Source organism: Haliotis rufescens, unplaced genomic scaffold, assembly GCF_023055435.1.
Source record: "Haliotis rufescens isolate VD_foot unplaced genomic scaffold, xgHalRufe1.0.p SCAF_31, whole genome shotgun sequence".
In the NCBI taxonomy this organism is placed as follows: Eukaryota; Metazoa; Mollusca; class Gastropoda; order Lepetellida; family Haliotidae; genus Haliotis; species Haliotis rufescens.
In genome coordinates, this window is record NW_025964013.1 from 5830053 (window position 1) to 5902141 (window position 72089).

The 72089-nt window shown below is 41.9% G+C and overlaps 4 protein-coding genes across 6 annotated transcripts; 2 read left to right on the top strand and 2 right to left on the bottom strand.

Annotated features, from left to right (window-relative positions):
- Window positions 1-14998: 14998 nt before the first annotated feature.
- LOC124114727 lies at window positions 14999-16654 on the bottom strand. The gene has a single exon (XM_046475436.2). The coding sequence runs from the start codon at window positions 16652-16654 to the stop codon at window positions 14999-15001; it is 1656 nt and encodes a 551-aa protein (XP_046331392.2).
- Window positions 16655-17039: 385 nt separating this feature from the next.
- Window positions 17040-25676, top strand: LOC124114726 (UDP-N-acetylglucosamine transporter-like). The gene is made up of 4 exons (XM_048380503.1): window positions 17040-17085; window positions 18830-19158; window positions 19977-20687; window positions 25626-25676. Exons 1-4 carry the CDS (start codon window positions 17040-17042, stop codon window positions 25674-25676), a joined length of 1137 nt encoding a protein of 378 aa, XP_048236460.1.
- A 952-nt stretch (window positions 25677-26628) lies between these two features.
- Window positions 26629-35986, bottom strand: LOC124114755 (ras suppressor protein 1-like). The gene is made up of 9 exons (XM_046475489.2): window positions 35768-35986; window positions 34530-34580; window positions 33459-33526; window positions 31616-31668; window positions 30016-30134; window positions 29702-29784; window positions 29069-29183; window positions 28115-28247; window positions 26629-27780 (listed from the first exon to the last, which is right to left on the bottom strand). The coding sequence occupies exons 1-9, from the start codon at window positions 35877-35879 to the stop codon at window positions 27690-27692; spliced, it is 825 nt and encodes a 274-aa protein (XP_046331445.1). The 5' UTR covers window positions 35880-35986; the 3' UTR covers window positions 26629-27689.
- A 762-nt stretch (window positions 35987-36748) lies between these two features.
- LOC124114754 (probable cytosolic iron-sulfur protein assembly protein CIAO1) lies at window positions 36749-42658 on the top strand. 3 transcript variants are annotated; one of them, XM_046475486.2, is made up of 3 exons: window positions 36749-36890; window positions 38469-38889; window positions 40971-42658. In XM_046475486.2, the coding sequence occupies exons 2-3, from the start codon at window positions 38496-38498 to the stop codon at window positions 41579-41581; spliced, it is 1005 nt and encodes a 334-aa protein (XP_046331442.2). In that variant the 5' UTR covers window positions 36749-36890; window positions 38469-38495; the 3' UTR covers window positions 41582-42658. The 3 variants fall into 3 exon arrangements, with proteins under 3 accessions (XP_046331442.2, XP_046331444.2, XP_046331443.2); XM_046475488.2 differs by having other exon boundaries at window positions 36775-36890; window positions 38477-38889; XM_046475487.2 differs by having other exon boundaries at window positions 36776-36949.
- Window positions 42659-72089: the final 29431 nt, after the last annotated feature.

The following is a 72089-nucleotide window of genomic DNA, read 5'->3' on the forward strand; positions in this document are numbered from 1 at the left end:
TGTCTTTCATCTCGCCGGTGAAGAAGAAATCGCGAATCATCGCTAAACCACACTCTCCAGTTTCTCAAATTCCAAGGCTGTAAGGTATGGCACCAACGCAAGCGTCGCTGTCGATGGATCTGTTGCAAAACAAGGACGATAACTGGTCTTCTGGGTCGGATTCCAGCCTCGCGATGATGGTTCCTGACAGTCTGGTCCGATATCCTCCTCAAACCAGGGATGCTGCGGTCTCCGTAGCTGTGGCATTGCGATGACGTAGGTGGAACAGTCGAATGTAGCGATCCTGTGCAGGGGTGGTAACTCTTGGTCTGCCAGTTCTCGGACGGTCTGCAGTGGAATTGAACTGTGTGTATCGGTCCCAAATACGGCAAATGATGCTGTGGTGGACGTTGAAGTGGCGTGCAACAGAAGACTGCGAGTCCCCTCTTTGGATATGTCCTATGGCGATGTTCCGATCGGCAGCGCTTAGTCTCGGCATTTTCGAACTTGAAAAATGTTGACAACTGAATAACATATTATTGGCTTATGCTTGCCTTTTTATAGCCGCAACCACGAGTTACGAATACCACAACTTGCACGTGCATTTTGCTTTACTGTTTTCCTCCATGACATTTTTGAACAAGTGTGAAAACAATGCCGTTTAAGACATTGTAAATCGACAATGGCTGCGTTTTGACGCACCGTTTTTCGAATATCAGGCCACCAACATTTTCCAATAACATAAATTTATATCCAATTTATATCCCGGATTTTTTTGTGTAGTCAGGTTCAATGACTGTACTACCTGTGCGTTTCTTTTTAGAAGAGTGTATATTTGTCCGAATGCATTGCGAATTTTTAAATGTGTTTCGCGCTTGTTTGGTTTTATACAGTAAAGTATAAATATTGCATGAATTTCGGTTATGATGAATTAAAAAACAAGGATGACCTCTCACAAGCGACGTCACTGTTTTCCAATCCAATCCAATCAAACCGAATGAAAAGAAATCACCTCAGTTTCTACGACACAATAAAGAGTTCACCTTTTATGAAGTACTGCAAATCTGTTGAGAGGTGATGATAATTTATGACGTTTCATTTGACATTGCTGCAATGCTAAACGTTACAGAAATGAATATTGCACAAACATAAAATTCCCCAACACATCTAAGGGTTATTTTGTGACCTAGTTGAGTATAATATGCTTTATATTAAAGGGAATTATAAAATAGAATTGCTTCGGTAATTTTTGAAAGTGTGTAATAACACTTAGTAAATCGACCAGACGGTGATAAGGAACGTGATAGCCTCTATATAACACGGTGTGGGTATTGTGATGGGGAAATGTTAGGAAGAGTAGATAATAGTGTTTGAGAAATACCTAGTGTCATCACTGATTTTCAGTGATCCATTCATATAATTTTCACTTCTATTTTGCCTTTCGTACCCATTGGATTTTGGGGAGTGGGAATTATTCTCTGGCTTTAGACCGCCTCCGTGGTCTTGTGGTAGAGCGTCCGCCCGGAGAGCGGAAGGTCCAGCGTTCGATCCCGGGCCGCGTCATACAAAAAGACGTTAAAAGATTGTACTTGTTGTTACCCTGTCTGGCGCTCGGCATTAAGGGGCTAAAACAAGGACTGGTCGGCTCGGAGTCAGTATACTGTGTCTGAGTGGGGTATTCATGTTAAACTGCGGCATGGTATCTCAGTGAGCTAGCACTATAAATCGGCATCAGTCCGGACTAGTACAAGCAGCCACACACACACATACACGTGCATGCACGTCGCTATATAAGTGCAATAATCTTGGACGCGACGTTAAACCCAATTTCACCTCACCTCACCATCTCTGGCTTTAACGTCTTATATTTACTGGAGAAATATTGAATCGACTTGATATTGTGTTTCAGAAATATTAGCACGGGTTGGTGATGGCACATGAGGTAATGGGAACAATAGCCAAAGGTTAAGTAAATCATGTGGGTGTATATACTCACCATCAGCTGTACAAAGACAAGCGAGCGTTATCCAAACAGTGAGCTGTACAAGTAGTCGACAGTTGAATCTACAGAAGGACATAGTAACAATCTTCAGTCTTATGTCTATGAAACATGCTGTATCTTCATAATGATAATAATATAATGGCTAGAAGCAAATTATTGAAAATACGTATACTTCATAAATGTTTTTTACTGATGCATGTTACACCGTGATATTAATTTCATGTTAGCAGGAAGCAGGACAGCCAAGCAAAGCAACTAATGTGCGTCCATTCTTAACAAAGTTATCATAACTGCGTATGTGGTATTGCAAACGCGTGTCAAGAATAGGTGAGATATTATAGACGTGAGTATCGTTACTCAGACAGTGAGATTGTTCGATAGCCGGTGATACTTTCTTCTGGGTAGATGCTATCTTTTTTCAGAATGTGGCACTAACGCTTCAAGGATCCCAGCCCCTCACCCTAAAATATCAAATGGTCTCTACCCGATGTGTTCATGTGAGAGTCAATTCTCAGTGGCATATTTTGCCCCACACTACCGCATGCCCTGCAATAAAAACTAAGAAGCGTGAGTGATTAAACCAGCCTCTCCTGTATTGAATACGTAATAGAACTTCTCGCCATTTCCCATTTAGCTTGCGAGAGTGTCCTTTACGGTATTCCATGGTGCTGTATATGGGCGATTCTCGCATGTATGTCCGGATATAACAGTGGATACACACTATATCCATCACGATAACAGAATGTATGGCGGTTATCCTTAAGTATATACTATCTATCTATCCCTCAAACCCGGCTACCTATTCACGTATATCTAGAATCATAGTAAGATGGTTACCTCTCCATTGTTGGACTTGGAGGAGCTCCTAGTCAATGCTTACACTGGTACGTTCGCGACGGGACGCTAGTGATGTGTGCGATGGCCATCCGTCACCAGCAACTGCCGAACAGCGTTGCTGGGCGTTGAAATACATATAGTTATTTCGCCCTTGAATAATTTATGTATTCATTTGTGGAATGTTTACTTTTAACATGTCAAATCGAGGTCATCTATTTAAATATCCAAGTATGCTATGAAAATTATCATCAATATGTATAATAACTGTGAGTGATCCTTTTTGCTCAACAGATCTGCAGCAATAATGAGCAATTAAGAAATGAGCAATAAATCTAGAAATTGTTTATGAAAATTAGGTTTACATCGCGTTCAAGATTATTATTTTGTGTGTGTGGGTGTCGGTGTGGGTGTGGGTGTCGGTGTGGCTGTTTGTACTAGTCCGGACTAATGCCGATTTTATAGTGCTAGCCCACTGAGATTAAATGCCGCACTTTTACATGAATACCCCACTCAGACACAGTATGCTGACTCCGAGCCGACCAGTCCTTATTTTAACACCGTAATGCCGAGCGCCAGACAGGGTAACAACAAGGACCATCTTTCAACGTATTTTGCTATGACGTGGCAGGGGATCGAACCCCACATCTTTCGCTCTCCGGGCGGACGCTCTACCTCTAGACCACGGAGGCGGTCTCACATGAAGGGAAATTTGCATAAAATGTAGAGGTAAGGTGGATGTGTTCGGTTTTCGTGAAACAATATCCTCATATCTGAACTCACCTTTGCAATATTCCAGCAATGTCACGGTGAGGGTACACTAGAAATGTGCTTCATACATTGTACCCATGTCGGGAAAAGAACCCAGGCCTCGGCGTGATGAGCGAACGCATTCACCACTAGGCCACCACAACGCCCCCTTCGTTTGTATGATGCAGGAAATACCCGTATGTGGACCCCGTGTCATCTGGAGTCACGGGCATCATATTCCAGTCTTACTCATTGAAGATTCCGGTTTGGAATTAGTCTTCAGCAACCATGCTTGTCGTAAGAGGACTAGCGGGATCGGGTGGTCGCTGACTTGGTTGATGCATGTGATCGTATACCAATGATCGATGCTCATAATGTCAATCACTGGATTGTCTGGTCCAGATTCGATTATTTCGATATTGCTGGAACATTGCTGAGGGGGCGTTAAACAATAAACAAACAACCATTTTCAACAACTCAGTTCTTGCAAGCGAAAGGGAGAGAAAACAGTAGGTGCGATAATTTACTTTTTAAAAATTCAAATGTCTCCGTAACTTTAAATTTGAAATTTCTATTGTGTCCCCAAGCAACATGTGCACCTCATCCATGTAGATCCATTTTTAAATCTCCCAATACGACATTCAAGCCTCACACTCACATAGTCACATAATAAATCATAACTACAGTGAACTGGGCCAAATAAATCATAACAACAGTGAAAAGTAAATATACCTTCACAACTTGGACGTTTTAATTAAATAATCTAACAGATCAACAGAAGTACTGAACATCTGGCGGTTCTATGGATATGCTAGAGCAAATTGATATCCTATGACGATTAGTCAGTCAGTCAGAGAGTTGGGTGAGTGTGAGTTACTGAGTTGGGTTTAACGCCGCTTTTAACATTATTCCAGTCATATCGCGGCGTGTCTGCTTAATGTGGGAAGAAAGCCCGAAATGATGCAGGTTTCAGACGTTTACCACTTCGGTGAAACCCACAAGCACGGGTATGGTGCTTACAAACCTAGAAACATAATTGGGGCGAACCGGGATTCGAGCCCACAATCAAAGGTTTCTGGCGTGCCCAAGGGACGCAACTCTGCACAGCGAATCGCGGCGCCGACGATGACTGGGCCACCCGTGCATCCCCATGCTGTTTAAGCGTTCAGTATTATGCATATTACAGGTATAAGTGTTATACATTATATAATTATTATAATATAATTGGGGCGGTCGGGTAGCCTAGTGGTTAAAGCGTTCACTCGTCACTCCGAAGACCCGGGTTCGATTCCCGACATGGGTACAATGTGTGAAGCCCATTTCTGGTGTCCCCCGCCGTGATATTGCTGAAATATTGCTGAAAACGGCGTAAAACCATACTCACTCACTATAATATATTTATAGAGTTGGGTTTACTCCACTTTGAACAGAATATAACGAACACCTGTCGTGTGTAAATAGTGAAAATGAATTAGAATACTATATAAAACGGGGTCTTAGTGGCATTAAGACTAAACCTTAGAACATCTTGACGACAGCGTTAGGGATTATTAAAACCAAAGGGAATGGATAACCAACTTCAGACAACATTGAACGATGCTCAAAATACTTTAGTGACATTTACAGTGTCTACTTATTTTTCACCCCGTGAATCTCCGGGTTACAACTGATCTTCAACAACCCACGTTGTCGTAAAAGGATTTTAGGGTTTATGTTCCCTCTCGTTTATTTCTTAAGTAAACACGATGGTGCTGATCGACATGCATGTATGTGACGTCACAGTTCACGTGACACGGATACATGTATACTGACACAATCATCTTCAGAGCTCGATTATCAGCTTCAGTGTCCTAATGAGAACGTAAACTGTGGACAAAAGCTAGTTTATTCAACATTTAATCAGGAAAGACGTCTCTAATTTCACAATTAACGGTGTTCACAATTTCAAACAGTAGAAAGTACGGCTTAGCACTAAGTACGATGTTTAGTGGGATAACGATTCAGGATGTTTCGGGGTGTCCCGTAACGCGGGTGTCCTGTAAAGTGGATGTCCGTAACTCGGGTGTCCCGTAAAGTGGATGTCCCATTACGTGGGTGTCCCGTAACGCGGGTGTCCCGTAAAGTGGATGTCCCGTAATGTGGGTGTCCCATAACGTGGGTGTCAAGTAACTCGGTGTCCAGTCAATTTGATGTCCCGTAACTCGGTGTCCCGTCACTTTGATGTCCCGTAACTCGGGTGTCCCGTAATTCGGGGTCCCGTCACTTTGATGTCCCGTAACTCGGTGTCCTGTCACTTTGATGTCCCATAACTCGGTGTCCCGTCACTTTGGTGTCCCGTAACTCGGTGTCCCGTCACTTTGATGTCCCGTAACTCGGTGTCCCGTCACTTTTGTGTCCCGTAACTCGGTGTCCCGTCACTTTGATGTCCCGTAACTCGGGTGTCCCATCACTTTGATGTCCCATAACTCGGTGTCCCGTAACTCGGGTGTCCCGTAACTCGGTGTCCCGTCACGTTGGTGTCCCGTAACTCGGTGTCCGCCCTGTAGTCTTTATGCACTATCACGACTGTAAGCATGATAACACCATCATCTATTTCACTGATATTACTTCATATAACTTTTTGATAGTAGGTTATACTGAATAATAGTGGTTATCCAAAGAGTTCCGTAACTTCCTGTTCAGCACACCTCTAAATGCCAATCAAAGATTTCATATTGCTGATTTACTATCTTAAATTTAGTCGGTTCTCAATACGTGCGTCTACTGCCGGTGTGACTGCAGGCGACCTGATTTGCCCAGTATAAACCTGCCAATATCTGCAAACATGGATGTGCTGTTTACGAGGAGGTCCATGCTACTCAGTTCACTGTATGGCTTAGGTACAGTATTGTGTATTGTCAGAGCCTCGTTCATCCAGTCAAAGTCGAAGCCCGGAGCCCCAGGTGAAAGGTGGTAGATGTTGTAGTCGCTAAGCCATGGTGGGTGACATCGGTACAGAAAACACAGCACCTGCAGATGTCGGTCAGCGAACAGAACATCCGGGTTCCGCTCATACGTCCGATACGTCATCAAGGCCGAATTAAAAATCCACTCATTGTCCCGGAAATCCTTGTACGTTTTGACAAGTTCCTTGATGAATTTTGAATGTTTTTTGGCCATGAACACCCCAATGTTGAACGTTTCTGGCCAGTATCCTGCTTGCAACCATTCGAACCCCATCATTGAATCATAGGCCAGTTCATCGTCGCTCATATAGTTCAACCAGTACACATCAGGATCTTGGTGGACCCCGCCATATTGATACAGGATGTACATCTTCACTATGTCGTTTGCATGCGCAGGTTGCTTTACAGCGTTCTTGAACACAAGCTCTGGCAGCTCCATGTAAATATACGTTACATTCTCCTCCGAGGTGATCTTGTCCCAATACTCTCCGTAGGGTTCGACGTTGCCGTGGAAAAAGACCTTCCCAAAGCCAGCAACGTATATAGCGCTTAACACACTCAGGTAGTGAGAGAAATCAAACTGCCGTTTACCATACCAGATGTAGTGAGACAGCCGAGGAGCGAGATCGGAATAGTTCTGTCTGGGTATTAGCTGATCTTCACGCCCGTAAGCTAAGTATCTAATCAGCCGGCCAAGCTCACTGTCCACCCCCCACACATACTTAGGGTAGAGGATATGTTCCAGCACGGGTACAATACAGACACACCCTCCCACCTTGCTCTGAAGGTCCCCCACTACGCAGCAATGGGGGGAACGGACGGTCGCATTGGTCAGGAACAACTCATTTCCCATCTGCAGCGAAATAACGCCATTCAAATCTTTAATGACATCTTTTGAATGAGATGCATTCGAAATGATGTGAAACAGATGTTCCTGGTCAGGTAGGAGAAGTAATTGTCGCTGTGGTTGGAGTCGGAACCATTCCTGCGTGACAATTGTTTCATCGCCCACGTAAACGCCGCCATGTTCCTGTAAATATGTCGTGACCCTCTGAAGCTTGGCCCCAGAGGAGTCCCTGCATGTGTGGTCAGCATCTAGTCTCTTCATCACCAGATAGGGGATAGTCTGAACATCTTTAAACCATGAGAAGTATTCGTGTGGGTCCGTGCGTGGTAGCGTGGTGTAATGAAACACTATTTTGTACGGGTTCATGTTTTTTACGACGCTCATCACACTAACATAATTCTCAAACATGAACACCTCGTCTTTGCACCAGAAGTAGTGGACTGTGGCTGCAGATCCTCGATCTTGTGGCGCCGTGTCGTGGGGAGTCACATCCCATCCCGGGAAGGCATCTTCCTCAAGCAGAAGCTGGTGGAGCAGGTGTTCCTCTGTCGTTGCTGTCGCCGGTGTAGGAGCAGGTGACAGTCCTCTACGAGACTTCGCACATGTGCCGTTACTTGGAAGTGTCCTGTCCCCCCACATAATACATGCCAGCGCCGTCAGGATCAGCACAAGCCCCACCCCGCCAACTGTGTGCCACTGGTGTTTCATGGCACTGAGGCAAGAGTTTATTATCTGAAATTAACATTCACAAAATATTAATAAAACATTATAATCGCATGCATCTAGTTCTCTTTCACCTGACTTGATTTTCATGTGTACGATGACCATGATATAATAAGAGGTGGGGTCAGGTGAAATGGGGTATAACTTCGCGTTCAAGATTATAGCACTTACATAACCACGTGTGTATATCTGTGTGCGTCCGTGCGTGTGTGCGTGCTTGTGTGGCTACTTGTACTAGTCCGGATTAATGCCGACTTTATAGTGCAAGCCCACTGAGATACCATGCCGCAGTTTAACATGAATACCCCACTTAGACACAGTATACTGACTCCGAGCCGCCCAGTCCTTGTTTTAACCCCGTAATGCCGAGCGCCAGACAGGGTAACAACAAGTACCATCTTTCAACGTATTTTGGTATGACGCGGCCGGGGATCAAACCACCAACCTTCCGCTCGGACGGACGCTCTTCCATAATAAGAGACCATACACAAATAGCATGAGACCATGAAGGTCACACCACGGACCTATATAACCAAGTCCGTGGTCACACCAGGCGGTGGCTTCCACTATCGACACAGCCAACATTTTGGAATTAAAGCTATACTACTCATTTTTTGTCAGGTTATGCTGAACTATTTCACCCTCTTATGAAACTTACTGTGGAGGGTTGCCGTTGGATCACTGCAGGGACGTTTCTGCCGAATCAAGTCGCTAGGACCACAACCCCAAATTGATTCTGCTCCCCTTCTTCGTGAGGTAGTCTGAAGGTGAGACGCGGCGGATGTTGGTACAGAACCATCTGTGTAACACCAGGTGTCATGGGCACAGGCACAGTGTGGCTTTCCAATTGCAGATTTCATCGATTAGATAACACAACTGGAATCTTTAATCAATCATCTCCCTTATCTGATGGCGGTCCGTCACGACACAGCCATGGTTGTCAAGGTTGGTCTTCCATGTGTTGCACTCTGCAGGACACAAACACAATAGGCATATGCAGTGCAGTGCAACCGTCAGCCAAACGAAAAGAAAAGATTTAGCATATACTTATTGTTTCGATCTGTCGTGACGCCATTACAGCTGACTCTTGATGCGATGTACGGTCATTACATACGCAAGCCCCGTCTCAAGTGAGAAACGTTCTGCACATATGCAAGCCTCGCGTCTAATGATATACCTCCAGTACATAAAGCCCCTTCTCAAGTGAGAAACGTTCTGCACATATGCAAGCCTCGCGTCTAATGATATACCTCCAGTACATAAAGCCCCTTCTCAAGTGAGAAACGTTCTGCACATATGCAAGCCTCGCGTCTAATGATATACCTCCAGTACATAAAGCCCCGTCTCAAGTGAGAAACGTTCTACACATATGCAAGCCTCGCGTCTAATGATATACCTTCAGTACATAAAGCCCCGTCTCAAGTGAGAAACGTTCTACACATAGGCAAGCCTCGCGTCTAATGATATACCTCCAGTACATAAAGCCCCGTCTCAAGTGAGAAACGTTCTACACATATGCAAGCCTCGCGTCTAATGATATACCTCCAGTACATAAAGCCCCGTCTCAAGTGAGAAACGTTCTACACATATGCAAGCCTCGCGTCTAATGATATACCTTCAGTACATAAAGCCCCTTCTCAAGTGAGAAACGTTCTACACATAGGCAAGCCTCGCGTCTAATGATATACCTCCAGTACATAAAGCCCCGTCTCAAGTGAGAAACGTTCTACACATATGCAAGCCTCGCGTCTAATGATATACCTCCAGTACATACGAAAGCCCCGTCTCAAGTGAGGAACGTTCTACACATATGCAAGCCTCGCGTCTAATGATATACCTTCAGTACATAAAGCCCCGTCTCAAGTGAGAAACGTTCTACACATATGCAAGCCTCGCGTCTAATGATATACCTCCAGTACATAAAGCCCCGTCTCAAGTGAGAAACGTTCTACACATATGCAAGCCTCGCGTCTAATGATATACCTCGAGTAAATACGAAAGCCCCGTATCAAGTGAGAAACGTTCTGTACATATGCAAGCCTCGCGTCTAATGATATACCTCCAGTACATACGCAAATAGAAGCGACAAAAAACATTTCCATGATCATAAGAAATCTCTACTTAAAGCAGAGTCCTGTGTATGTTTCCGATTATATCATAATCAAATAGGGATGATACCAGATGTCCGCGAAAAGGTGAGAGTATCCTGTCCGTCTCACCGGAGTTGTTTCCCCTGATAACTCTCGACTTCCGGTGCGCATACTCGAAACGAAATATGACAGTTGATAAATACGTGTCACTTGTTCAGGAGTAACAAACACTTTATTCTATACATCGACTTTTCAGGGGTCCCTTCATTGATCACCCGTATTGAGTTGATATATATACAAGCTCTTTTGTTTACAAAAGGTTGGAATAATGTAAACAACTAACTATATTATTACCATCCTGACTACAATTTTTGCTAGCAACAAATCAAAGTTCTCCATACCAATATCAGTCACTGGAGAAAAGGAAATTGCAAAAAAAATAGTGAAATACGGGAAAGAAGCCAACTTAGATTATCATTTCTACGTCATTTTAAATTATCTTAAGAAAATCCTTCTTATCAACATGATCCTGAAAGATACAAAATCATAAACCACTGAAATGTAACATTTAGTTTTCTTAATGAACCAAATACTAGTATATCGTAAATAATCTCTATCGTAATGGTGAAATTTACACAGCGTAATATGTCATATTTATTGGACCTAATAAAAATTATTTATGGATAACAGCTACTATACTTTACTGTAAGGCGACGTTTCGGTATAGATCCTTATACCGTTGTCAACCAGGATCTACACCGATACGTAAAAAGAGAAGTTGCAATCCGTAAATTGTGTCCACTTCGTCATCCGTCAACTTCTAAGAAATGCCTATCAAACAATTCGAGTTATAAATATTGTGGTAAAGAATGTAGTCAAGAATGTTTAGATACAGTGTCACAATCAGGGAAATGATATGTCTTTAGTTTTTAGTCTACCCATCATGGCTGATGGTAGAAACATATCTTCGAACATAATGGGCGCAGAACCATAATTAACTGTAAACAGGGAAATAAAATTTATGAAAACAAAAAAAGCCAAAATTAAAATAGTATCGTGTTGAGGGGCAAATAGGTGTCTCGGGTGCTGTGACTTTGTAGTTTCCACCTGTTTGTTTTTGTAATTAATAAGAGGAAGCTTGGTAGGGGACTCTGGATATCTTTTCAGAATGCGTTTTTGTAACATATACCACTAATGATAACAGGATATTGGAAATGATAATAAACTGCCATGTTGTCTGAGTGTAGATATGATTTGTGATCTTAATCATCGGATGTGAACATGTAGACAGGATCTCGTTGGTGTCTGTGATTTTCACAATTGCCAAATGGCCACCCTGTAGAGGTGTCTGGGGATACCAAGGTGAACAGTTTATTATTAGAGGCAGTTGGCAGTGGATGCGTGGGAACACAAATTAGATAGTTCGTCTTCGGGATTTTTAACCCTTTCCTTCTCTGTGTGAAGTAGCCGATCCAGTTCATGCATTTTATATCGAAGACGACCTGACGTGGCTAGAATCCGTGTTTATCTGTGACAAGTGACGATTGATTTAAATATTCATTGTATTATAGTTTGTCAAATTGTAAATAAAACTGTAGAATAGTTTATTTATATATTCAATGTGGGGCTATGTCTATGTGGGGAAATGTATTATGAAGAATGTATCATGTTTCCACGTTAACATGGAGGTTAAATACTAAGTTTAATAAACATTCATGTGTCATGTTTGTCTTCGCTGGACGTGATGAACATGTTGATAATTTCATATTCAGTCTTCTGTTTTCTATTGTGATGAGAGGTGCTCGCAAATTGCACAAATAACAACACGGTTAATGGAATGCCTTGTAACTGTAAATTCAGTCTTTATTCATTATCACTTATGAAAGATGCTTACAAAATTTAAATTGAACTGTTATACCATTGACTGACGCCATTCAGACTCAACAGTCAGGCGAAGGGTTTGCATACCACTGACAGACGCCATTCAGACTCAACGAGCCAGGCGAAGGGTTTGCATACCACTGACTGACGCCATTCAGACTCAACGAGTCAGGCGAAGGGTTTGCATACCACCGACTGACGCCATTCAGACTCAACGAGTCAAGGGAAGGGTTTGCATACCACTGACTGACGCCATTCAGACTTAACAGTCAGGCGAAGGGTTTGCATACCACTGACTGACGCCATTCAGACTCAACGAGTCAGGCGAAGGGTTTGCATACCACCGACTGACGCCATTCAGACTCAACGAGTCAGGCGAAGGGTTTGCATACCACTGACTGACGCCATTCAGACTTAACGAGTCAGGCGAAGGGTTTGCATACCACTGACTGACGCCATTCAGACTCAACAGTCAGGCGAAGGGTTTGCATACCACTGACTGACGCCATTCAGACTACACGAGTCAGGCGAAGGGTTTGCATACCACTGACTGACGCCATTCAGACTCAACAAGTCAGGCGAAGGGTTTGCATACCACTGACTGACGCCATTCAGTCTCAATAGTCAGGCGAAGGGTTTGCATACCAATGACTGACACCATTCTGACTCAACGAGTCAGGCGAAGGGTTTGCATACCACTGACTGACGCCATTCATACTACACGAGTCAGGCGAAGGATTTGCATACCACTGACTGACGCCATTCATACTGAACAGTCAGGCGAAGGATTTGCATACCACTGACTGACACCTTTCTGACTCAACGAGTCAGGCGAAGGGTTTGCATACCACTGACTGACGCCATTCAGTCTCAACGAGTCAGGCGAAGGGTTTGCATACCACTGACTGACGCCATTCAGACTTAACGAGTCAGGCGAAGGGGATCATTTGGATTTCATTTGTTAATGCTTTGAAAACTATTTATCGATGATTTGGACAAAATAATGTAAGCGCCGGAGAATAAGCAGTCTCGATTATCTCCCGAAACCGATTCCATTGGGTGTAAAAGGCAAAATAGGTCTGTAAAATCTATGACTGAATCTCTGAAAATCATTGATGACACCAGGTGTTCACGAAAATGGTAAGCATGTCCTGCCCGACCGGCAGCACCCACCACTCACACAATTAGCATGAAAAAGTAAGTGCTTGTTTGTTTGTTGTCTAACGCCGCACAAGTAATATATATGGATTAAATAGGAATATAACAAAATCAAGCAAATGCACCTTTTGATGTGATTTATTCATGAAAAGCGCACAATATTACATAACATAATTTGCAGAGCAGCGTCATAATAAAGGGGTTTGATTAAAAGGTATGATACATTGCAGCCATCACGATTCAACAAATTCAAAATATGAATCCTCAGAAATATGCCGTTAACATGCCCTTGAACACGTAAATGTCCTCACAAGTGATATACATGTACATGCAAAACATACTTAGACATAGTAGCCGTGTAGACTTTTGGTAATTATTTTTTCTTTTATGTGTAATAATCTCCAATGATATTTATTATCCTGCTCTCAGCAAAGCTATCGGGCGTTACCAAAAAAGGTAAAAATAAATGAACATAACATTTCTAGAAGTTATTTTGAGACGTTCGAGACTCACTTAAACCAGGTACCACACAACTATATATCACGGGTTTATAACATGTGTCCCGTGTACGCTATGTGTCGCTAGTGAGGAGGGATCAGAACGGGGAAGTTGGCAGTCCTGAACAGCTTCATCCAAGCTTTAAAAATATATTATTTGTTATCTGGTTAGATAAAAGTAATGACATTATGTATGTAACAGCTGATGATAACCACACAGACATAATGTCTAAATATCACTCAGGGCCCACATTACATGAGGAATGAATGAGGAAATAGAAACCAGGGCCCCGTTCCTCAAAGCGATCTTAGCAATAAGGTGATCGTAAGCCCCATACTTTAAGTGAAGGATAAAACACGTTCCGAGGTTTTCAACCAAAACCGAGGATAAGTGTTTTATCTGACTTATAAACCGAAAAAAAGAAACTTAAATCAACATTTATCAACATTTTTATGTTTCGAACATATTTTCCATGAACCTTAGGAAACGCGCGTAAAATATCTGTTGCTGGCGTACGGATCTTGAAAAGGACATTCTAAAAACCAGTGAGGCTTATCAACACCTCTGTAGCCTCGTGGTACACTCACTGGGCTGCAGATATGAAGGTTGCGAGTTCGATCCTCGGGAATATAAAGAAAACATTTGCCATTTGATTTTACTTTTCATTACATGTTACAATTTGAACGGAAGTTATATTAATAAAATACCCAGGACATTATATAAAATCCCTGGGATATTATATAAAGAGGGAGTGAGTGAGTGTGTCATGGAAGGAGGGAGGGGAGGAGAGATGAGTGAGTAGGTGGGTGGGTGGGTGGGGCAGGGAGGGAGCGAGTGAATGAGAGACAAGCCTCAATGTTGTTTATGCCTATGTCACATCGATTGAATGCATTATTGAAAATGGACGACAATGAAAAGTGCAAAATTGAAGGTGATGGAAAATACTAGCCAAAACACACGCCTGAACGCAACCAGTGGTTTAGCCCATGCACGTCACATGACAAGAAACAGGGAATTTGGGTATAAAATGGTTCAAAAGAGATACAACTGTATTGCGCTCTTGGAAGTTGAAAATGCGACGTTTTATCTCTAATTATCTGCGTGACCCCTCAGTAATGTTACCCGACTGACAAAGAGATTTTAGTGAATTGCAAGGAGCTCGTCCACCTCTACGGATTATGTACCGATTTCCTGGGAGAAAGGCCCCTGTGCCGAGGACGTCAAGGTGCTAATGCTATCCTATGTTGACTGCCTCGTGGTGTTACGTACGTCAAGTTGTCCAAAACAAGCGTCAGATTTTCCCAGCTTTTTTGAGGATATTCCTCCCGATGGAAGCATACATCCCAGTCGACGCCATGAGTGTCGCCTGACTCGTGTATTCTGGATAAGGTTTGGGGAAGGTGAGATGAACCGACAACGTCTCTACGTTCCACTCTATGAAGAAATACAGTGCATCGTCGTTCATGTAATATTCGTTGTAATCTTTGAACCATGGCGGGTGACATTTGTGTTTGTAGCACAACACCTGGAGTTGTCTGTCAGCATGCAGGACGTGAGGGAAACGTTCGTACACCCTGTACGGCAGGCACCCTGAGTTGTAGATCCAGTGCTTGTCGCGGTAGTCCTTCATTGTCAACAAGAATTCGTGAACGAACTTGGAATGCTTCTTGGCTATGAATACTCCGATGTTGAAAGTTTCTGGCCATCCGTCGGCCTTGACCCACTCAAACCCCATCACAGAATCATAGGCAAGATGAGAGTCCTCAATAGGCTTTGTCCATAATACATCCGGGTCCTGGTTCACTCCGCCATATTTGTTTAGAATGTACAGTTTCACAACGTCGTTGGCGTGAGCTTTATTCTGCACGACGTTACCGAACACAAATTCAGGCAGTTCCATAAACACGAACGTCACATTCTCCTCCCTCTTCAGCGTCTCCCAGAATTCCCCCAATGGTTCGCAGTCTCCGTGGAAGTACACGTGATATAGGCGTGCGACGTAGAGAGCACTGAGGACGCTGAGATAATGGGCGTACGTGAGGGTTCTCTTCCCGAACCATATATAATGAGAAATCCTGGGCGCCAGAACTTTGAAGTCTTGTTGTAAATGTATAACATCGGATTTACCATAGAATAGAAGACGGGCAAGCTTTCCAAAATTGATATCGATGTACCAAATATCTTTAGGTCTAACCGGCAAATTGACAGTAACCGCTAAACAACGCTCCACCGATACTTCATAGTCATACATGGAACAGGCCCTCATATCACTGTGGCTGAAGGTCAGTGACTCGTTAACTGTGGTGGCGTTAGTGCCGGGAACGACACCAATAAAACCATCCAAGCATTTATCTAAATATTCATTTTTAATTATCTTTTCGTTTTTATTGGCAGTACGAAATGAAAACAATAATTGCATCTGCTTAGCCTGGGTGGGAAACTGTCTGAACACGGTGTTTTCCCCAACGTAAAGGCCGCCATGCTGTAGCAGATACTGCTGCACTGTGTGGAGCTTGTCCTTGGCGCTGTTTCTGCATGAGGTGTCGGTGCTCATCTCGTCCAGCACGAGATAAGGGATGGTGGCGACGAGATCACGGAACCAGGAGTTGTACTCAAGTGGATCCAGCACCGGATAGTCGGTGTAGTGGAACACGATCTTCAGGGGCTTCACCATCTTCACAACACTAAGGATGCTTAAATAATTGTGAAACTCAAACATCTTCCGCGCGCACCAAAAGTAATGAACTGTTTTTGAGTTGACGTTGGGAACGGGATACAGCTCTACGAGATCAGTGTGAACGTTCGTGCTTGTAGGTGGAATGTCAGCAGATGCACACACCCTGACGCCGGGGTTCCTGTAGACGACGTATATGAAGCACAGCGACGTCACTGCCAACACAGCGGACGCCAGAAGGAACACCACTTTACCTCTTTTCTCCGACACCATCTTGACTTGATCTGAAAAAAAAGTTTCCTATTTTTAAAAGACTAGAATTTAAGGAATAATAAATGAATGAATAAATGAATGAATGAATAAATGAATGAATGAATAAATGAATGAATGAATGAATGAATGAATGAATGAATGAATGAACTCCAGATAAATCCGAAGATTCTCAGAAACACCAAGATTATTTAATTAAATAACAAAAAAACACAAAATGAAACGTATATATATGTCCCGCATATTTAAAGGCTCTAAACAGTGAGAAAGATATATATAATAATATGTATACTTTGAAAATTCTTTAAAAGTGAAATGCCATGTTATTTCATCAATGTCATTGTTATCTGCACCGAGAAAGAATGCTAACATTCCGCCTACAGGCACAATGCGACTACATTCGGCCTACAGAAATGTCCTCGTGGGGATTGCTGGTTAGAATAGGTACCGAAAAACCTTTGACCAAATGGATCGGGTGGTCAAGCTCGGTGATTGGTTGACTGCGTACCCCGATGGCGTGAATCATTGTTTACAATATCGATCGTTTATTTACAAGCCGCTGGAATATTGCTGAGTGTGGCGTTAATGAATACGTTTATGACATCATAGCAAACGTCCAGAGTTACAACATGTTAGAGGCCGCCTCCACGGCCATGATGATCAAACCTAATACCAATGCACATGTTTTGTCTGCAACTGACCCATGCCGCCTCATGTAGCGCTCCTCCCGTCCTATGTTCGTGTGGCCAGCATCGAGCCCTGTAGCGTGTGACTGACTGTGCCCGGTTGCTCCAGTATCGCATCTACTACAAGGTGGAACAGCTGCTGGCTACAGATGTAGACACAAGGACGCCATCGGAGCAGTCATCTCCACTCCAAACAGGTGTACGTCTCAATTAAAAGTATGAAATCAAATATAAATTCCATCTCGCGTTCATATCAAAGGATTGGGCCCAGATAAGTGTCACACGTGTTTTCATACGGTCTCGACTAACAACAGAGGGAGTCTCACAAGAACTGCATGGCAGTCTGGATAATACAGGCTTTTTCTAAAGTTTGATTCAACATAAGCCGGGTATGTTTCCTATACTATAATGCTGGTTTTATTAATAATTGTTACCTATCGTAGATGTATTGTACCTGAGCCTGTAGTACAACCAGAACAGCTGGTCCACTGAGAAGACCATTGAGGACCCCCAAGGTGTGTTCAGATCATGTTGAAGGGCTGAATGTCCCTTAAGGGGGGGGGGGGGGGGGTCCCTTTGTGACGCAGTATTGGGGTGGGGGGGGGTCCCTTTGTGACGCAGTATTGGGGGGGGGGGGGGGGGGGGGGCCTTGTGACTTGTTCGAAAACTGCGTTTATCTGTGTAACCGAGCTATATCTATGAGGAGCAACTTATTATTAGCAACTCGATTATTTACAGACCGCCATCATATAGCTGTAATATTGCTAAGTGCGGTGTTAAACAACAAAACAACAACTTGACACTTATACCGTCGTCCAATATATGACGTCTTCAGATTGCGAGCGCATATTCGAATCACCAGAAATGTCGTCCTGATAGAAACATGTTTTATCGTGAAATAAACCATGCTTCTTCCTTCATTGTTCTTAGCGATTTATCGCGTAGCTGTCTTATATGACGCATTATTGAGGTATGTCATGGGTGTTCATACTTTATAACGCATTATTGAGGTATGTCATGGGTGTTCATACTACTATAACACAGTATTGAGGTATGTCGTGGGTGTTCATACTTTATAACAGAGTATTGAGGTATACCATGGGTGTTCATACTTTAGAACGCATTATTGAGGTATGTCATGGAAGTTCATACTTTATAACGCATTATTGAGGTATGTCATGGGTGTTCATACTTTAAAACGCATTATTGAGGTATGTCATGGGTGTTCATACTTTACAACGCATTATTGAGGTATATCATGGGTGTTCATACTTTATAACGCATTATTGAGGTATGTCATGGGTGTTCATACTTTATAACGCATTATTGAGGTATGTCATGGGTGTTCATACTTTACAACGCATTATTGAGGTATGTCATGGGTGTTCATACTTTATAACGTAGTATTGAGGTCCGTCATTCATATGTGTTCCTGGAATGGGATTGGCTACTTCAGACCCCATTGTAACGCACTATCCTTCGTGTGTTTCAGAGATGAGCCTGTCACTGAAGGTGACAATGCTGACGCTGTTGTCGTGTGCTAACGCGTCTGTGGTAGTTCTCACGCACTATGTACGCACACGTAAGGGCGCCATGTTTTCAGCCTCGTCCGCTGTTCTGATGGCGGAACTACTGAAGGTCGGGGCCTGTCTACTGGCCATGTTCATACGACGTCCGTCCACCTGGCTGTCTAACGTCTACTCTATCACACTTGGAGGGCTCCAGGAATGGGCTCGGGTGGCCGTCCCCGCCATGCTGTACGCCGTCCAGAATAATCTGGTCTTCTTTGCATTGTCAAATCTCAACTCAGTCGTATTCCAGGTAGGAAATTTAAGAATCATCTTGACGTATGTAACTAACATAGCACGCAGTTTGCAGCCTTTGGTTTGGATTGTTAAACTGAGCATTCGCTTTTATTCAAATTTTGTCACTATCATAATTGCAGTACAGAAAGTACTTCGACGCAACTGCTTTTTTCAAAAGCTGTGGAGGCATGGGTGGCCCAGTCGTCTAAGGCGCCACAATTCGCCGTGCAGAGTTGCGTCCTATGATCCTGGGTTCGCCCCGATTGTTTCTATGTTTGTCAGCACGGTAATCGTCTAAGACATGCATCACTTCGGGCTTTCCTCCCACGTCAAGCTGACATGCCGTTATATAACTGGAATACTGTTCAAAGCGGTGTAAAACCCAACTTTCTCACTCACTCAAAACCTGTGATTAAAGGTCTAGGAAGGGGGAAATGCAGTTTTAAAAATTACCCCCGGGTATATGTGTGTGGTATGTGCTCCTGGACACCCCACCCCCACCCCCACCCCCACTTTGATCCGCCTATGAATTATATTAATGGAGCACTGAATATCTTTAACGAGATCGAGTTTAGTATTCTCTATGATCAAGGCCGTAGTTATCTTTTTTTGACAGGGGGGGGGGGGGGCAAATAAGATTTTTCATTTCTTATTCAAGTTTCCTTTCACAAGGAAAAATGTTTTCTATAAAAAATCCAGGGGGGCAACTGCCCTCCCTGCCCCTCCGGCTGGCTACGGCACTGATGATACTATATACGTTAGTTTCACAGATTACTATAAACTCTCTTAGTTTGAACCGTATGCACGGTTTGTACCTCTGCTGTACGTTAACAGGTAACTTATCAACTGAAGATACTGACAACGGCTCTTTTCTCGGTGCTCCTACTCCAGAAGACGCTCACCGTCACCCAATGGCTATCTCTCATGCTGCTGTTTGCTGGGGTGGCAGTAACACAGATCAAGGGAGATCACTCCGGGCACACTCCCACAGCTCACCACGCAGAATCCATGGCACTAGCAGCAGTGATAGGTGCAAGCATTTTGTCTGGATTTGCAAGTGTCTACTTTGAGAAGATTCTCAAGGGGGGTGGTCAGTCTATCTGGGAGAGGAACATACAGCTTGGCATCCCCGGGGCATTGTGTGCAACGGTCACCCTGCTTGTTAAGGATAGCCAGTACCTCATGGACAGAGGCTTCTTCTATGGCTATGACTGTTGGGTGTGGCTGGCTATTCTTCTCCAGTCGCTTGGAGGGCTTCTGGTAGCTTTTGTTGTCAAGGTCATGGACAATATTTTGAAGACGTTTGCGATGGCTTTAGCCATACTGTTGTCTTGTGCCGCTTCCTTCTTCTTGTTTCACACGGGTATCACTATTCAAACATTGGTCGGAGCGCATCTGGTCATAATCGCAATGTTTTTGTACGGTTGTGATACGGCTAGATTTGCTTCTACTCGCCACATAGTCATACAGGCATATAGCAGAGAACTTGAAATCAATACAAGCTACAACGACAGACATACCGACAGCTTGGACACTTCAGACAAAGTAGGTCATAAAAAACATACGGAAAGCAGACTATTTTGTGTAAGCAATAGCGACGAATAGACTTAGAAGACAAACCTCCGTTAATGTGAACGACAAAAATAAAAATATATATTATTTTTTCACAAAATTATTTTTATATAAATGTATACGGCATCACAACAGACGGACCTTTAGCAGAGAAACGTCCGGCAATATATACCATGACCACAGACGGACTTGTGAGTTGAAAACTTCGGACAAGAGGACAGACAATGGTATAACCGATTATTTACAGCGTTTTCTAGGGTACATATTGATTTGTTTATACACTACTAGGTACACGGCAAACGTTTTGAGCTGTATATTTCTTCATTAAGAAGATCTAACCAGTGACATTATGCACATTATGATGACCTGGGTTGGATTGTGGATATTGGGGTCATACGGTACGAATTGATGTGAGTAAATGGTCTTGCAGTGTTCTGAATTATTGGTACAATCTTTTTGAAAACAGCGGAAAAGTACACAATGTGCAATAAGTAATAATTTGGTAACTTGCATGCTGATATCATAAGGGGATATTACTTGTTTATACTGTTTGTTTTATTTACATAATTAAGGAATTTGCAGAGATACTGTATCCTCAACACGCTTGTTTTTTACAAGTTTTCGAAGTGTAAATGAAGGCTATTTGGTATTAACACGAACATTTCGTTGTTAGAGATGAGCTTTCAGCTTAATCAATAGATTTACAAAGTTGACATCGGTGGTCTTCCCGGGAACTTTGAAATGACAAGATATTTTCTTTCATTCCTTATAATAAGATCATTTGGATCTTGCTTCAATCCGCGAGGGTTTAAAGTTTGATGAGAATAATTTAAAAAATTCCAAGAAACAAAAGATGGGATCAAAGATGACGTAGACAAGGAGACGAAATCTAAAGGTCTTTAAAAATACAAAAATATTCAAAGAAAATGGTCCCTTATGTTTTGCAATGGACCGTATGTTTCCACAGTTTATTAGTTATATTTGATCGATATTCCCATCTTATCAATGCAGTATCAGAGTGCTATAAGGTTAACTACACATTCCCATTTTTTCATCGAATGTATGAATACATCTATACAAGTAAGAAAAATTGAGTGAGTTGGGTATAACGCCGCTTTTAACAGTATTACAGTTATATCAAGGCGTTTCAGCTTAATGTGGGAGGAAAGCCCGAAGTGATGCAGGTCGCAAAGGTTAACCACTTGTTGAAACCCACGATCACTGGTATGGTACTGACAAACCTAGAAACATAATCAGGGCGAACCGGGATTCGAACCCACGATCATAGGTTTCTGGCGTGCCAAACGTACGCAACTCAGCACAGTGAATTGGACGACTGGGCCACCCGTGCCCCCTGTACGCAATATACATTTGTGCAGATTTGCTCGTGACCACAGGATATGTACACCACACTGTTCAATGGACATAACATCGACACATGGTCTGCTCAGGAGATAGACTACGGTATTGTCAGTGTTCAATGCAATTTCCAATGCTAATATGGAGGTATTCGTGCCACATGACACCTAAACAATGTGTGGAATGGTCATTCCATGCCAGACATCCACAGCATCAACGACGGCCTTAACTATTTCTTTACAAAAGTTGTACATAGACAAATATGTCTATTTTAATATTGTAGTATTGAATAATTCCCTATGGCGTCGCTCAATATACGCTTAGTCTGTTTTAATATAATTTGAAACAGAACACTTTCAATATGTCAGTATTGTATTCAATCCCACACCGTATTGTACACAAGGTTTCAACATTTTACAAGAATACAGCGGTTGTCTGTATCCAGTGAGCCCCAAACATTGGTGACAATATATAATCTATTGAAAACCACTACACGCAACATGGGCATTCAGCAGACACATGGAAACTTGCAGGAGTGGCATGATAGGCGAGTAGTGTTAAACCAATGAGGTTCCATTTGAGACCCGTGAAGATCCGGGGTAGAATAGGTCTTCAGCAACCCATGCTTGCCGTAAGAGGCGACTATGCTTGTCGTTAGGGGTGACTAACGGGATCGGGTGGTCAGGCTCGCTGACTTTGTTGATGCATGTCATCGTATCCAAATTGCGTGGATCGATGCTCATGGTGTCAATCACTGGATTGTCTGGTCCAGACTCGATTATTTACAGACGACCGTCATATAGCTTGAATATTGCTGAGTGCGGCGTTAAACAACAAACAAACAACAAGGTTCTATTTGAATGGCGTGCGGGTGAGACTGGAGTGGGTTTACTGTATTATTTATTGGGATAAGCATACATCAGTATGCTGGTCACAAAGCTGGGTGCTGTGTATATACACATTTAGTAACATATTGTGATGGCCATCACGAAGATTGTATATATTATCGTATCTTAATTGTAAAAATTAAGATATGAAAACTTGTAAATAAATGGAAACCAAGAAATATTTCTCAGTTATATTTTATGGTTATATGACAGTGCACGAATTATAATTATGCCAGTATAGTATTGGCAACCTCGTTGCCACGTAGGTTTGAAACCTGTTTTGGTGAGAAATCTTCTCCGAGGATCATAGCAGACTGTTATTGAGCTTCATAACCTACTGTTACTCGTCAAATAATCATATGTCAGTGGCATCGTGTTACACATATTGTTTCGGATATGTCGGTACCTCAATAACAGCAATATTGTCAATAACGTGCCTGCCAAAACGATCTTTTTCAAGAGTTTTTCATTGACCGTTACTTTTTAAGAATTCATCGTTCAAAAGATACAGTTAAAACAAATTAACCATCAGATATAGATTATTCACAATCACTCGACAGCTTGTTATTTAGCCACAGTTCTGTGAATTCGTAATCGTATTTGGTGTTTTTTCAATACGTGAACTAAATTTGCAGTTAATTCTGACATCAGGAACTATGTAATCTTCGCTATTGTATTCATGCGCGGCATTTAGCATCACATATTTATTAATGTTTTTTTCTAGATATGACACCCAGTGCCACTTTGAAATCAAATCAGTGTCCAATTCATGTTATTAAACGTCTCATGTATCAGATAAATTCAAATTGCCTCTTGACATTTGTAATCTTCCTCTTTTAATTATCCATCGCAATTCTCAGTCGATGTTATTTGTTGTTATTACGTCCCCATGACGGGTAGAAGGAAGTCATTGTTTATCTTGTGATAGTGGAAGGCCATGAGAGAATCATTTGGGCGTAATGAATTGATTGGTATAAATACTCATTTTCATACCAAAATACCTCCTGAGATGGTTTGCCTTCTTCTGTAATTGAATGATTTTACGTTGTGAAAGTATACCCCCCTCAAAAGAATAAGGGCGTAACGGGGCGTAATTTCTCATAATTTGATTGGTCTAAAACAGACATGTGACCATTTTCTCACACCTATAAATATGACGAGATCCATACATAATTAGTGGAGCTGTCTCTCCGGAAAATGAAAAAGCAGACACACTGGCGAAGCTAGGTCTAGACAAAGCGGAGATACAGTCTATTCCTTTCAGCTATCTAGAGATAAAAAGCCAAATCAATGCCTCCATAGCCCCCTAATGGCACATCCAATGGGACGCAAGCGCGATCGGCAGATGGCTATACTTAATTCAACCCAAGATCCACCAAAAGCCAAACTCGCACTCAATAGAAAGGAACGTTGAAGTATCCCCCTCACGCCTCAGACTCGGTCTGTGACAATGGATGCTCATCTTGCAATCACTTGTTACTGGAATGTCAAGACCATGTCCCATCCCGGGCTCTGTAAAGCAAGAATCGATGTTAGGTCTGCTTTCTGTCGTAGATCTAAAGGCAAGGGGCGCAATAGCGAAGGCCAAACTAACTCTATTTCTAGGAGATGGCCAGGTACTCGAACGTATATATATAAACAGAGCAGCCAAATAATTTCTATCAATTTCTGATAATCTAAAATCAAATGATATCAAACGAAAAAAGAAATCTTATCAATACAAAAACAGAAATTTTATCAATCCTAAAGCTCACAATAGATATGTGAACCCTACACACACACACACACACACACACACACACACACACACACACACACACGATTGAGTTTTGGTGAATGGGAACATGTATACATTAATTAAAAAGGAGGGGGTGTTTCTACATCTGTTTAAGATAATTTGAGTTTGCTGTTCAGAAAAACCTCTTAATGAGTTTGCATTTTCATAGGAACGCCAAAATGAAAGAGAACAAAACCCTGCCATGTTGACTGGAGACGAAGGCAGGCAGCTGACATCAAGAATGATTGTTGAGTGCACACTGATCAACTGAGCATGCCCCTGTATGGTGTGGAAATAAGCGCAATATAAATGGCCTATAGTGGTATAGCGTCTGCACGGAGATTGGAAGGTCTGGGGTTAGATCCCAGGCTACGTCATACCGACAGACGTTGTAGGATTATACTTATTATCCTGTCCAGCGTTTGGCAATAAGGGATAAAACAAGGACCGGTCGGCTCGGGGTCAGTATACTGAGTGGGCTAGCACTATAAAACGGGCATTATTCCGAACTAGTACAAGCACACACGCACGCACGCACGCACGCACGCACGCACATGTTGCTATATCAGTGCAATAATCTTTACCGCGACGTGAAACCCCATTTCACCTCATCTCACCTCCATGGGTTCGAGATTTCAGGCAGTTCTTGATGCTGACTGCAGATGGCCTTGAACTTTGACTTTTGTCACGTCTACACCAGCGACCAGTTTAAACTAGGGTGGCCTGTGTCAAATGTGAATTTTCAGCAGCTCTCCGTTGATCCATTCAGTGAACCCGTCACTAAAAATGCATTTGCTTTTCTTTTGAGGGTACAGTGGATTGCTTAATTTGGACATTACCCAGGATGCTAACTAGTAACGATTGATTAATTGTTTATGTCTATTGTAGCCTGCTCAGCACACCAAGAGCAAGATTTGTTCCGCCATTTTCGAGAATTGAAATGTGAAATGATACCCAAGAAAAAGGTGGTTTCGCTCATGGAGGACTGGTATTATCTCCCTGTGTGTGTTCATAGTTAAGGCGAAGATCCGTGAATTTAAGGGGTAGATCAGGTCTTCAGCAACCCATGCTTGCTGTAAAAGGCGACTATGCTTGTAAGAGATCGGGTGGCAAGCCTCCCAATTGCGTGGATCGATGCTCATGATGTCAATCACTGGATTGTCTGGTCGAGACTCGATTACTTACAGACCGCCGTCACATAGCTGGAATAAAGCTGGGTGCGGCGTTAAACAACAAACAAACAAATAATAATTAAGGCGATATTTGGATACATCAAATCACAGCCATACTGGTGATAAAACATGATGAAACATACACCATTCGATCTATCGATATCCTGACCACAAAAATCAACTAATAATTAACACATTATAGTGAAACACACAGTTCTTGAATCATCGATACTGTTGAAAGCTGCAGGAATTCAGGTGTTTTCAGACAGGAAAAGACAAACAGTAGATAAGACACAGATCAGGTCGTTAACAGCCTCGTTATATAATTATGCCTCAGACTTTTGGAAAAAGAGACAATGTCAGTCATTAGAGAAATACAATCTTGCAAGGTGTTTTGACTTGGCCCAGTGAAGCAGAGCATGGTAAGCTGACTGACTGTCCAAAGTCACACTGCCATAGCACTAGGTCTAGGTGGGTGCGTGAGTATGGACACCGCTTTTAGCAATATTCCAGCAATATCATGGCGGGGGACACCAGAAATGGGCTTCACCATGTATCCATGTCGGGAATCGAACCCGGGTCTTTGAACGCTTTAACCACAAGGCTACCCTACCACCCCCAAGTCTAGGTAAAGACTTGGGAGTTACAACCGTTACAACCAGTTTAAGATTGCGTTGTGGAACGAGGACAAGGTAGTAACAAATCACAACTCGCACAGCTTCTAAAAGAGTTATTATTTATTCATCTACAAGGCAACAGTATAAAATGTTTATAAATATTTCATATATTATGATAACATACATCAGTTATGACTAACAAAGCCCAGCACCTCATCTGTATCCAACTGAAGTCACAGATACACTGCCGACTGATACTGGAGGTCTGGTTCAGTTGGTTTAAACATACAAAGGCACAAAGAACTGATGAGTAGGACAGTAGCTAACATATAGTCTACAGTGGGAGATGGGATGGGGTACACACAGAACAGCTGGGCTAGGGTATCAAAACCCTCTCAAATGAGGGTTTTAGAATGGCAGTATTCAGCGAGAAGGTATACACAGGACAGCTAGGCTAGGGTATCAAAACCCTCTCAAATGAGGGTTTGAAAATGGCAGTATGCAGGGAGGGGGCTACACACAGAACAGCTGGCCTTAGGTATCCAAACCCTCTCATAAGAGGGCCAAGGTTCTTAGGATCATCAGCCACTATTATTGTCATGGGCTTTTTACTTCACAAACTGTCTTTCATCCTATTACTTATGAGACAACCCCTTATCAATTCTAAGATCACTAAGTTGACTATCCCTCTATACATTTGTTTGGGCATGAGCAAAGGACGGCATCTTCCTATTTTTCAGTCGCCCTCAGTAACCCTTCCATCACAGTGGCTGGGAGAATGGAGACATCATTCTTAATACAAACTTTCACAACCCTAAAAGACTTGGTGTGTTCAGTTTATGAATTAATATGTTTAGGAGGCATGTAACCTTTCATACTGGAAACTCGCAGTTCAACAATTAACTAGATTTCCTACACGAACCACAGATTCTACTGACATCTACTGGCAGGGTCTGTACTACAGTATACACTCAATACAAGCCGGTAGCGAGGTCTGCTGTGTATTGCCTGATGTCAGAGCACGATGATGGTGTTTCCTCCAGTGGCTAGCGGTGGCGCCCTGACTAACATGTAGATATTCCTAGGCGATACATGGACGAAGCATGCAATATATCATTGAAACATAAATGCTGAGTTATTTGTGGCTGAGGCAGATGGGGAGATCACTTGGGTTTGACACGGCTGATTTTCTTGGACTTGTCGGTTGTCTTTGGAGGGAGTTGTGCGCCTGCTGCAATATGGCGGCCATACAAGCTGAAACAGAAACAGTTGAATGAACAGCAACATTACCTGATACATCATGTACTGGGCCAACATAAGTGTCAGATCAAACATACACACCCAACACTTATAAGTGTTAGATCGTGAGTGAGTGAGTGATTATGGATTTATGCCACCATTAGCAATATTCCAGCAATATCACAGCAGGGGACACCAGAAATGGACTTCACACATTGTACCAATGTGGGGAATCAAACCCAGGTCTTCGGCATGACAAGCGATTGCTTGAACCACTAGGCTACCCCAATGCCCTCAAACATATAAACACCCACCACTTATAAGCGTCAGATCAAACATACACACTCACAATTTATAGGTATCAGATCTTATGTAGTCAAACACATGGGATACGCCCACTTGGAACTGGTCAGCAATGGGGGTCACCCAGGGGTTATTCTCAGCCTTGAAAACCTGCTTCATGCCCACAAGGTCAAGGTTGCCTGGAATAACAAGTGGCCACAGTGAGAATAAAGCAGAGAAGAAGATAGAGAGATCAAACTACGTAGAGTTTGTACAATGATATTAATATAACACATACATTTCTGTCTACATGGTCTTGAAGAATGTACAGTTTCAGCAAATAATAAAGTAGAGGTGTATACTAATAATATCAAACAAATCCAATCTACAAACATTGTGAATAAAAGAATCCCTGCAAGATGCCATTCATATTTTTGTCAACTGTGAGTCGACAGAAAGACAAACAGAATAGGAGGCCAACACCAATTCCTATATCCCCTTTGTGATGGGGCACAACGAAGGGTGGAAGAAGTAAAGGTGTGTGTGGGAAGGTGAGGGTGAGGGGAGGTCGAGCTGAGGTGAGGACAGATTGAGTTGATACATTAATGTCAGGTAAGGCGAGGTCAAGGTGAGGTGGTGAGAGGTCAAGGTGAGTGTGGGGGAGGTCAAGGTGAGTGTGGGGGAGGTCAAGGTGAGGCATGGAGAGGTAAAGGTGAGGCGTGGAGAGGTAAAGGTGAGGCGTGGAGAGGTAAAGGTGAGGCGTGGAGAGGTAAAGGTGAGGCGTGGAGAGGTAAAGGTGAGGCGTGGAGAGGTAAAGGTGTGAGTTGTGAGAGGTGCAGATGAGGTGAGAGATCAAGGTAAGTTGAGAGAGGCCAAGGTGAGGATGATTAGAGGTAAAGGGGAGTATCAGGAGAGGTCAAGGTGCTTTAGGGGAATGGGTTCCCCAGTTATCCAAAACAATGCAGTTCACGTAAGCTTCCTAGGTCCTCCCAACCTCAGGGAGAAGGCTTCCTGTACTTACCCAGCTCTGGTGGCAGAACAGTCAGTCGATTTCCCTGAATGTGAAGCTCGCGGAGTCGAATCAGGTCCCCGATTTCTTTGGGCAACATGACCAGATCATTCTCCCTCAGTGAAAGCTGAAACACCATGGAGGAGAGGTAAGCTCACACAACAAGCCATGGATACAGTGGACTGTGAAATCATTCAGTGGAAAGTTTCAAACAATGTTGGTTCAGGGTATTGGCCAACCTCCCTCACTCATTGAAATCAGATCTTAGCGATCACTTCCACTACACACAGATCTGAGGACAACCCATTACAGGTCACGTCAGATCTTAGCGCTCACTTCCGATACACACAGATCTGAGGACATTCCATTAAAGGTCACGTCAGATCTTAGTGCTCACTTCCAATACACACAGATCTCGGGACATCCCATTACATTCAACTCAGATCTTAGCGCTCACTTCTGATACACACAGATCTGAGGACATCCCATTACAGGTCATGTCACAACAACGTTTTATCTGAACAATCAGAGCGTCGGTTATCAGATCACAAAAGTGAAGTCTGAATGTGTTTTCTGATCATTCAACCTTGAACAGGCTAACAGGGGTGATACTAATACTTCATGCACAACAGCTGAAACACTTACGACTTGCAAATTCTTTAGTCTGCCAATTTCAGGGGGTAGAGTTTCGAAGTCATTGTCACCAAAGTACATAGCTCGAAGGGTATCTGAAAGAAGAATAGAAATATGCTATATCGCTCAAGTTGACCTACAAAATGTCAGATTTAGAAACCTCAGCGTTATTCATTCAAACTTTCTAGGACTGCCAATTAGCCAAGCACTGCCTCCCTCAATGGATGCACTTGATCATTCACATCATTTTACACACTGTCACACACCATATTACCAGAGAGCTCCAGATGAACACTGGATTCGGTTGCATAAGATGCGAGACGTACCCAGACAGAAGAAATTGCCCGGGAGGCTGTGCTCATTCAGGTTGTTGTACGTTGCATCCAGCACCTCCAGCGCCGGAAAGGCCCCAAAACCTCGAGGTAGAGCGTTTAGTTTGTTCATCCTGTCGAAACACAAACATGATCAATATCTTCATCTAAACCTTAATCAATTCAGCTCAAAAGCTGATTTTATCAAATATTCAAGGCCAAAATATAGCCATACAAACAGCGATTTAACAACCACATAAAATTTGTATATTTCCTATGCTTCGATGAGTGCAACTTGGAAAGTCCAACAGGGTGTGGGTGTGTCAGTGGGTGGTTGGTTGTAATGTGCAATGTGTTGGTGTATCAGTGGGTGGTTGGTTGTTGTGTGTCAGTGGGAGAGTCAGTTGGTGGTTGGTTGTTGTGTGTCAGTGGGAGAGTCAGTTGGTGGTTGGTTGTTGTGTGTCAGTGGGAGAGTCAGTTGGTGGTTGGTTATTGTGTGTCAGTGGGAGAGTCAGTTGGTGGTTGGTTGTTGTGTGTCAGTGGGAGAGTCAGTTGGTGGTTGGTTGTTGGGTGTCAGTGGGAGAGTCAGTTGGTGGTTGGTTGTTGTGTGTCAGTGTGAGAGTCAGTTGGTGGTTGGTTGTTGTGTGTCAGTGGGAGAGTCAGTTGGTGGTTGGTTGTTGGGTGTCAGTGGGAGAGTCAGTTGGTGGTTGGTTGTTGGGTGTCTGTGGGAGAGTCAGTTGGTGGTTGGTTGTTGTGTGTCAGTGGGAGAGTCAGTTGGTGGTTGGTTGTTGTGTGTCTGTGGGAGAGTCAGTTGGTGGTTGGTTGTTGGGTGTCAGTGGGAGAGTCAGTTGGTGGTTGGTTGTTGTGTGTCAGTGGGAGAGTCAGTTGGTGGTTGGTTGTTGTGTGTCAGTGGGAGAGTCAGTTGGTGGTTGGTTGTTGGGTGTCAGTGGGAGAGTCAGTTGGTGGTTGGTTGTTGTGTGTCAGTGGGAGAGTCAGTTGGTGGTTGGTTGTTGTGTGTCTGTGGGAGAGTCAGTTGGTGGTTGGTTGTTGGGTGTCAGTGGGAGAGTCAGTTGGTGGTTGGTTGTTGTGTGTCAGTGGGAGAGTCAGTTGGTGGTTGGTTGTTGGGTGTCAGTGGGAGAGTCAGTTGGTGGTTGGTTGTTGTGTGTCAGTGGGAGAGTCAGTTGGTGGTTGGTTGTTAGGTGTCAGTGGGAGAGTCAGTTGGTGGTTGGTTGTTGGGTGTCAGTGGGAGAGTCAGTTGGTGGTTGGTTGTTGGGTGCAATGTGTTGATTGATTCAAACAGGAGACACAAGTGAAAACTACAGTTTGATATATCGACTCAATGCTATATATGAACTAGGCTGATCCAGTAAACATGCTAAATGTTTAAAACCATCTTAACCATGGTAATATTAGTAAATGTAAATGTTTCTGTGGCAATGAATTATTAATTGAGTATCAATATTCACAAATTTGAATCGAAACAGTATTGACATTAAGAATTTATTGATACATTAATATTGTGAGATACGATGACATGCCTGCTGACAACCACCATAACTTCAGTGTGGGCTGTAACGACATTAAGCGTTGTTGTGGGTTTCACAGGGCTACTTACCCTACATTTAAGATTTTAAGTTTCGGCATTGTGCTCAGCGTAGATGGCAGCTCCTGTGAACAGCAGCGAGTGAGTCAACATAAGACAAGAACATGTCTGGAAAGGGTAGCTGAATATACAGCCGACCATAACAATCCACGTTTAAGATTCAGACATGCAGACTTAGTTGAGCTATAAGCAGTCCAACAAGTCCTATTCTGACGTACACACCTGAAATGTTTGACATTATGTGTGTCCTGGTAAGAAGACATATGAGATAAATTCAAAATTTTGTCCAATATTTGTCACATCTGAATTTTTATTTCAGATTATCGCTAATATCATGCAACACCACCAATAACTACATGTCCATTATCATACACAAAACATGCATATACACTTATGTCAACGACGACAGACTGTTGATGCTCTAGGACAGACTGTTGATGCTCTAGGACAGACTGTTGAGGCTCTAGGACGGACCGTTGGGGGCTCTAGGACAGACTGTTTGGGGCACTACGATGGACTGTTGGGGGCTCTAGGACGGACTGTTGAGGCTCGGACTGACTGTTGAGGCTCCAGGACAGACTGTTGAGGCTCGGATGGACTGTTGAGGCACTAGGATGGACTGTTGAGGCACTAGGATGGACTGTTAAGGCTCTGGGAAGGACTGTTGAGGCTCGGATGGACTGTTGAGGCACTAGGATGGACTGTTGAGGCACTAGGATGGACTGTTGCGGCTCTAGGATAGACTGTTTAGGCTCTAGGGTTGACTGTTGGGGGCACAAGGATGGACTGTTGAAGCTCTAGGATGGACTGTTGGGGGCACTAGGATGAACTGTAGAGGCTCTAGGATGGACTGTTGGGGCACTAGGATGGACTGTTGAGGCTTGGATGGACTGTTGAGGCTCTAGGAAGGACTGTTGAGGCTCGGACGGACTGTTGAGGCTCTAGGACAGACTGTTGAGGCTCGGATGGACTGTTGAGGCACTAGGATGGACTGTTGAGGCACTAGGATGGACTGTTGGGGCACTAGGATGGACTGTTGGGGCACTAGGATGGACTGTTGATGCACTAGGATGGACTGTTGGGGCACTAGGATGGACTGTTGAGGCTCGGATGGACTGTTGAGGCACTAGGATGGACTGTTGAGGCACTAGGATGGACTGTTGAGGCACTAGGATGGACTGTTGAGGCTTTAGGATGGACTGTTGAGGCTCTAGGACGGACTGTTGAGGCACTACAATGGACTGTTGAGGCACTAGGACAGACTGTTGAGGCACTATGACAGACTTGGGGGCACTACGATGGACTGTTGGGGGCACTAGGATGGACTGTTGGGGGCACTAGGATGGACTGTTGAGGCACTACGACAGACTTGGGGGCACTACGATGGACTGTTGGGGGCACTAGGATGGACTGTTGGGGGCTCTAGGACAGACTGTTGAGGCACTAGGATGTACTGTTGGGGCACTAGGATGGACTGTTGAGGCACTACGACAGACTTGGGGGCACTACGACAGACTTGGGGGCACTAGGACGGACTGTTGGGGGCACTAGGACGGACTGTTGGGGGCACTACAATGGACTGTTGGGGGCTCTAGGATGGAGTGTTGGGGGCTCTAGGACGGACTGTTGGGGGCACTACGACGGACTGTTGGGGGCACTACGATGGACTGTTGGGGGCACTAGGAGGGACTGTTGTGAGCATGAACACAAAGTACCAAGTTACTTACACACAAGGTTCCCTCCACATACCAGCTGTCAGTGGGGACCGGTGTTCATAAACAAATGGTTACCTCGACAACAGAATATCAACTTTCTTCTCAGCAGACACTCCTAACACAACAAAACATGTTCTCACCTCAAGACAGTTGTTGAACAGGTTGAGTATCTCCAGATTAATAAAGTCAGCAATGTTAGCAGGAATATCTGCAAAGTAGAGATTGTGAAAGCTTTGAGGAGACTAAGGAAGGATCCATAGTCAGCGGTACATCCACTGAGTCATGATAACTGACAAACATGGACAGGTCTGGAGCAGGTAAACCATCACAGACTCGAACCATCCTGCATGTGTCCTGGTCACAACAATCATGGCAGACAGGCATACAGTGATCACACAGTCTCTTACTTTAGACACTTGCCTTTAGCTCGAGTCGCTATGATCTATTGAAAATGATGTCAAGTGACCATTGGTAACAGGTCCGGGCTGACATCAAATGTTCTTGGCACGGACAATACCCACACAGCATGTTTTTTACACTTTAGTTGTTACATCCAATAAGAGCTGCAAATAAGGTGCATCTTCTCAACATGACCAAAGCAATGAAGTTAACTGACCATTAAAGTTCAGTTTCCACCATGTCCACCCTTGCCAAACTAGGCTGCACTTATGGAGCTATATTTTGGTTTGCCAGATGAGTCTATGCATAGTCTAATCATAAAAATCTTGTAACAAAATCAACATTTGGTTCACAAGAAACAGTCAACATGGTACTGTCAACTGGGCATCAATTTATACTTTATACTTTATAATTTATACATGTTTTTAACCAAGGTGCTCAAGTGATCTGATTCACTTCACGAGGTAAGACCCATTTTATTACAATATAGATATGGATTATCAATCAGATCGTCTTGACTGGGCACTACCATTTTGTTTCAAGCAGATGCAACTCTTTTCTTTTGCAAGTAATATGAGGGGTAGAATCAGATTAGTCAGAAGGAGGGACATAGAAGGGACATAACTTGTAAGAGACACTGGTGGCGCTACAATTACCATGATTATGCCACGAAATTTCAGTATAATTTGGCAAGGGTGGAAACTGGACTTTTATTGTCTCCCTAGCCTTGGGTAGATGAAAGAAGTGTGACATGGACAAAAACCTATTTCATTCAATAAACAGTGCATATGAAAACTACATCATGTACATACTTGCAATCCTGTTGTGACTTGCAGTGATGCGGGTCAGGTGATTCAGGTGCACTGCAAGATAAAGGAACAATCAGAATATAAAAGGCAAAACTAACAACATGATCATGATGATACTGTGAATTACAATTGTCCATCAGGTACTGTTACACTTACTGCTCATCATGGTCATCATGGTCACTACTATCTATGAAATGCAGTTTGATCCAGGTTACTCAACATGTTCAATACCAGTAATCGAGGGAATACCCTATTACACTGTTATCTTCACTACCATGATACAAGTCATATTTCAGTTGATTAGTACTACTATTTTACAAATGAAATTAATTGGTCATCATGCCTTGTATTCTACACATATTCTAGCTTGTCAACAAACAGGATCAGGTAGATGTTTTCCGGGTACATGTTTAATGTAAATAGTTTTGCTCTTGTGCTCAGTGGATTTTAATCATGTTAATCTGGCATCGAACATGCACAAAATACCAGCAACATCACCCACCAATACGCCCATCAAGTACTATCTTATTTTATTATCAGTAATACTGTAATAATTGAGAGTGGTACAGTTTAATGGGTTAAATATTTTCACTATTCAAAAAAGCTATGTGCCCTAAAACAAAGACGTAAGATGGAAGATTGTTATTTTATCATTTAAATGGTGAAAACAGCACAAAAACCTTAAAAATGTTAAGTAAATATGTTCTATTCAAGCATGTGTCTAGCATGTCTAGTGTACACTTTTCGTAACAAAACAATTTGTATAACTATATAAGATAAGCATGGTAATGTCACAATTTATCTATTTTAGGTTACACAAATCTTTGACAACCATTTACCCTAGGTCTGTCATTTAAGGATTGAAGTTATATTTGTTGACGTTCATCAACTGATAAAGTCAGTGTAGAGTATATGCAGAATGAGTAAAGCGCAACTATTGGGATCGGGTGGTCAGGCTCCCTGACTTGGTTGATGCATGTCATGGTATATATACTCATCACATGCTCATGATATCAATCACCGGATTGTCTCGTTCAGACTCGGTTATTAACAGACCACCGTCACATTGCTGTAATATTGTTGAGCGCGGCGTTTAACAACAAACAAACAATATCAGTATCCGGTCAATTGCAATGTTTTTGCCAATGTAAAAGCACCAGCGTTTGTCTTCAGTTTACTGACAATATACCACAGATGTACCAGTTAGGCATTATGTCGAATTTCATGACTCAGTCACTCACTTAGTCCCGGAACGTCGGACCCCAGCTGAACGATTCCTCGATCAACCAGATCAATTTCAGGGTCCTTCTTATCCCGATTTTCCTCAATAACTTTCTTCAACTTATTAGCCATGTTGACCGGGTCCTTAAAATGCAGTTGTCGGAAAAAGCTCAAAGAATTCTACACATTTCCTTTAATGGCAATATCCTTCCGGAAGTCATATACCGGAAGTTGACATTTTCCCAAAGCTCCATCCAATTGCGTGCTACGGTTAACTGGTTTCCGCAGCAAGCTTAGGAAACGGGCTTCGTCGAAATCCTGTTCACTGGCGAGGGCAAACTTTTTGCATCGGGTGGGACCCTCCCCCTCTTTTCTATTTTGAAAACCAGATGTAGCATATGTTGTAGGCAGTAAAATTGACTGAGAGAGAACTTTGAGGTTTTGATTCATTTATGTAAATAAACATATTTATCCACCCCGATGCTTGTCATATGTTTGGATGACCCTCCCTAAAAAGACAAAATTCAAACGTACTTTATAATTTATCATACAATATCGACTTTTTCATGACGCTTCCAAAATATGTGTATTACTTTTTAAGACCCTCCCCTGATTGCCAAGGACCCACCCACCCGAATAATAATTTAAGTAACGGTCACCTAATAAAACATTATATTCATCATCCACAATATTATTTTTACAATTTAAATACACTATCTTTCTTTCATTGGTATGCTGTAATAATAAACCGATCTATTTTTTTAGATTGTGTGAACAAGATTGAAAATTGTATATTTGTATCACGTGTATCTTGTGTACCACCAGAGAACATAGATCTATTATTTTCCAGAAGGCCCGACATCATATAGGCAGGAGCCCAGTCAACCGTCAGGAGTTTTACAAGCTCCTTGCAGCGACATTCTATTTCTACTGAGCTCCCCGCAGCGATGTTCTACCGCAACGATATTGCAAATTAGTTATACGCGTTAAATTGGAGTGTGCGAAGCTTGCAACAGCATGCGAGAAGATCTCAGAAGCGATACCTAACGGTATTGTGGAGGAGCTTAAACATCTCTACCGACATCGTGGTAGCCTACCCTACATGTTGTTGGGTTTCACCTGTTGTCCGCGTTTTCATTACTGGTGAGGAACCCTATTAACAAAAGTGTCCGAACTATATCGGCAGTGTTTAGAGCGGAGATGTGAGTTTTGCACGTAACATCGGGAAGCTGTCAAAACTCAAAGACGCAATGGTTGATGGCAATATTCGATATACACCTGAGCAAGTACAATACATAAAAGATGACAAAGTGAACCCACTCAATAACCTGGTTGTCCCATGTGAATCTACAGGGAAGAATTGGTCCCCTGAATCCCATACATGTGGTAATTTAATTACCCACCCAAGTGTATTACGTGGTTGTGGGACCGGTGAAGACCCGGGTTAGAATTGGTCTTCAGCAACCCATGCTTGTCGTAAGAGCGACTAACATGTTTGATGCATGTCATAGTATCCCAATTGCGTAGGTCGATGCTCATGATGTCAATCACTGGATTGTCTGGTCCAGATTCGATTATTTACAGACTGACGTCATATAGCTGGAATATTGTTGAGTGAGGCATTATTATAAACAAACAAACAATGTGGTCCTTGTCAAAACTCGGACTCTGTGACTGTGCTTATTGGATGTCTTCATGCGAATGACATTGTTCATTGATCATCCACTTGTCTGTCTGATCCAGACTTGATTATTGTTGAGTGAGGCATTATTATAAACAAACAAACAATGTGGTCCTTGTCAAAACTCGGACTCTGTGACTGTGCTGATTGGATGTCTTCATGTGAATGACATTGTTCATTGATCATCCACTTGTCTGTCTGATCCAGACTTGATTAAGGGGCGGTGGGGTAGCCAAGTTGTTAAAGTGAATATCATCACACCTATGGCTGGGTTCAATTTCCCTACATAGGAACATGCATTACAAGCAGTCATTCACAGTACAGCAGATGTGTTAGTCATAGTAGTAATGTCCTAACTAGCACCTGTGTCTATAGAGACTCTTTGAAAGTGTTTCAGTGAGGAAGTAATACATACCAATGAATGGCATAGACACATACATCTATTATAAATATTTCTCCATTATTAATTAATACTTTAGGGTGAAGTACAAGACAGAGCTCCAGATAAGCTGCGTATCTGCGTAAAATACGCATCAGAAATGCAGAAATACGCGGTGAAATAAAATTCAAGTGTATCATATACGCAACGAACATTACAGATACGCTACAAAAATAAAACTAGTGCGTATCATCAAAATATTGTGAAGTAACCCTGCGTATTCGATTAGCAAATCAAACTTATTTTGAAATTATATACAGACATTCTTGCCGAACTCCACGATGACAGTTACATCATGATCATTTGCCGTCCTTTCTTGTGGAAGTATCGCGGTATTTTTGAGTCCTATAAAGCTCTCGAACCCACTCGACAACAGTTTGCAGGGACAAGACTAAGTGTTTTTAAATATTTAACTTAAATACCCACATGTGTAAAAACTAGTGGGTAACAGAAATTTGAATACCCAGATAGAATTACTGATACCCAATGATTTTAAAATGCATGGGTAAAATATCCATAAGACCGAAAGCTTATCTGGAGCTCTGCAAGATGTGAATGATTGTGCTAGATTTTTGTCTATTGAAATCTCTCCCTTTACAAGTGTTTCAGGGCAAAGTAGACGATATTAATGAATGTCCTAGTAGAGCTGTGTGCCCTGACCGGGCATGAAGAGAGAGTGTGGGGCGTGGCATGGAACCCCACAGGAACATTGCTAGCCTCATGCAGCGGGGACAAGAGTGTCCGCATCTGGGGGCAGGAGGGAGACAACTGGGTGTGCAAGACAGTCCTGACCGACGCCCACCAGCGGACAGTCCGGTCAGTGGCGTGGTCACCATGCGGCAACTACCTGGCCAGTGCCAGCTTCGATGCAACCACATGTGTCTGGAGTCGGAAGGAAGGGGAGTTTGAGTGCATTGCAACCCTTGAGGGCCACGAGAATGAGGTGAAGTGTGTGGTGTGGGCCCCCACCGGAAACCTGCTGGCAACATGCAGTCGTGACAAGAGTGTGTGGATTTGGGAAGGTTTGCAGCTAATTTCTGCTTTGGACTAAACATTTTGGACATTGTAGCAATAGAAACTAACTGTTTTAGTCCAGTAGACCTTCTAATGATATACCAAAACCTTTGAAAATGGCAAGTTTCTTCTAGTCCTTATGATAACTTAACTATTGGGCAGTTTGGCAAGGATTATTGGACTAGTGCCAATTTCTAACGCTGCATTTTTAGACATCTTCAGTATAAACAGACTTAAACCATAAGGAAAACTAACACAAGGATTGAAAATACTATTTTATGATGGATAGATTGCAAGTATTTCGACAATCTCATTAAAATCAGATCTTACTTCTCGCCACTAACGTTGTAGATTGGTGAGATTGGTCTATCCGTATTGATTTATTTGTCAATAAACCAAGGAAAAAAAGGCCATGACCACTAATGGACGGCTGTTTCCTCATTGGCTTGTAATAGAATAGGCGGGGCTCATGTTACATTATTGCACTGAACAATGTCACTGTTTCCGTATTGTGTCCAGTGTTAATGAATAAACAAGCTGTCTTAGAAGCTACACAGATGTACACAGTTTGCTCACCATTTTTTAATGTAGATACCTCCATAAACACAAAAAAGTATTTCATTCCATGTGCACATCTGCTCAGTGATTTTACTTGGCGTTCAATGTGTGAGTCTCAGTCATGCTTTTGGTCACCACTTTACCAACAAGAAGTAAAATATAGTGTGAAGCCTAATACTAAATTTAAATGGGATTTTCCTTGTTACTAAAAAATACAGTAAAATAAAGAAGCATGCTACCATGGCTACAACTGAGGGGGTTTTAAGGATCCAGTTGCCATGGTTGCTAATGGGACCAAATATTTTGCATGCAATAAAACCCTGCTCGTTGTGAGTCAGTTGGGATATTTTGGGGCAGGTCAGTTTGTGTCATTTGTTTTCATTAACACTGAACATTAGACATTCATATGATCCCAAAGTACTGAGCCTAATGAACTAGTCATTGAGTAATGCAATACACTCAGTCCATACACAGTGAATATTAGTAACAGTAGTTAAAGGAGAAACAAGAATGTTAACTCATGATAAGGATGCAGGGCTTCATTTCACTGTATGAAGGATAACTCTGTACATATGTTCTGTCTTGTGGTTTTTTTAAAATACATTTAGGAGGAATATAAAGAACAAACATTTGGCACTTGTATCAGTTTGAACAAGGTATTTGATTCACGCTGATATGGACATCATGGTCCATGTGTCAACTGTAGCGACAGAGTGGGGTTTCTTTGTAATCTGTCAGAGTGTTATAAAGAGGAGGTCAGTACTATAGTGATACCTGGTTCATGTTTTCTCCAGTGCCTGTCATTCATTTTTCTCAGGTCAAAGGTAAAGGTAACTGTAATTGCTTAATAATTTTAAGTCTCTTCAACAAAATAGATCAAGAAATAATCACAGAATGTTGGATTAGATGTTTTCCCAAGGCAAGGGAGTTAACTGACTGTATAAGTCCAGTTTCCATCCTTGTCGAACTAGGTTGGAATTTCTGGGCTTGATTGTAGCGCCACCTGTGGCTATTAAAAGTTATGTCCCTTCTATGTCTCTCCTATTGACCAATCAGATTCCACCTCTCATATCAGTTACATTTGCTTCAAACAAGATGGCAGCTCCCAGTCAAGACGATCAGATCGTTAATCAATATCTATATTGTAATAAAACAGGTCTTACTTCGTGAAGAGCATCAAATAACACGAGCACCTTGATTAAAAACATGAAAAGATTTTGAAAATCTGTCGACTCCCAATTGATGGAACACAAGCCGTGCAATTGACTGAAATCAGCAGGGCAGCAGCCGCCATGTTGCGCAAATATTAATTGGACTGTGCATAGACTCATTAGTCCAGCCAAAATATAACTCCATAATTCCAGTCTAGAATGGCAAGGGTGAAAACTGGACTTTTATAGTCAGTTAACCTCCTTGCCTGGGAAAGATGTCAATAATGTGAATTTCATAAGCTTACAAGACATTGTTTGTCCCATTCCCTAATGCTGAGAGGTGAACTACAGTACCTTGGTATTATTGCTTGTTGTTTCAGTGACAGATGACGAGGAGTACGAGTGTGCCAGCGTGCTGAGCATGCACACCCAGGACGTGAAGCACGTGGCCTGGCACCCCAACAAAGACATCCTCGTCTCCTGCAGCTACGACGACACCATCAAGTTTCTGAGAGAAGACAATGATGACTGGGCGTGTTGTGCCACCCTAGAGTCCCACGGCTCCACAGTGTGGGACATTGCCTTCAACAAGTCAGGGACACGCCTAGCGTCATGTAGTGATGACATGTCCGTGAAAGTCTGGCAGGAGTATCTCCCTGGGAACAAGGAGGGCGTCGCCACCACAGGGCGTGACCCCACGTGGAAGTGTGTCTGTACCCTGTCTGGCTACCATACGAGGTGTGTCTATTCCATAGACTGGAGTCACCTCACCGGGCATATCGCGACGGCAGCTGGTGACGATGCAGTCCGCGTGTTTGTGGAGGATGCAGGGTCGGATCAGAACCAACCAAATTTCAGTTTACTGACAACTGTTCAGGCGGCACATTCACAGGATGTCAACTGTGTGGCCTGGAACCCCAAAGTGGCAGGACTACTAGCATCATGCAGTGATGACGGTTTTGTCAAGCTCTGGCGACTGACTGAACAGTGATGATGGCTCTGTCAAGCTCTAGTCACTGAACTGATGGTCTGTCACCTGTGGAGGTGGGCCCTAACCCGTCACCTGTGGAGATGGCTCTAACCCATCACCTGTGGAGATGTCTCTAACCCGTCACCTGTGGAGATGGGCTCTAACCCGTCACCTGTGGAGATAGCTCTAACCCATCACCTGTGGAGATGTCTCTAACCCGTCACCTGTGGAGATGGGCTCTAACCCGTCACCTGTGGAGATGGCTCTAACCCGTCACCTGTGGAGATGGCTCTAACCCGTCACCTGTGGAGATGGGCTCTAACCCGTCACCTGTGGAGATGGGCTGTAACCCGTCACCTGTGGAAATGGCTCTACCCCGTCACCTGTGGAGATGGGCTGTAACCCGTCACCTGTGGAGATGTCCTCTAACCCGTCACCTGTGGAGATGGGCTCTAACCTGTGTAGATGAATGGTTCAGTTAACCAACACCATGTAGACTTCAGTTTATAACAGTCAGTAGGTTTCCTGATAAGGGTGAGTGAGTGAATATGGTTTTACACCGCTTTTAGCAATATACCAGCAATATCCCGGCAGGGGACACCAGAAATGGGCTTCACACATTGTAATGATTGTACCCATCTCAGGAATTGAACCCGGGTCTTCGGCATGACGAGCGAACGCTTTAACCACCAGGCTACCCGACTGCCACTCCTGATAAGGGTTCCCTTTGCATATGATAATGAAGGATAATCAAATGTGTTACTCACTGAAGTGGCAGCACATTCCAGCCATGGATATCATCACAATGTTTCTTGTATTATGCTCACTATTACACTCCAGGCTCCACGCTCCAGGCTCCAGGCTCCAGGCTCCAGGCTCCAGGCTCCAGGCTCCACTACTGTACATTAATAAGAAGTTAGAGATTATCGAGGTCTATCCTCAGAGATATTTTATATCCAAGCCATGTTATGTTTATTGTTGATATGAAAATATCACATATGTATGATTTTGTTTGTAATATGTGCATGGTTACAGTATTTGTGAACATATATTTCATAATGTTGTATAATATTGTTATTAAATTATAGAAGATGGTGATATGAAGTACATCACATTTATTTTAGTTCTGATCATATTCTGATGATGAAAGCAGGTATTTAGTTCTCACCACGTGCTTACTACCATGGTGTGAAGATATGCCTCCAGCAACCCATGCTTGCTGTTAAAGGTGACTATGCTTGTCGTAAGAGGCGACCTACAGGATCTGGTGTTCAGGCTGGCTGGCTTGGTTGATGCATGTCATCGATTCCAATTGCATGGATCATTGCTCATGATATCAAATACTGGATTGTGTGGTCCAGACTCGATTATTTACAGACCGCCGTCATATAGCTGGAATATTGCTGAGTGCTGCGTTAAACAACAAACAAACAAACAAACAAACCATGGTACTTAGAACACATTGTGGTTTACCCAAGGAACGTGTGTAATGAAGCACCCGTAAAATCGTGCTCAGCAACTTGTACGTGCGCCTTTCGTAGTTCAGTGACTGCTTTTACGTTTCAGCTTTCAATGTTTAAAATATCAAAATAATTATTATTATGCCCCGATGGCAATTTGATACGATATTAACCCTACTGTGCACGTTTGTTTCATTTAAAGGAACGTTACATAAAATAGTCATTACTTTATTCCAATACACCATGTACAACTATTTGAAATTTTACATATATACAGCTATACAACGCAGTCACGGCAAGTCCAGTAAGCTAAGATTGTCAATATTTCTGTTATTTATTAAGGTGTTCTGATTGGTTCACAAGCACAACACCATGTTTCTGTATGTAATCGGACCGCCTTCATGGCCTAGTGGTAGAGCGTCCGCCCGGAGAGCGGAAGGTCCGGGGTTGGATCCCCGGCTGCGTCATATCAAAAGACGTTAAAAGATGGTACTTGTTGTTTCCCCGTCTGGCGCTCGGCATTAAGGGGTGGTCGGCTCGGAGTCAGTATACTGTGTCTGAGTTGGGTATTCATGTTAAACTGCGGCATGGTATCTCTGGGCTGGCACTATAAAGTCAGTCCGGACTAGTACACGTGCATGCACGTCGCCATAAGAGTGCAATAATCTTGGACGCGACGTTAAACCCCATTTCACCTTACCTCACCTGTATGTAATGAGTTATCGGGGTAGAATATGTCTTCAGCAACAAACCGTGGTACTTAGAACACATTGTGGTTTACCCAAGGAACGTGGGTAATGAAGCACCCGTAAAATCGTGCTCAGCAACTTGTACGTGCGCCTTTCGTAGTTCAGTGATTGCTTTTACGTTTCAGCTTTCAATGTTTAAAATATCAAAATAATTATTATTATGCCCCGATGGCAATTTGTTACGATATTAACCCTACTGTGCACGTTTGTTTCATTTAAAGGAACGTTACATAAAATAGTCAATACTTTATTCCAATACACCATGTACAACTATTTGAAATTTTACATATATACAGCTATACAACGCAGTCACGGCAAGTCCAGTAAGCTAAGATTGTCAATATTTCTGTTATTTATTAAGGTGTTCTGATTGGTTCACAAGCACAACACCATGTTTCTGTATGTAATCGGACCGCCTCCGTGGTCTAGTGGTAGAGCGTCCGCCCGGAGAGCGGAAGGTCCGGGGTTGGATCCCCGGCTGCGTCATATCAAAAGACGTTAAAAGATGGTACTTGTTGTTACCCTGTCTGGCGCTCGGCATTAAGGGGTGGTCGGCTCGGAGTCAGTATACTGTGTCTGAGTTGGGTATTCATGTTAAACTGCGGCATGGTATCTCTGGGCTGGCACTATAAAGTCAGTCCGGACAAGTACACGTGCATGCACGTCGCCATATAAGTGCAATAATCTTGGACGCGACGTTAAACCCCATTTCACCTCACCTCACCTGTATGTAATGAATTATCGGGGTAGAATAGGTCTTCAGCAACCCATGCCGTAAAATGCGACTGCTTGTCGTAAGAGGCGACAAACGGGATCGGGTGGTGAGGACGTATTCAGCAATATTCCAGCCATATGACGGCGGTCTGTAAATAATCGAGTCTAGACCAGACAATCAAGTGATTGACAACATGAGTATCGATCCACGCAATTGGAATCGATGACATGCACCAACAAAGCATGACACACGTGTCAGTGCCTGTGGCTGACGGTGGGGTTGGGGGAAGGGGATATCAGTAGCCTTGAGGTCAAGGCCGCGGAATTTCGCTGTGTAGGGGTGTGTGCTAGACCCGTACACTACTCGCAGGTTCGTGCCCCAGACTTGAACTGATAGACACTGATCTGTCGGCACCACGCCCTCCTATTAGGTTCTACCAAAGTGGTAAACACGTCTGACCAGTGTCCCCTCTAGGAAAATGATGTGGTGTGGAACCGAGGCGGTGGCGTCAACTACGACTCGGGACACTTACATTGCTGATGCTGTTGATGTCTTATTTGCCGGGTTATGTTGCTGCACTCGTGGGCACGATGATTTGAATAGCTCCCCAGCACTCTTGTTTGTTGCCAGGGGCCACTCTCTACCCCCGTGGGGATTCCGGGTTAGACTTGACCTAATGGATCGGGAGGTCAGAGTCGGTAACTTGGTTGATGGCGTGTCGTCGTACCCTGACGGCGTGGGTTGTTGCTCACAATATCAGTCACTGGTGCAGGCCGTATTGCTGACGACGACAACGCACAATGCCCCCGCCAAGCGATGACGATACTGATTGAAGTGCACGTAATATATCTGTATCCAGTATACAACAATGACATGAACATGGGGCGTGATATGACTGAAATAACTACTTGTTTTTAATTAGCCCCAGTGGTCCTGATTGGTTGGTTTATGATAGTTCTTATCAGAAACCAAATTATCAGGTATAATGTACAAACTTATGTTGAAACTCCAAATTGCCCACTCCGAGTTCCCACTTGTAAATGAAATCCAGCGTATTTTACAAAGTACAGGTCTGAATCACTTTTGGCTGTCTCAGGAATTTCCCAGTGTACAATGGTTGGTTGGGGTTTTTTTTGTTTAACGCCGCACTCGGCAATATTCCAGTTATATGACGGCGGTCTGTAAATAATCGATTCTGGACCACACAACCCAGTGATTAATATGAGCATCGATCCACGCAGTTGGGATCGATGACATGCATCAACCAAGTCAGAGAGCCTGACCACCCGATCCCGTTAGTCGCCTCTTACGACAAGCATAGTCGCCTTTTACGACAAGCATAGTTATTTGTACAATGGACAAAGGCTAACGTCAAAACTGTCCTTATAGATCATTTTTTTTACAAAGTTGGAGAAGTAAAGTTAATTCCTCGAAAGGACACTATTACAATTTGTGTAAAGACATCCTTTCAATAGAAAACTATCTATTACCTCATTATTTATGCATTTGCCTTACTAAATTCAGAACCACCAACCACCGACTCCCAATTGAAACTGGTAGATGGTGTAACTTCAAGTGGGAAGGTAGGCTTTGCTCTGTGTAAAATTAAAATTGGTTTCATTTTATACTAGAATGCCATGAATGGGATCATTTAAGAAATAAATATCTCCCATTATATTATTGTAAATATCCAAATGCTGAAAATTTTGTTTCACTTATGAATTGTTCTCATAAACCTCTTCTCTTACGACTAGAACAGTATGTAAAATGTGGACTGTGTATGCTCCACTAACTATTGTCTCATTTCATTGTATATATGTCTCTCTTGTCAACTTCACTGTGTCACCTAGGTGATTCATGAGAAATAAACATCTTCTCCTACTTGAAAATGGGAGAGTACGAAATTCTGCTTATGTGCATGTGGTCAACGTTCATTGTCGGTAAGACCGCCTCCGTGGTCTAGTGGTAGAGCGTCCGCCCGGAGAGCGGAAGGTCCGGGGTTTGATCCCCGGCCGCGTCACACCAAAAGACGTTAAAAGATGGTACAAGCAGCCACACAAACACACGTGCATGCACGTCGCTATATAAGTGCAATAATCTTGGACGCGACGTTAAACCCAATTTCACCTCACCTCACCTCATTGCCGGCAATCACCGTGGTTCAAAGCGGCTTTAGTTAAGCCATATCGGCTTCACGCTACGCCATGCTACCCACGCACTCACTAACTTGCTCTAGTTTCTTAAGGATCCCCCAGCAGAAGACAAGCGGGACAGTGATTCAGTCTGCCGGCCTATGCCGCCACATTGAGACATGAGGTTGTAAAAATCACATTATGTTATTGTTTCCGAGATAAAATTTAAGAATTGGTCCTTTGGTTTATCCACCCATGATTTCACACCTCGCCTCACCTCGAAGTAGATCTTATCGGTCGTATTTGGATCAATTTATTACACACAACCCCGACTTAATATATGTATTGTATTTCTGTATTACTGTATTTACCAATTCCATTTTGACAAAAACCCGATATTGAAAAGGATACGGCTAGGTAACATGCGGCAGATGGGGGTCAACGTCAATAATATTGAACTGTTGTCGGCTTACTGTGAAAACGATAACTGTGGAAAATACTGATGTATTTGAATGTGTTCAACATATTTAACGTAGATCAAGACCCGGGTCAACTGTCCGTCCTTGTTCAAACCCTCTTTGTTTACTTCATTTGTTAATGTAAATCAGTCTAACAGTAAATGGTTTCAATGTCTGAGCATCACGTGTCAGTTTAGATTGTCTCACAGTGCCATGCTTGCCGTAAAAGGTGACTAACGGAAGCGGGTGGTCAGACTCGCAGACTTGGATGATGCATGTCCTCGATCCAATTGCGTGGATCGATGCTCATGATGTCAATCACTGGATTGTCTGGTCCAGATTCGATTATTTACAGACCGCCGTCATATAGCTGGAATATTGCTGAGTGCGGCGTTAAACAACAAACAAACAAAACACAGTTCCATGAACGTATTATTCTCATCCACCGCCACTCAGTCGGGCGGGGTATATAGGAACGTAAGTTTTGTCCGTCCGTCCACTTCTCAATGGTGACACATTTTCTCGAAAACTATTTAAGTTGGAGAAATGAAATTTTACACACTGATGTTACCAGTCACGATCTCAAATGAGGTCAGAAATTGGTGTCTTAAATTCATTTCTTACAGAGTTATGGCCCTTGCTCCGTGCTATTCGTCTTAGTGCATGCTGCCTAAAAAGATGTCAGGTTTTCTCAGCAACTACTGATGTCACATGAATGAAAGTTTGCATGCTTAGCTAAAAGATACCTTTCAAGACTGAGTTAGAAAATCAGATTTGCTCATGACATAAAGCCACTCTATCTCTACTTATGGATATACAGGGCTCTTATTGTTATAGTTAACATTAACTTCCATGTTAATCACTACTATATGAACAAACAAACTCCAATGTGCCCCATGGGGGGGGGGGGGGGGGGGGATAGTGATAACGCTGTGTTCTTGTTTTCCCTTCCACACACCTCTAGCTGCAATGCTATTAAAGCTCTAATGGAGCAAGTCTATATTTCCCGGAGGTCTGAATCTCACATCTCACTGGGGCTCCTTTTCAATTTAAGTGAAGCTGCTTGTTTATATCAAGAGTACATATATTCAGAGACTAAGCGTTAGTCAAGTGACACTTATACTGTTGACGAGCTTCAAACAGTCCCTTTAATGTATAATATATCCGTTAGGGTGAGTGAGTTGGGTTTAACGTTGCTTTGAACCGTATTCCAGTTATATCACAGCGTGTTGGCCAGCTTAATGTGGAAGGAAAGCCCGAATTGATGCAGGTCTCGGACGTTTGCCATTTTGGTGAAACTCACGAGCATCGGTATGGTGCTGACAAACCTAGAAACATAATCGGAGTGAACCGGGATTCGAACCTACGATCATAGGTGTCTGGCGTGCCCAAGGGAACTCCCCGTGGCCCAGATGCCGATAGATGACCTAACAGTGTTTAAGACGTGGGTCATGGGGCGCTTGTATTATGGACTTGTGTCCAGATGATGACTGAACACTGTTGATGGCCACAAGTTCAGCAACTGTGCGAAACAGTTTAGTAAAGCTTTCAAAAGATGAACGGTGGACATGTGGAAGATATTTCCAAATTTTACGCATCAGTGACAGAAATTATGTCCGGTGCAATTCCCTTTTTTGACTTGTACCATATGTTCCCGTGGGTTTTTTTCCCAGGCGAAAATCTAACTTGCCTTTGTGTGTGTGTGTGTGCGTGCGTGCGTGCGTGTGTGCGTGTGTGTGCGCCTCCGGTGAGACAGGATACGCTCACCCTTCGCGAACAACTGATATCATCATTATTTGATAGTGATTCTTAAACACACGATATAGTCGGAATCGTACGGAGATTTTTTATATCTGACTATTTCAGTTATTAAAATCCATGTGTCCTCGGTGACATGGTGGTCTAGTGTTGGGTCCAAGTATCTTCTCCATGTATTCAGTTGAATAACAGATTTTGTTGAATAACACAAAAGGTATTTAAAGTCCGTTGCGCCTTTCGCTCCACCGGGCTGCTATGAGCAGGTATGTCTTTCGCTTCGAGTGGGATCGATGGGGAAACTGCGAGCTAGGCCGTGGTACCACGATTGGCCAGAACGCTGCCACCGTATGGGACAGTATCGACGTCCAATGAGCTTGTCGCAGTGAGCTTGCGTTGCTCCACCGACCCCAAAACAAGGACTGGGACTCCCAAGTTGCCTGGAAATAGTCTATTTCACGGATAAACATACTTCTTGATATTCGGTTTTTATTTTCTGATTCTGACAGAGAATACCGACCATGGTCAGGTGGCTAGGGATCGATGGTTATAGTGATACCCAGTGAGGACAACGATATGCCTTGCCAAGAGTTGGATACCGTTATACGTATACTGTATATGCATCATGTGACATAACCAGTTACAACCACCTGTTAGAGACCGTGGCACCTCTTCACAATGGGAGGGGTAAACGAGAGGGAAGCTAACTATGGTAAGTACGGCATCGTTTATGTTCACTTTTTTATTTGGAGCTGGTACAGTGTTCACAGACTCCTGACCCGCGTGGGTTCAGTCGAGTCTCCTTACAATTTTATGTTTGAGTTTATGTGCTTGTTTTTGTGTGTGCGTATGTGTATGTTGAGAACATGCAATGATACAACGTGTTCGAATAGGAACGTATTTGTAGTAAAAGTCATGCATAACTTCTAGGTACAAGACGGTTGCTTTCTATTTGACACACAGCGTCTTCTTAGTATATAGCGTCTTGTCAAAGAAAATGGTTGCCGTCTGATTGACAATACACATTAGCACAAGATGGTTGCCGTCTTATTATCACACATTAGTACAAGATAGTTGCCGTCTAATTGTCACACATTAGTATAAGATGGTTGCCGTCTAATTGTCATACATTAGTACAAGATGGTTGCCGTCTAATTGACATGCATTAGTACAAGATGGTTGCCGTCTTATTATCACACATTAGTACAAGATAGTTGCCGTCTAATTGACATACATACATATAAGATGGTTGCCGTCTTATTGACATACATTAGTACAAGATGGTTGCCGTCTTATTGATATACATTAGTACAAGATGGTTGCCGTCTAATTGACATACATTAGTACAAACTGGTTGCCGTCTTATTGACATACATTAGTACAAGATGGTTGCCGTCTTATTGACATACATTAGTACAAGATGGTTGCCGTCTGATTGACAATACACATTAGCACAAGATGGTTGCCGTCTTATTATCACACATTAGTACAAGATAGTTGCCGTCTAATTGACATACATACATATAAGATGGTTGCCGTCTTATTGACATACATTAGTACAAGATGGTTGCCGTCTTATTGATATACATTTGTACAAGATGGTTGCCGTCTTATTATCACACATTAGTACAAGATAGTTGCCGTCTAATTGACATACATAAATATAAGATGGTTGCCGTCTTATTGACATACATTAGTACAAGATGGTTGCCGTCTTATTGACATACATTAGTACAAGATGGTTGCCGTCTTATTGACATACATTAGTACAAGATGGTTGCCGTCTTATTGACATACATTAGTACAAGATGGTTGCCGTCTTATTGACATACATTAGTACAAGATGGTTGCCGTCTTATTATCACACATTAGTACAAGATGGTTGCCGTCTTATTGACATACATTAGTACAAGATGGTTGCCGTCTTATTATCACACATTAGTACAAGATGGTTGCCGTCTTATTATCACACATTAGTACAAGATGGTTGCCGTCTTATTGACATACATTAGTACAAGATGGTTGCCGTCTTATTGACATACATTAGTACAAGATGGTTGCCGTCTTATTGACATACATTAGTACAAGATGGTTGCCGTCTTATTGATATACATTAGTACAAGATGGTTGCCGTCTTATTGACATACATTAGTACAAACTGGTTGCCGTCTCATTGTCACACCTTAGTACAAGATAGTTGCCGTCTTATTGACATACATTAGTACAAGATGATTGCCGTCTAATTGACATACATTAGTAAAAGATGGTTGCCGTTTAATTGTCACACATAAGTACAAGATGATTGCCGTCTAATTGACATACATTAGTAAAAGATGGTTGCCGTCTAATTGTCACACATTAGTACAAGATGGTTGCCGTCTTATTGACATACACAATTGCACGGTGGTTTACTCCTTGCATAACGTCTTCCCACAGAAGCGCGTTGCCTTCCTATTGCCACACAACCTCGACTCTATGATGAGAGATGCCCGTGACCCACACAGCAGCATTAGCTTCGTCCTGAGTTCAGTTCAATCTAGTCAAGGTCCACCCTGTATACGCTATGTGTACCGTGACATGGGAAGATGGGGCTTGTGACGTCAGATGCCTTATATGGCGAATATGTCCAGGGCATTCCTCATTATGGAGATATAACACACTGGCCAATCAGCCACGAGTACAAGAATATTGCGTCGATTCGACACACAGTGCCTCTCAGTACATCAGCCCCTGCCTAGTTAGGCAGCGAGTTTGTGATCTACGTCCATCCGAACATAACGATAGTATATGCCCCTAGCAACAACCAATATATATTATCATTTTTGACAGCAGCAAATTTTAGTTAAAATACATCCTTTCTATGGCATAATTTCCTCTGCAACCATGTTAGAGTGTTGAGATGGTTTTTTGTTTGTTTGTTTGTTTGTTACGGGGGTCTGTAAATAATCGAACCAGACAATCCAGTGATTGACATCATAAGCATCGATCTACGCAATTGGGATACAATGACATGCATCAACCAAGTCAGCGAGCCTGACAACCCGATCCCGTTAGTCGCCTCTTACGACAAGCATAGTAGCCTTTTAGGGCAAGCATGGGTTGCTTAAGATCTATCCTTTCTCTACGTTGAAATATTAGTTTAATTTTAAAAGTATCTAATGGCTGAACCTATCAAATGTTAAGTATGCGAAATGAGTTTCTTACCCAATTTCCAAAATATTTAATTTTCAAAAAGCAGCACATTTAAGTTAAAGAGTTATTCCTCTTTCTTCAACGTTTCTCCTCTGAAACATTTAATATATTGCATTTTGAATGCCACCAGATTTGTTTTTTAAGTATGGTATGTTTTACTAACTGTTCATACGTCTTTCGCTATTAAAGTAAAAAATTGTGTAGACTGAATGCGGCTTTTATAGTACATATCCATCACGTTTTATTTGGATGTATATATAGACAGCACATTTCAGCTATCAAAGTCTAATTGACTTTCTTTTACGCGATGCAATGCAATTTGAAATAATGCTAAAGAATAACCTACAAAAACAGTTCCTCTGTTTACTTCAACCAATAACAAACATATCACTGAAGCAAGGCTGATATACCATCCTTAATCCCCTAATCTCAAATACCTAATAGTCCACCGCCCTCCACCGCTTGCGGTGTATCAATAAGTTGTTTGGGCTCATGGCGATTGTCCTGGTCAGGACATTGTCCAGACAGAATTGCACCCCTCCCCACATAGCTCCTTTTTCAAATGTACATTTACCCTGGAAACACAGAACTGTGCAGATAAGCCATGCTTAATGTAATATTGAACTAAATATCAACTGAAAATGTACGTGATTGAAGACCATGTTGACTTATTATTCATTATATTATTATTAGTATTAGTATTTTTAGTAGTAGTAGTAGCAGCAGCAGCAGCAGTAGTAGTAGTAGTAGTAGTAGTAGTAGTAGTAGTAGTAGTAGTAGTAGTAGTTTAGAATACAGCATTTATAAAATAAGAATCAAATATATATTCCACTTAGGCAAATTGTCAGAACACATAAAACATTTGAGGAATTTCTGTAAAAAATAATGCATACTCTGTAGCACAATTGCAACAAGTTGACCTGATGTCTTTCACACTCCGTTATATTTGCAATATAATCCGAACATAACACGAGGCCTCATCATTTATGTTAACGGCTTCAGTGGGATAAACTGTACATCGAGGCACATAAACGCGAAGAAAACACCCTAAGACCTATAAACTGATCTACTGAAGGAACGTCAGACATACACTGTGATGCAAAACAGTCAGGGGCACGGCGGTGCTGCTGTGCGGCCTCACGCAACCAACAAGTACTTACTTTTGTATGAGTGAGTGAGTGAGTGAATATGGTTTTACGCCGCTTTTAGCAATTATTCCAGCAATATCACGGCGGGGGACACCAGAAATGGGCTTCACACATTGTACCCATGTCGGGAATCGAACCCGGGTCTTCGGCGTGACGAGCGAACGCTTTAACCACTAGGCTACCCGACCGCCCCTACTGTTGTATGAGCATTGTTGAGTGGCGGGAGCTCCCGGAAGGGCAGCACATGCTTACCCTTTTCGTGAACACCTGGTGTCCTCGCTGATTTTCAGTGATCAATTTCATATGATTTTCACTGTTATTTTGCCGTTTACGCTCAAAGGAATCTGTTTGGGTGGATAGTTGAGACTAGTTATTCTCGGGTGTTGACGTTTTTATATTTTCATGTCCTTAGGTGCACCTCAAGACGGTTTTACATAGAACATTCACGCCAGACATTATTTTCTCCATCTAACATTTGTTTTGTGTTTGTTTGACGCCGCACTCAGCAATATTCCAGCTAAATGACGGCGGTCTGTAAATAACCGAGTATGGGCCAGACAATCACGTGATTGACATTATGAGCATCGATCTACGCAATTGGGATACGATGACATCAACCTTGTCAGCTAGCCTGACCTCCCGATCCCGACAAGCATAGTCAAGCATGCTGAAGACCTATTCTACCCCGGATCTTCGCGGGTCCGCCATATAACAAAATAGGACAAAACGTATTGGCACATTCACTTTTTTAAAGGAATGAAAGTGTATGTATGTTGTCATACTTTACCGTTATAATATTTATAGAATATTTCAAAGGGCGAGGCAGTATAAGGGCACTGGAAATGCCAGGCTGGAAAATTTATCAGTCATATTGAAATGGATTACAGCGAATATTTTCTCTTTCTTACACTTGTACGTTGTGGACATACATAACTTCAAATACCTTCAAATGGAGTGAATGAGTATGGTTTTACGCCGCTTTTAGCAATATCACGACACCAGAAATGGGCATCACACATTGTACCCATGTTGGAATCGAACACAGGTCTTCACTGTGACGAGCGAACGCTTTAACCACTAGGCTACCCCACCGCTCATGTTGCAAAGAACAAAGCCTCGTTTCCATTTCTAATAGAGTGCTCAGTTCTTACAATATGCAAATCATGTGAGCCACGTTGACTTGGTCACCTTTCAGAGTAACGTTAGGCATCAAAACATACAATTACTTGAATATACATGTTATTTCATTTAAGCAATATGTGTTAAGTATCTCAATTAAAACTATGTGGCTATCACGCTCTCCAAGCACCTGCCAGTTCTTCTTATGTACAGTTTAAAATAAAAAATGCAGCAAAGAGGGTTTGCGTGATCCTGGCACATCATCATTAGGCTCATCATCAGCTCAGGGCTCCTCTACACGCAGCCCAGACAGCGAATTGGACTTCTCCTAGGAAGCGCTGTGTGTGTGTGTGTGTGTGTGTGTGTGTGTGTGTGTGTGTGTGTGTGTGTGTGTGTGTGTGTGTGTGTGTGTCTGTCTGTCTGTGTGTGTGTGTGTGTGTGTGTGTGTGTGTGTGTGTGTGTGTGTGTGTGTGTGTGTGTGTGTGTGTGTGTGTGTGTGTGTGTGTGTGTGTGTGTGTGTGTGTGTGTGTTTACTTGTAGTAGTCTTGACTAATACCGATTTTATAATGCTTGCCCACTGAGGTACTGCGTCGCATCCTAACATGAATACCCAGACACGATATACTCCGAGCTGGCCAATCCTTGTTTTACCACCCCACACACACCTAATAACAAGCCAAGGTAACAACAAATACCATCTTTTAACGTCCTTTTGTATGACGTGGCCGGGGATCGAACTACCGTCCTGCAGACGCTCTATCCACTACTGAATGTGTTATACGATCCTGAGATATGTGTCAGTCACATTGCACATTTTACACACGACAAACATCAAGTCTATTATATACTTTCGTATTTAATGAATTGGATCGTTAAAGACCTTTAATGCTGATTATTTCCTTTACAGATGACGATAATATGTACGGTTACCTGGGACACCAGACCCACCAGCCAATCACCGCCTGGGAAACTGACTCAGCAGATGAGACGCTGTTCGGAATCTTCCAAACTCACGGTATGTAGCATCTCTCTGGAGATTTGCTGACGTTGGGCTCAGTCGACGTAAGGATTCTATGACAGATTGCTTTGACGCATCAGTGATAAAATGATATTCGATGCCATTCCCTATTTTGACTTGTACTATAAGTTTCCGTGTGTTTTTTCCGGTGAACAATTTACTTGCCTTTGCATGTGTTTGTGACGGGCGCCACCGGTGAGACAGGATACGCGAACGCCTAGTATCATCACTGTTTCATAGTGATTCATAAACACATGCTCATAGTCGGGATCGTACAGTGGACTTTGTTATTAAGAGATATTTCTTATGAAAATGGAAACGGTTTTGTCGCTTCTATTTTATCACAAAATATAGATTACACCCTTTCTCTCCCCGTGATGAAACCTTATACTCAAACCATCATGCCCCGGCTATAACCCATCTGGAATATTCTCCCACACTTGTCCACCCAAAACAATCCATCGTGTAACAAATCTTAAACACGTTCTTCCTCTACAAAATACTGACCCGCCCTACCGTTCTCTCTCCAACTACATTGTCTGCAATAAACCATGCTCCATCCTCCCGTTCTTCCTTTACCTGTAGCAACCCCCATAGTATATATCCCACCCATTCTTCCTCTTCCAAATATAATGTATAAACATAATTTCAATCTATTTGCCAGCTTTTTAATTTTTTTATATCGATTGGATAGACAGTTTGGCGGTGCCTGTAAGCATTTAGTTCCTGCAATTGTGTATATATCAGCTGACGGTGAAAGTTGGCATTGAAGGGTTGATCTCCGCCGACAGCCTCATCGATATGTCCTCGTTTGACTTTTTACCTTAGCTGTGTTTGTTTGGATGCATAGTGTGGGCAGTATGGCTGCGTGGAGTCCTTGAGGAGGGGGATTGCCTAGGGGAACACAGTGATGTTTGCTTTGGGCTGGAGGAGGCGAGATTTGAGGTTATGTTCCCATCAGGAAGTGAGGTCACTGTTAGACAAGGGTTTAACGTCACCCCCCTTTCCCAGCCCCCAGCAGTGTCCGATGTGACACAGGCAGGTGCCCCGCGAGGGCTTTATGAAATATTTCATCTATTTACTCATCAGCCGTTGTATCCTGTCCATGTATTTCACACACATCATCGAACACAAGCAACGTTGGTCACCCTCATCACTTAACACAAAATGTGTTGGTCACCCTCATCACTTAACACAAAATATGTTGGTCACCCTCATCACTTAACACAAAATGTGTTGGTCACCCTCATCACTTAACACAAAATGTGTTGGTCACCCTCATCACTTAACACAAAATATGTTGGTCACCCTCATCACTTAACACAAAATGTGTTGGTCACCCTCATCACTTAACACAAAATATGTTGGTCACCCTCATCACTTAACACAAAATATGTTGGTCACCCTCATCACTTAACACAAAATGTGTTGGTCACCCTCATCACTTAACACAAAATATGTTGGTCACCCTCATCACTTAACACAAAATATGTTGGTCACCCTCAACACTTAACACAAAATATGTTGGTCACCCTCATCACTTAACACAAAATATGTTGGTCACCCTCATCACTTAACACAAAATATGTTGGTCACCCTCATCACTTAACACAAAATGTGTTGGTCATTCTCATCACTTAACACAAAATGTGTTGGTCACCCTCATCATTTAGCACAAAATGTGTTGGTCATTCTCATCACTTAACACAAAATGTGTTGGTCACCCTCATCACTTAACACAAAATGTGTTGGTCACCCTCATCACTTAACACAAAATGTGTTGGTCATTCTCATCACTTAACACAAAATGTGTTGGTCATTCTCATCATTTAACACAAAATAGTTGGTCATTCTCATCATTTAACACAAAATATGTTGGTCATTCTCATCATTTAACACAAAATATGTTGGTCAATCTCATCATTTAGCACATAATATGTTGGTCATTCTCATCATTTAACACAAAATATGTTGGTCATTCTCATCATTTAGCACAAAATATGTTGACCATTCTCATCATTTAGCACAAAATATGTTGGTGATTCTCATCATTTAGCACAAAATATGTTGGTCATTCTCATCATTTAACACAAAATATGTTGGTCATTCTCATCATTTAACACAAAATATGTTGGTCAATCTCATCATTTAGCACATAATATGTTGGTCATTCTCATCATTTAACACAAAATATGTTGGTCATTCTCATCATTTAGCACAAAATATGTTGACCATTCTCATCATTTAGCACAAAATATGTTGGTGATTCTCATCATTTAGCACAAAATATGTTGGTCATTCTCATCATTTAACACAAAATATGTTGGTCATTCTCATCATTTAACACAAAATAGTTGGTCATTCTCATCATTTAACACAAAATATGTTGGTCATTCTCATCATTTAGCACAAAATATGTTGGTCATTCTCATCATTTAACACAAAATATGTTGGTCATTCTCATCATTTAACACAAAATGTGTTGGTCACCCTCATCACTTAACACAAAATGTGTTGGTCACCCTCATCACTTAACACAAAATGTGTTGGTCATTCTCATCACTTAACACAAAATGTGTTGGTCATTCTCATCATTTAACACAAAATAGTTGGTCATTCTCATCATTTAACACAAAATATGTTGGTCATTCTCATCATTTAGCACAAAATATGTTGGTCATTCTCATCATTTAACACAAAATGTGTTGGTCATTCTCATCACTTAACACAAAATGTGTTGGTCACCCTCATCATTTAGCACAAAATGTGTTGGTCATTCTCATCACTTAACACAAAATATGTTGGTCATTCTCATCACTTAACACAAAATGTGTTGGTCATCCTCATCACTTAACACAAAATGTGTTGGTCATTCTCATCACTTAACACAAAATGTGTTGGTCATTCTCATCATTTAACACAAAATAGTTGGTCATTCTCATCATTTAACACAAAATATGTTGGTCATTCTCATCATTTAGCACAAAATATGTTGGTCATTCTCATCATTTAACACAAAATATGTTGGTCATTCTCATCATTTAACACAAAATGTGTTGGTCACCCTCATCACTTAACACAAAATGTGTTGGTCACCCTCATCACTTAACACAAAATGTGTTGGTCATTCTCATCACTTAACACAAAATGTGTTGGTCATTCTCATCATTTAACACAAAATAGTTGGTCATTCTCATCATTTAACACAAAATATGTTGGTCATTCTCATCATTTAACACAAAATATGTTGGTCATTCTCATCATTTAACACAAAATGTGTTGGTCATTCTCATCACTTAACACAAAATGTGTTGGTCACCCTCATCATTTAGCACAAAATGTGTTGGTCATTCTCATCACTTAACACAAAATATGTTGGTCATTCTCATCACTTAACACAAAATGTGTTGGTCACCCTCATCACTTAACACAAAATGTGTTGGTCATTCTCATCATTTAGCACAAAATATGTTGGTCATTCTCATCATTTAACACAAAATATGTTGGTCATTCTCATCATTTAACACAAAATATGTTGGTCAATCTCATCATTTAGCACATAAAATGTTGGTCATTCTCATCATTTAACACAAAATATGTTGGTCATTCTCATCATTTAGCACAAAATATGTTGACCATTCTCATCATTTAGCACAAAATATGTTGGTGATTCTCATCATTTAGCACAAAATATGTTGGTCATTCTCATCATTTAACACAAAATATGTTGGTCATTCTCATCATTTAACACAAAATATGTTGGTCAATCTCATTATTTAGCACATAATATGTTGGTCATTCTCATCATTTAACACAAAATATGTTGGTCATTCTCATCATTTAGCACAAAATATGTTGACCATTCTCATCATTTAGCACAAAATATGTTGGTCATTCTCATCATTTAGCACAAAATATGTTGGTCATTCTCATCATTTAACACAAAATATGTTGGTCATTCTCATCATTTAACACAAAATATGTTGGTCAATCTCATCATTTAGCACAAAATATGTTGGTCATTCTCATCATTTAACACAAAATATGTTGGTCATTCTCATCATTTAACACAAAATATGTTGGTCAATCTCATCATTTAACACAAAATATGTTGACCATTCTCATCATTTAGCACAAAATATGTTGGTCATTCTCATCATTTAGCACAAAATATGTTGGTCATTCTCATCATTTATCACAAAATATGTTGGTCATTCTCATCATTTAACACAAAATATGTTGACCATTCTCATCATTTAGCACAAAATATGTTGGTCATTCTCATCATTTAACACAAAATATGTTGGTCATTCTCATCATTTAACACAAAATATGTTGGTCAATCTCATCATTTAGCACAAAATATGTTGGTCATTCAAATCATTTAACACAAAATATGTTGGTCATTCTCATCATTTAACACAAAATATGTTGGTCAATCTCATCATTTAGCACAAAATAAGTTGGTCACTCTTATCATTTAACACAAGTTATGTTGGCCATTCTCATCATATAGCACAAAATATGTTGGTCACTCTCATTATTTAACACAAAATACTTTGATCACTCTCATTATTTAACACAAAATACTTTGATCACTCTCATCATTTAACACAAAATATGTTGGTTATTCTCATCATTTAACGCAAAATATGTTGGTCATTCAAATCATTTAGCACAAAATATGTTGGTCATTCTCATCATTTAACACAAAGTATGTTGGTCACTCTCATTATTTAACACAAAAATGTCTAGCCCTGCATTATTAGTGCAAAATAGTCCCCTGAAACACTACTGCAATATATGTCCCGGCATTACTGGTACAATATATAGCCCTGCATTACTATTTCAATATATATTTCCATGCATTACAGGTGCAATACATATATTTATCCCCGCATTACCAGTGCAGTATACATCCCTGTATTACTAGTGCAATATACCCCTGCGTTACTAGTGCAATATACACCCCTGCATTACTAATGCAATATACCCCTGTTTTACTAGTGAAATGTACACCCCTGCAATACTAGTTAAATATACTCCTGTATTACTAGTGAAATATACACCCCTGTATTACTAGTGCAATATACTCCTGTATTACCAGTGAAATATACACCCCTGTATTACTAGTGAAATATACACCCCTGCATTACTAGTGCAATATACCCCTGTATTACTAGTGAAATATACACCCCTGTATTACTAGTGCAATATACTCCTGTATTACCAGTGAAATATACACCCCTGTATTACTAGTGAAATATACACCCCTGCATTACTAGTGCAATATACCCCTGTATTACTAGTGAAATATTAACCCCTGTATTACAAGTGCAATATAACCCTGTATCACTAGTGAAATGTACACCCTGCATTTCTAGTGCAATATACTCCTGTATCACTAGTGAAATATTCACCCCTGTATTACTAGTGCAATATACCCCTGTATCACTGGTGAAATGTACACCCCTGCATTACTAGTGAAATATACTCCTGTATTACCAGTGAAATATACACCCCTGTATTACTAGTGCAATATACACCCCTGCATTACTAATGCAATATACCCCTGTATTACTAGTGAAATATACACCCCTGTATTACTAGTGCAATATACCCATGTTTTTCTCGTGAAATATACCCCTGTATTACTAGTAAAAAATATAACCCCTGTATTACTAGCGCAATATACACCCCGGCATTGCTAATGAAATATACACCCCTGTATTACTAGTGCAATATACCCCTGTATAACTAGTTCAATATACTCCGGCGTTACTAGAGAAATATACCCCTGTATTACAAGTGAAATATACACCCCTGTATTACTAGTGCAATATGACCCTGTATTACAAGTGCAATATACTCCTGTATTACTAGTGCAATATACACCCCTGTATTACTTGTGCAATATACACCCCTGTATTACTAGTGCAATATACTCCCCTGCATTAGTAGGAATGATTTTTTTGCAAAAACAACTAACCATTCTTAAAGGTTCACCATTCTGGGTTTTTTATTTTGAAGTCTCATTACGTATTTCAATAGTAATATGTTCTGTCTGTAAAATAATCATCGCTGATAAGAAAGGCAAAACAAAATCCACATTGGATGTCAAATGAAGGTCACAAAGTCCCGACTGCATCAGCTATCAGCAAATCATTAAGCCCATATTAGGGCATTTTTTCACTTGTGGTTCTTGGGAAGATCTAAACCCAGGTCAACAGCTTTGCAAATTATTTCTAGCGAGGAACGTATACAACTGTTTGGCATTTGACGTTGGCGGATTGCCAGAGCAAGTAGAAGTTAATCAATGAGGACCTAGTCAAACACGTGGACCAGCTGAAACACACATCAGACACACCATGGGCACGTTCAACACCACCCTCAGTATTTGCCCTTGTAACTCACACCAGGGTGTTGCACGACTTAAGTTGGTTTAATTATCAAAACATCAATGATTTTTAAGTGTATTCCTTTTCTTTATCAGTACGTTTTATGTCTAAACGCAGCTGAGCTTAGAGCAAGCCAATAATAGCCCTTAGTTTCTGTCTATAGCGTGTTGCCCGCCTCACTCCAGACAACCAATACACAGGTCAATAGCTTACATGAATCTATTGATTTAGAGTTTCAAGACAAATTAGTTGTTCCCCGTGTGTTGACTACATGCATTATTTGTTCATGTTTGTGGTATCATATGTCACATAACTGATCCCTGCGCACACCGGTATTCGTCCCTAGCTGACACACCTGATGTGCTCGACTGTAGGGATGGGTCTGAATGTATTTAATTTAATTTAACTATTTTTGTCAAAGAAACCACTAGGGCTATAAATCTTAAATATAGACAAGATATGAAGCAACATTACATTATTTAGATATTTAATAGTGAATGGGTTTTCTAAACTCACACAAAAATGGTAATTATTCAAATTTTAAACATCTTTGATAATTATCTACTCCGAAACTACAAGCCCATAAGAGCTGAAACTCATCGACACACTACGTCTTGGATATGTTCATGCCAATCTATGGAAACTGTCAAAGCATCACTTTCTAATAATCCAAATTGTTCAGAGAGCTTTTTTGCAGATGAGTAGGGGTCATATCTTGAGACAGACGAGTAGTGGTCATATCTTGATATAAAGTCGATTAGGGTCATATCTTGATATAAAGTCGATAAGGGACACATCTGAGGACAGTCGAGTAGGGGTCATATACCGAGGGGGCACGAGGGGCCCAGTCATCTAAGGCGCCGCAAGTCGCTTTGCAGAATTGCGTCCCTTGGGCACGCCAGAAACCTATGATTGTGGGTTCGAATCCCAGTTCGCCCCAATTATGTTTCTCGGTTTGTCAGCACCATACCCATGCTCGTGAGTGGCAAACGTCTAAGACCTGCATCACTTCGGGCTTACCTCCCACATCAAGCCGACACGACGTGATATAACTGGAATACTGTTCAAAGCGGCGTTAAACCTAACTCACTTGAGACAGTCGAGTAGGGTCATACCTTTCGACAAATGAGAAGGAGTCATATATGATGCAGGCGTAGTTAAGGTGATTAGATTATGGTTAGTTTCCTACACGTCAAGATCACACACTGTGTCATAGCAAGCATAAAGTATTGACAAATATATTTCTGAACATGACCAGTTCAAGAAACTCACATGGTGGCGCCTGGTTTTCAACAACAAAAGTGAGCCTCAGAATATGTAGTACTTGATAACGGGGTACAAACCCTGGCAGACAGGGGTAGTCACTGGCTCTCTGTTCTGACGAAACATGTAAGCGATGTCTGTGAAAGGTCTCCCCGTCGTATGGGATGGGGAGTACCATTCCATACATGTCGGAACATTCTCACCACACGAATGAACCTGGTAGCATTGCAAAATTCAAATGAGGAGTCACATTCCCCATCATGTAATTTTAATGCATCATTTTGTACAAATTTTTACCAGGTAATGTGACATGGTAAAGATATGGTTTTGTCTCAAAATATTTCAAGTCGGTTGGATATCACTTCAGTCCTTATCCAGTAACAAGAAGAAAGGTCATCCCCATCTTGCGTGCTACACAGTCTCAGCAGTCATCCTTGGCTCGGCACCGGCATTCTGAATGGAGACCCGTCTGATCCAGCGGTTCGGCGTGTACATCCAACAATAAACACGAGCGAGCTTTCAATATTTTCGTTCAAAGTACAAACAAATCAAAGAATTCGTACGAAAAACCCGTCAATCTGAGTGTTTAGCACTGGCTTCTGAGCAGAGAAGGTGTCAAAACGTAAACATATTGTCTTTCTGAACATTTTAAGAGAATTTCATCGAATTTTCAAGTGCATACGTGACGATGACTGTTTCAAGGTCACGCATTCTTCTGTTTGACACTTTATAGAAACACATTTTAAAAAGATGTGCAATCTGGCGCTTTCTTATTTCAAACCGGTTATTTTTTCAGTGTTGCAGTATACTATTTAATCCTACATCATTCCGTCTTCATATACATTGAAAACCTAACAATGTATCTGACATCACACCCGAAGATTAGCGGTTAGTGCGATCCTCCAGTACATCTGACACAGGTGGTATTTGTTTCTGGCTGTAACGCACAGCAGGCCAGTACGTTTGTACCACAGAGACGGGCCGTTACTGGTGTTTGGGTAACGTTTGAAACACAGAGACAGACCGTTACTGGTGTTTGGGTAACGTTTGTACCACAGAGACAGGCCGTTACTGGTGTTTGGGTAACGTTTGTACCACAGAGACAGGCCGTTACTGGTGTTTGGGTAACGTTTGTACCACAGAGATAGGCCGTTACTGGTGTTTGGGTAACGTTTGTACCACAGAGACGGGCCGTTACTGGTGTTTGGGTAACGTTTGTACCACAGAGACAGGCCGTTACTGGTGTTAGGGTAACGTTTGTACCACAGAGACAGGCCGTTACTGGTGTTTGGGTAACGTTTGTACCGCAGAGATGGGCCGTTACTGGTGTTAGGGTAACGTTTGTACCGCAGAGATGGGCCGTTACTGGTGTTTGGGTAACGTTTGTACCACAGAGACAGGCCGTTACTGGTGTTAGGGTAACGTTTGTACCACAGAGACAGGCCGTTACTGGTGTTACGGTAACGTTTGCACCGCAGAGACAGGCCGTTACTGGTGTTAGGGTAACATTTGCACCGCAGAGACAGGCCGTTACTTGTGTTAGGGTAACGTTTGTACCACAGAGACTGGCCGTTACTGGTGTTTGGGTAACGTTTATACCACAGAGACTGGCCGTTACTGGTGTTTGGGTAACGTTTCTACCGCAGAGACAGGCCGTTACTGGTGTTTGGGTAACGTTTGTAACACAAAAACAGGCCGTTACTGGTGTTAGGGTAACGTTTGTAACACAGGGATAGACCGTTACTGGTGTTAGGGTAACGTTTGTAACACAAAGTCAGGCCGTTACTGGTGTTAGGGTAACGTTTGTAACACAGAGACAGGCTGTTACTGGTGTTAGGGTAACGTTTGTAACACAGGGATAGACCGTTACTGGTGTTCGGGTAACGTTTGTAACACAAAAACAGGCCGTTACTGGTGTTACGGTAACGTTTGCACCGCAGAGACAGGCCGTTACTGGTGTTAGGGTAACGTTTATACCACAGAGACTGGCCGTTACTGGTGTTACGGTAACGTTTGCACCGCAGAGACTGGCCGTTACTGGTGTTAGGGTAACGTTTGCACCGCAGAGACAGGCCGTTACTGGTGTTAGGGTAACGTTTATACCACAGAGACTGACCGTTACTGGTGTTAGGGTAACGTTTGCACCGCAGAGACAGGCCGTTACTGGTGTTAGGGTAACGTTTATACCACAGAGACTGACCGTTACTGGTGTTAGGGTAACGTTTGCACCGCAGAGACAGACCGTTACTGGTGTTCGGGTAACGTTTATACCACAGAGACAGGCCGTTACTGGTGTTAGGGTAACGTTTGCACCGCAGAGACAGGCCGTAACTGGTGTTCGGGTAACGTTTGTAACACAAAAACAGGCCGTTACTGGTGTTAGGGTAACGTTTGTAACACAGGGATAGACCGTTACTGGTGTTAGGGTAACGTTTGTAACACAAAGTCAGGCCGTTACTGGTGTTAGGGTAACGTTTGTAACACAGAGACAGGCTGTTACTGGTGTTAGGGTAACGTTTGTAACACAGGGATAGACCGTTACTGGTGTTCGGGTAACGTTTGTAACACAAAAACAGGCCGTTACTGGTGTTAGGGTAACATTTGTAACACAGAGACAGGATGTTACTGGTGTTCGGGTAACGTTTGTAACACAGGGATAGACCGTTACTGGTGTTCGGGTAACGTTTGTAACACAAAAACAGGCCGTTTCTGGTGTTAGGGTAACGGTTGTAACACAGAGACAGGCTGTTACTGGTGTTAGGGTGACGTTTGTAACACAGAGGCAGACCGTTACTGGTGTTCGGGTAACGATTGTGTCATAGAGGCAGGACGTTACTGAGTAGTATATATAGTGGTGGTGACGTATATATCAATGACTGATCGACCGTGTCGCTCTCATAGGATAAGCATGTTGTACGTGCGACCTGCTCGGTGCTTGAGTGCACAGTGGGGCACACTAAAGGAGAAAAACGGATTTCTAAACGTAACGATGGTAAGAACATATACATTATACGAGGTTCAATAGTATGCAAAGATGTGCATGGTCCATGGTAGTTCAATACAATGTAAACATATATGGTCCGTCAGTACTTTGTAAATATATATGGTCGATGGTAGTTCAGCACTATGTAAATATATATGGTCTATGGTAGTTCAGGACTGGGTTATTATATATGGGCCCTGGTAGTTCAATCATATTTTAAGACATGATCTACTCTTAAGTTAAGTTAGTTATATCTAAAGATATGAGAATTTTGCTTCATAAAATATATCCATATGACGATAATTATACATGTTAACCTCTTAAAATATTACAGAGGAGATTTGTCTTTTCTTGTCTAATATCTATCGCATCGAGTGACATGACACACATTCTTGCAATATCTTCATGATCTATCTCTAAAACTCCTAGCGTCATCTAGGTAGACTAAAGATCTATTTCTATCGATTTCTCTATTTGGACATAAACAAGCATTTCATCACCAAATACATAATAATGATGTCATGGAACATATACAGTTTGAGTCAAACATTTGAATCTGCAAATCCGAACATATTGCTTGACACAATTTCCGAATGTTTTGAAATTATTAATTACTACCTAACTGACCTATATTAGCTTTGCGTACTAGACAAGGCAATGGGACTAGACCCACGCTTACGACTGGTGGTTCAAGACGCAGATTGCATATATACTCACCGCCAAAAGAAACGCGATGTGTACCATTTAATGACAAAACTAACAATCAGTCAAGTGCTACCACAGTGTCTTTATTATTAATACGATGTGTTGCACGTGATTTCTAAACTTTACACGCTAATCCTGCACGAAACGAATGGTGCATATATGACGTCACATGTGATGCGTTCATGAGCGCGGTTCCCACAACAGTATGTTCGTTTGTTCGTCGAACCAATATAATATCCCTTGAATATGAATAATTCTTCATATATTATGCAAAATGTATGGTATTCGCGTTTCTATTCGCGGTGAGTATAGATAGTTATTCTATCTCAAGATGGACGTTCTTGCTGATCTGGTTGTATTCAGTGTCTCATCTTGCAGTTTAATATAAACCCTTATTACATCTGGAGTAAAACATATCGATGCACATATTTCAGATATTCGCAGTGTACACATATCCCTTTCAAGTCATTCTAGGAACTTGATTGGCTGATTGTGAACCCTGACTTTTACGGAACTACTTTCGTTACATTCATCGTCATAATTTCGATCACATAAACACTTAAACGATGGAAATGCAACGAAACAAAGGAAAACAAACTGAATTAACTAATTTATAATTTTATTATCAAATGCCTAAAGAACTATAGCAGAGAACCAGTATATTATTATGATGTGATTATCTATTTCGCTGAACGAACGTGTTCCAGTTCAGGAGGACCAAATGCTTTGGGGTGAGGACTATCTGCTCGCTACTGGCATTATACAAAATACTAATAATAAAATTGCAAAGTCAGAAACCCAATTCTTTCAATTTTGTCAAAGTGAGTGAGTGAGTATGGTTTTACGCCGCTTTTAGCAATATTCCAGCAATATCACGGCGGGAGACACCAGAAATGGGCTTTACACATTGTACCCATGTCGGGAATCGAACCCGTGTCTTCGTCGTGACGAGCGAACGCTTTAACCACTAGGCTACCCGACCGCCCCTAAATTTTGTCAAAACATTCCCACACTACATACTTCAGGAAACCTTCATTCCTTGGTCCATGGGACATTTGTCACTTAACTATATCTCTATCTTCAAACGGTCTTTTTTATAAAAAATAATGATAAAGCAAATGTCATCTCAAGTTACTGGAAAATGTGGACTTCTTCAAAGATAACATCTATGTGATATTTGGGGATACGACATTAAAGCAAGAAGTAGTGCTCCCCTCTTTGCAAAGTCAGAAACCAAAACCTGAAGTGCACCAAAGAGCAGCATGTTCTGTTTGACATTATTGTTGTTGCCACTGCCGTACTATAACCATGTACTGCATCAACTCCTGTACCACAGCATTGGAACCCTGAATGTAACAGGCTGATCGTTAATTGATGACGTCTTCAACTCTAGTCAGTGAGAAGGACAGTTTTGCTGAATGGTATTGGCAGTTTTCACATACAACATTATCTGTTTAGAATGTTTAGACCTGTTAAGACTTTGAAGCTGTGTGTGTTTTTATCTTGGCTTCTTTCCCCTGCGACCACGTTGGTTTGTTAGTGTGAAGCACGTGGAATGTTATTCAGCGCTTGGGCTTTGCATGCAAGTGTTAACTGTTGTTTTTTGTCAGCCCGAGTTGACATCTCCTCTAAAACAAACGAGCAAGGGTCAAATCAGTTGCATAGTGTGTAGACTTCACCTTACAGGACAGGACCAACACACAGCAGTTTCAACATCATCTCCATGATCAGTTGGTGGTTGCAACTACGATCAATTATCGCTAGAAGTCAACGTAACCACCAAATGTAAGGAGTCAACATAATCACACCATGTAAGCCGCTGATGTAACTACAGATATAGGCAGGCTGTGTTATCAGCCAATGTAAGCAGACAACTTTAACAAAGAAATGTAGGCAAGCCATGTAATGGCCAAATGTACGCAGACAATTTAACCACATATGTGTGCAGGCTTACTACACGTATGCCGTCTTTGCCCCATCATACTGCTACCAACCTGTAGGGAATATAATCACAGTTGACTTCTCCATTGTTGACAATAACAACCTCTGCCAGTTATTCAAATATTGCCCAAACTATCGTGAACAGCCTGCTACCAATTAGGGTCACAACAATAAAATCATTATGAATGCTGTCGAAGCGTATGCCTGAAATTGGCCTGTAGATAAGATGAATCTGTTGAATGTCTTTCAGAGGGGGTTAAGTCAGTGCGTGATGTTGTCATTAGTAGAATGCGCAAGTCGAAACAGAATTGAAAAAAAACAAAACATTCTCTCCCAGCCAGCTGTCACCCAAAGTCTGGCTGCGTTACACGAAAAGTTCGTAGTTGTTCCGAAAGACAAAGCCTCAAATAACAACTATTATATGTAAGCATCACTACATTAATTGCTCGATCAAGGAACGTGGTAGGAGTGGCATATCAAATAATGCCAAATATAAGGCTAGAATGTTAACTGAGGAAGAAATCTGCATCAGGACTATCAACTTTTGACTTGGCTGTACGACCTGAAGACATGTCCATTCCTCTTTTGTCCTTTTTGTCTTTTGTAAAACCAAATCCCTGTATCAAAGATGAACTAATTAACTAATATTACAATCAAGGAAGGACTTTCTTTATATTCACAGAAACTATTTGAGACATGTGGAAATAATACCATGTGGATTCTCAAATACTCATAGGATTTGCTTGACTATTTTGCAATCTCAGAGAAGAACTTCAAGAAGAAGTTCAATTTTGCCTAAACAATTGATTTTCCACACGACAAATTTTAGGAAAAGCTTCAATTCTTGATCCATGGGGCATTTGTTACTAAACTCGGTAGCCACAGATAGAGTTACATCTCTATCTTCAAACGGTCCTTTTGGGTAAAACTGAATGCGAATGCCATCTGAAGTCACTGGGAAACAATAGGTACAATACTGGACTTCGTCATGGATAACATCTATGTTGTATTTGGGGATGCGACATTTAGGCAAGAAGGCTAATGACTTTGATTGATGTCTAATTTCACAGAGTTGGCTCTTTCTACAAAGATTTCAAAGAACGTCATACGGCTCTTGCTATTAAGTTACTTGACCAGGGATGCAACATTCAAGGCCTTGGTAAAGATTCAAAAACAGTTTATTGTAAAGCAGTATAACTTAACGCAAACAGTTGGTATCCTCACTAGTTGAAGCTTCAGGTATATCGACGAACTGATATCGTTCAGTAACCATCAAAAAGCTAATTCCCTTCCACTGATTTACCCACCTGAACTAGAAATAAAGGAGACCGGTGAGACCGCCTCATCTGTTTCATGTTTAGATCTACGCATAAAGATTCAGAGTGACAAAAAAATCAACACAAGAAAAGAAAAGAGAGATGACTTAAAATTTCCAGCAGTAAACTTCCCCTTGATGCCCAGCAATACTCCAGCAGCTGCAGCCTGTGGTGTCTACATGTCGCAACTATTGAGGTACAATCGAGCATGCTCTTTCCACGCAGATTTCAAAGAGCGTCATGTGACTCTTGCTCAGAAGTTGTTTGATCACGGCTACAACGATAAAGGCTGTAGTTATTTTTTGGTAGACGTGTGAAAAACATTCCAGATTTGCTACTGAAGCTGGTCAGCTGTACGTGTACACTGAAGACACTGGTTATTACTATTTACAAACTAAACAATTGGAAGAATGATTTTAGATGATAAACAGAAAATCAACCTCCTGTCTTTTGCCATCCATAAAAAAACCCAGTGAATATGAAAAAATAATTGTTTTTTAAATCTTTCACTGAACATGTTCCGTAAATAATGTGTTCCAATAGTCAGACTACTCCATTAGAGAAAGTCAATTCTTGAAACTCTGACTGAAAAAAAATAGTCTCGGCCATCTGGGCCAGACAGACCAATCGTTAATATTGTGAGCAACGACTTCATGCGCTGCGATGACGGGCTATCAATCATATCACCGAGCCTTATCGCCAGGTCCAATTTAGTCGCCTTCGATGACAAGGAATGGACCCATCAATATCAGTTATCATCAATGCTCTAATTGTAACAACATGCTGGTAGTAGTTTATAATAAAAACAAATACACAGCAATATAATAAATATTTATAATATATAAAGTACGGTTATAACGAACTCAAAGGGACACCTAATTTTTATTCGTTATAACCGTAGTTCTTTATAAACATAAACAGCATATTTACAGCAAATGGACGGACAAAAGAACAGTTCAATATATCCGTCAGTTCGTTATAAACGCTGTTTACATTTACAATCACTTTTGAATCGCTTATTGGTTTAGACATCACAGATGTTCTAAACGTCAGAAAAACAGTGATATATGTAAAAACATTCAAAGGGAAGTTAATTTTGTGTTGACTGATAGCTCTTTTTTTAATCTGGAGATCGGGTCGGTTGCAGCTAACTGCTTCTAAAGTGAAGTGGAAAAAAGTAGTTGAGTCTTGAATGTGGGAAACCGGCAAGTCCTTGAAGGCGGTCTGGTAAATCCAACAGGAGCCATGCAATCCCTGCGTGATGGGAGAAAATAAGGGAGGGCGACAACCAACCAGGACAGAGGGCAAGGGTCTTGACAAATATACCACTACTGCCACCGCCATACGACTACGACTACAATTACAACTCCGGCTAATGCACTACTACAACCGTATAAATAATAATAAGGATAATAAGGATAATAAGGATAATAAGGATAATGACGATGACAATAATGACGATGATAATAGCAATAATAGTAATGTTTAATAATTATCATAATCATAATTGGGTTTTTAATAATATTGCTTATCAGTTATATAGCATACGTGTCAGCTTATTGTGGGACGAAATGTCTAAGTGAAATCAAAGCAGGATGCTGACTTTAGTCAATCCATTAGCTATCCCCATACCTGGACGACCATGGAACCCGGGCACATATGGAGAACATCATGGTTGCTTCGCTACAACACCATCTATGTCAAGCCTTTAGTAAAACGACAAACTACTACATCCGGGCACTGGGATACACATTGATATTGACAGATGGAGTCCTCAACAACAGTCGTATCACGGAATAGTGGACGTAGGTGTGGTGCTGAGGGAGAATGTAGACCTACGTTAACAGTATGAATGCGGATATCATGTTGTCTGTTTCTCCAGCTAATCCAGCATCTTCATCTGTCTTGACTCAGGCCGCCGGCGTGTTGACAAGGGTCCTAACCTGTCAAGAGAAGGGGAATAAGAAGACATATTGCCCTACACGTATTGACCTATAGCGTTCCCTGCCCTACACCTGCACGGCACCAAGACGGCTCCGTATATTGCCTGATGCTTCGTGTGATATTTCAGCGCAAACAACAAGGGATATTCTTCATGTTTTCTGGGATTAGTTTATGAATTGTCATCCCCTCCTTCCGGATACTTGGATTATTTCTTTTTGAACCACTTCTGATTC

Excerpts from the sequence above, each read along its gene's own strand:
- LOC124114727 (XM_046475436.2), bottom strand. The coding sequence starts at position 16,654 with ATGGTGTCGGAGAAAAGAGGTAAAGTGGTGTTCCTTCTGGCGTCCGCT.
- LOC124114726 (XM_048380503.1), top strand. The coding sequence starts at position 17,040 with ATGCGACTACATTCGGCCTACAGAAATGTCCTCGTGGGGATTGCTG. Across the intron at positions 17,086-18,829 it reads TGTCCTCGTGGGGATTGCTG|AGATGAGCCTGTCACTGAAG; the intron begins GTTAGAATAGGT and ends CGTGTGTTTCAG. Across the intron at positions 19,159-19,976 it reads TCAACTCAGTCGTATTCCAG|GTAACTTATCAACTGAAGAT; the intron begins GTAGGAAATTTA and ends GTACGTTAACAG.
- LOC124114755 (XM_046475489.2), bottom strand. The coding sequence starts at position 35,879 with ATGGCTAATAAGTTGAAGAAAGTTATTGAGGAAAATCGGGATAAGAAG. Across the intron at positions 30,135-31,615 it reads CTTAAAATCTTAAATGTAGG|GATGAACAAACTAAACGCTC; the intron begins GTAAGTAGCCCT and ends GTGTTTCGACAG. Across the intron at positions 29,184-29,701 it reads GACTAAAGAATTTGCAAGTC|CTTTCACTGAGGGAGAATGA; the intron begins GTAAGTGTTTCA and ends ATGGTGTTTCAG.
- LOC124114754 (XM_046475486.2), top strand. The coding sequence starts at position 38,496 with ATGAATGTCCTAGTAGAGCTGTGTGCCCTGACCGGGCATGAAGAGAGA. Across the intron at positions 38,890-40,970 it reads GAGTGTGTGGATTTGGGAAG|TGACAGATGACGAGGAGTAC; the intron begins GTTTGCAGCTAA and ends TTGTTGTTTCAG.